Raw genomic sequence first — 72,089 nt, forward strand, 5'->3', positions numbered from 1 at the left:
GCGAATATTATTTCTCATTTTTATCGCTGGGGGCTAGGATTTCAGACGCTGATCTAAAGACCTTCGCAAAAATCGCCTTCTGAGCTCTGCCATCTTTGTCTGCTGGTTTGTATAACACTTTCTAGGCATGCGCTGTGCGGTATATATGATGGTGTCCAAGCGTCCACAGCTCAGTGACTCAGCGTTTGTCGCCCGGGTGATTAGCGATGCAAAGGTATATAGGAAGTATATATATTTTTTTGTTTCATGTTTATAGAAAACTTTTTTAAACTCATCTGATACGTTTCTTGGCAGTCATGCTTTTTGAATTGGACATTGAACAATAGAACAAACAGTACGCCCACCCGTACGCCAGCAATCGGCTGTTGTACATACGCAAAAAAACAAACGAGTTTCTGGCATGGCGAACGCGATACGCTTGTACGGTTTCTGCAAAGGAGGGAAAGAATGTTTAACGAACTCCGTAGACTTGTGATGCTGGCGCTCTTTGATTGGCCACGTCGCTCCCTTCGGATCATTGTGCTTTCGAACGAAGAAGTCACCGCTAACGTCATATATCGCAGGCGAAGCAAACAATCCTCCTACGCCCAGTTTTTGATTCTCGAATCTCACAACACTTTTTTTTTATGTATATCTTTAACATTCAAGAATCATAATCGCAAGGAAGATGCATTAATTTTTGCTATTTCAGTGTGACCCCTGTATTTTTTTCTATTTTTTTAGGTGCATTTTTATGTGCACCTAAAATATGTCCGGCCGCAGTAGCCGACGCTTAAAACCCGATGGAGACAATCAAGCGGCGCCATAAGTGCCTCGTCATGCTTGTCTTTGCGGGTCGTGGATTTATTTATAATCAACGGCCAAATCAATCACGCAAAAAAGGAAGCTTTATTTTATATTTTGGTAGATCCCGGGTTGCAGAGTTTTGGTGGTAGGCACTGCGCTACGGTCTTCAGAACCTCTGTATTATCTTTTTACACAAAAAAATTTTCGGGAAAGCTGCGTTTATAATCCCATAATTATCACATTGCAACAAGATAGGTAGACCTTTAATCTACAGTAATACAAACTAATCTTATCCTTGAAACAAGATAAGATATCCTACTTTTATTCAAGTTACTTCTTTTTTAACTTTTGGCACTTGGACAACAACACTTCTCGCTTCGAGCCTATTACGTGCGGCAAATATTCGATCGAAATATAATCTGCTTCATCATTAAATGAATAGTGTCAAGTAGAACCTTAGCACCTGATCAAATTCCTGAGTCTATTTCAATTACAGTTTTGAAGAGCATACGTGTGTTAAGAACTCAATGAAGAAGTTGAAAATCATGTCATGATCCCTTTAAACCACCGCCGTCAAGTTGACAGCCTGACACCATTGTTATCTGCATTAATAAACCAGTGAATTAGTATTACTCGAGACGTCTTAGTGAGCGTTTGGTCAATTGTGGAATGTCGACCACAGCGACGCTTTGGGTCGCGCATGTTGGTAATTAGCCACGAGAAGATAGAGTGGCGCCTTCTGTCGGCTCCTCGTCGCGACGTAGTAACAAGGATCACGTGACCGCGTCTGGGCCTCGTTCGTAGCAGGTAGATTTAGGTTTAGAATTTATGGTTAATTCGCTGTATTGAGCGAGAGAATACGGTTGCTTTTGAGCACTGATCTTTATTATGGATGGCGCATAGCCGCTCTCCGAGGAGGGCGCAAGTGAAGCCTCGGAAGTCTGATGCTTGTCTCCGAAGTCGGGCATCTTCTGGGCTTCCTAGTGAATTCAGTCAATGTTTTGGTCCGTACTTTCCGGCGTCTTTGAGTGGGTTTAATAATCATGCTCCCAACTAAACCCCGAAGATGAGGCATTTGAAATAGGACATACGCAATTATGACCACCTAGAATCTGAAAATGTTTAGATTCAATGGCTTCCCGTGATACTTCTCGGGTTTGCATGTGATCTTAGTACGCAACAAGCAGGCTGTCTTGAGGTGACAAGCGAAAATCCAGCTTCCTCGACGCTTTGCAAACCAGCACTCGGAAGGGTTGCAAAGCCTGCCAAGCGCTCACTTGCGGTACAAGCCGCTTACTTACGGTGACCTCACACCTGTTTGCTGAATGCGCCATCCAGCCCCCTATAATAGAAAACAGTCTTTCTAGCTAATATTTTCGTTGTACTTTTTGTCAAAAGTAAACTCAAGCAGCGCGGCTATATGCTGTCGCAGTTTACGGAACAGGATCCAGCTTCGTGTTATCATACTGAACTAAAAGAGCGAGAGTTAAGACGTGCACAATTAAGGGGAAAGGAAAATAAGCGACGCTTGGCTCGTGGTCGTGGCTTCGAATAATAAGTGACCGAACAGGTAGATCTCGTGACAGCATAGTTCCCGGGCGAGTTTCCTTTTTTTCAGCCTGTCGGAAATACACAGAGCAAACACAAATATGGCGTCATAAGGTAGGTTGTGCAGGCATAGCCGGCATCTCCGACCAGCAGCCCAGGCACACGCCATGCTCGTACAGGACCCATGCAGGACTCTTGTTAAAGATTCGACTGCCGTGCAAGGAGCACGATGTCCTAGAATTAGAGCTGAGGTCCCTTGATGGCCTGGGTGGGGGAAATGAACGTCAAGCAGGCTGGTGCGGTATAGAAACAGACACACAGTTTTAAATACACATATACTCTGCGAGTAAGGGCCCTTGACAACCTAGCAAGTGAATATTTAGTGGCTCAATAGTTTGTCCTGGCTATTTCATGTTGATATAACAGAGTATAGAAAGGTGTTCGTACTTGTTTTTTTGATATCCAGTAGATGTTCCTTTGCATATTTGGTAACAATGCAGGAGATTCTTAAGAGAAATACATTAAAGGGGCACTGACACATCAAAATCATATTTTATTTTACTATCCGAAACGATTGAAAACGATGCCTGGACATTACCCTTAAAATTTGAAACTTGGGAATTCAGTATTTCTGAATTAAAAAAACAATTTCCAAATGACAAATTTGAAGTTCCCGCGCGATCCGCGCCAGTGCAGCGAGTCAAATTTTGCGGTCTCCTGCGACTTGACCTTCTTTCGGACCTCCGCTCCACGCTGTGAAGCTAAGCGCCGTTGCTACCGCGGCCCGAAGCGAGGAGGAGGCGAGCAGGCGGGATAGAAGGGTGCCGGCGCGGGAAAAAAACCGGTTTCGTCCCCGACTGGCCGATAATCCTCTGCTCGAGCGCCGCCAACTTTTCCGAGGGAGCATACAAATCCAGGAAGCGACATCACACCGAAACCTTATTTTCGGTATTTCAAAAAGAAAGGCCATAGTGCGTTCGCAATTGCGTTAAAAAACATGTTTTACGATTGCCGTTATTAAATGTTATAGAAAGGTCGCCTACAAAGCTTCTAAATTTCCTGATTTTTGACGTCACCGATCAAAAGAAGCAAGGAGGTGAGCGCGGGAAATATAAACGCCAAAAATAAAAAGGCGCGCGCGCGCGCGGGAAAATTTTTTTTCGCGATGCGGTTTCTTTTTGCGTGTTTATGACTACAACTTGCATCGTTTTAGACAATAAAAAAGAATACGACCTTAGGGGTGTCAGTGCCCCTTTAAAGTAGTAAAAAAATATAGAATATGTTTAAAGTGGGTAATGGTTCTGTGATCTCAGGTTTTCTTTTAAATTATATTTTACGTACATAATAACACTTTGAAATATGATGGCTTGATCACTCATTAGCGTGAGCAATTGTCAGATCCTTGGTGTAAGCACACAATAGTTCGGCGTTTGTCGGTGGGGTCTCAGAATTTTTGGTTTTGAAGCCCTACCAGTCTGGTTAAAGATAAGGTATAAATTATTAAATTGTGAATTCTTATGTTGTAGTAATGAGTTTGTTTTTAAAACTTAAATTTCTGTAGGCCTACCACAAGGAATTTACTCTTACTGTGGCTTATTTCTCTACCTTCACAAGTGGAACGCTACTCGATGGGTATTCCTTCTTGCACTTGAATAAAATGCGACTTACCAGGCGTGAGAAACAATCGTAACATGATGTTTTTTGTGTTTAGAAGGGTTTGCTTTATTGTGTCTCATTATTTCTTACTTAATTGTTTTATGGTAAGGGCACAAAAAAAAAGAACTTACTTGCACGTTGGTGGAAGAGTATCCCTTTCTGCTGCGGTAGACTTCACCATTGGGACGGACCACCAGGCCCCTTAATTCAATGCACCCGGTCACGCTAGGGAAGTCCTTCAGCGCGTGCAGCTCTGCCATCGCACGATCAAAGTCCGTCGCGCTGTTGGGGAACTTCACGAGACGTCGGGACAGGGTGCCGGCGATGAGTCGCGACACCCGCTCGACAACCAGACACACTGTTGGCTGCGAGACGTTGTCGAGGTTGCCGGTGACGACCTGGAATGTTCCATTGCCATAGAATCGCAGCTCGATTAGAAGTTGGAGCATTGGAGGGACCGGCAGATCACAGTTGCTCGCTCACTCCTCCAGCGACAAGGACTCGAGGCTTGCCACTATGGCTTTGGTGAAGCGGTAGCCCGCGAGAAATTCGCGATCGTTGAACACCTCCATAGGGTTCAGCCGGTTCCTCAAACGACGCCGCGGCACTTTGACTTTTTGATCTCCACGATCGTAGAGGAATTCGTCGGTTCTCAAGACGAAGTCGACGAACTCGCGGAACGATCTGTCGGCTGCCACTACCCCCGGGGACCGCCTCGAATTTCGAGGAGCGGCTCGAGGAAGCGCAGGAGATAGCTTGAGATTCTCGACGAAAGAGTCGATTGTGATTGCCTGGAGCTGTGAAACGCTTGTGAGAGATTTCACAAGCATCTCATATGAAAGAGTAAAGTATTTTCTCGATCCGAGGAGCGTTGGAGTGAAGGTCGGTTTATGAAGCGAATAACCGGCCAAGAGTGGATTTTCGAGTTGCGTTTGATTCGAGTTTGATTCGAGGCCCGTTTATGAATTCGGCTGGTTGTTCTACGTCAAAAACTATTATTTTGTGTGGCATATGAAATGTCGGCACGACATTGTTAACACGGAGATGGCGCGGCGATTAGCGTTGGATGTTGCGCTAAGCCGAATAAAGACGGCGCGGATTCTTTTCGATAAAAGAGCAGACAAACTGGCACTACAACTACTTTTAAAGGGCACCTCGGGTTGCCCGAGAGCTTCCGCTGAGGAAGGTTAAGTGGCGCGACGTTTCGCAGTCGCCGGCTTGTATCTCAAATCAAATGACTGCTCATTCAGGCTACGTGATTCGCTCCTCAGGGTACACTGCTTTTCGAGTGCCTGCTTTCTTTCACGAAGTAGATGTTTGAACATATTGAAAACACTTATGAAAGCTCTTGAGCTTTAACCATTTGTCGGAATTTCGTTTTGCATACGGGTAACAAATGAGCACCGAACACTGGACTTCGTTAAGCAATGCTCTCTTCATGAAATGCTGCAGAGAACCGCTCCTCGAAACGACGCCTCTCACAGGCTGCAGATACTTCGTTAAAAACAAAATACACAGAAATACAGAAACATCTGATGGAAGTGAACTTCGGTGAGAACTCAAGCCACTATCAGTCACTTTAGGGACGGAATAAAATTTACCGAATCAGTACACTCTAGTGCAATGTTGTGGCCAGGGGTTGGAGCGAAAAAAGTTCTGTGAATAAAAAAAAAAAAAAAAAAAACTTATTCACGGCAATTGCACTAAAGTTTGATCAGTTTTGTACGCATTTAAGGTTGTTCTTTTATAAATGTTCCTTCCTTTTCAGGAATTTTGTTCTTCAGAATGGAGCATAGTAATGTTTTTTTATATGTTACGATGAATCACATCGTACGCTACAAGCCATTCCAACCAATCGAGAACTGCGAAAGTATCACGTGACTTTATGAGTCCCGCAGATCGCTGCTACCCTTTCAAAGGGTCACGTGACACGTACGCAGCATTTGGTGGGTTCCAATGGCTCGTTGTCATCTGCAGTCCGTCTTTTTGTAAGAGGGAATGTAATTGATGCCAATTGGGAGTACTAATTCAACATAAATATGTACATACACGTGTAAAATATGTGACAAGAATTGAAACAAAATTCAGTATATCGAGAATGGTACTATAGTCTTAGTCAAAAACGAATAAAAAGCACACGTGTATTGGCAAGGTTTCGAAGAAATAAAAAAAAAAAAAGAAGAAAAGCAGCAGCAAATTTTATACCGTTCTTTTCTCGGTAAAGGCGTGCCACACCCATGATCTTCGGCTTGTGTCAAGTGGATTTCAAAATAGGAAGTATGGCTACGTGTCTCAAACAGAGAGGCGGTTCAAAAGGGAGCCTGAAACAGAGGAGAGTTAGAGACGCATCAGTTCTAATGGCCCTCCCGTACCCAGTTTTGTTCGCTTGCATCGCCATTGCTTGTGCCTGGCAGGCATAAACGACCATAAGAAACCTGGAAAACACCCAGTTGCTTAACGATCTCAAATACAGACAACTCCAAAACGCATAAAAACTATGTTATTAAAAAAACAAACTAGCAGAGGTGGAAGATAAGACAAATATTTCAACATCGTACTGGTTCTAATTTTATTTTGTTCTGATACAGCTTTTGGGGCATCGGATTTTAACTTTAAAGATGCTGAATTCGTGTTCTATGTAGTGTCCGATGAATTTTGTAGTGTTTGATTTAAACAAAATTACAAAACAAATATTTTCGGGAACTTTGTATGAGACGTATATTCGGCTGAAGCCTTTTTAAGTGATAGAGTCTCTCGTGAACTGTCTTAGGAGCGACAAAAAAGATGTAGTGGGCATAGTAAATTTTTAACGTTGGACCGAACCTCTCTCAGCAGAGTGATTAAACGTTTTTTTTTTCTTGGATATATTTGTCCCGCAAGGCGTACAGAAGAGAGTGGTGCCCAGTGTGAGAAGACAGAATTGTTCTTGCCTCGTCTCTTAGTTCAAAATAACATTTTTGTTCGATTTGTTTTTGTGTGGCTATCATCCGTGTCGCTTTTAAGAAGCTTACGATAATAAGGCCAAAACAGTAGGCTTAAGCTTTCACTTAAATTTATATTTAAATGAACAGTTTTGGTTTTTGTATACGCTTATATCTCTGCCGTGAATGCGGAATGAAAATTCTGCTCGCCGAAGATGATGTTTCATAGAAAGTTTTTCTTACTTGTTCCACTAAGTATACCACTGAGCTGCACGGGACTACTTCACACAGCCTGAATCTGAGTGTGAGATTTCATTCGGTCTCTTCTTTTCTTTTGCAGGAAAGATTAAATAATATTAAATATATGGTAGCCAATGTGGCGGTTTCAGTTTGAGAGGCAGCAAGACGCAGCGTCCGAGAAAACTGCTTGGCGCCATTAGGTCCCGTCTTGCTTGTATTCAAATGGTCAGACAGGTCCGGGAGTCTACTTCCCCGCTGTGCATTCGGTGAGCGCAACGTCAATAAGTAAAAAAAACAAACCTAGGCGAATGTAGAGGCAAACAGACATAAAGCATGGAAATATGTAATTTCATCATTATAGTTACCTAACGTAGAAGATACCAAGCGAAAGTTGCACCCATCTAAAGCTAAGCGTAGATGTCCGATTCTGATAATGGAGTATAAAAATGTGGTGGACTACAATAGCTCAGGTGCACCGAAATTAAATTCCCTCACAAATTGAAGTTTTCAAAATGTGTTGTTCACTGTCAAGGTTTAAGAACTTTAAGATACATAAAACGGACGTAATAGAGATACATATCTCTGACTAAGAGATACGTTCTAGGATTAACCGACTAGCATAATAAAATCAATGTTTCTCAACTTTAAAACCCTTTTATGGTGTTACTTCGCGCAAGATCGATGCAGACGATAGTGCAGCACATGTGGAGTTAACCTTATACGACGTGGAAGAAAACTAAAATTAATATTTTATCAGTTGCACAAAAATGTGCTGGTTTTTTTCCTCGAAATGATGTGTACGTTGCGTCTTTTTCAAACTTTTTTTTTAAATATATACATTTAGGATATTTTTAGTTTTTTTGCTGCGGACAAGACTTGGATATACTTCGAATATGTTAATAAGAATAATCTATAGCCACAGACAAAATGAGAAGGGGACCAACGTCCGGCTTTCAGCAGGCGCTCCATGCCTTGCGTGTTCCTTTGGGGGAGCGCGCGCGCTCGGGGTGCACGGGCGCCAAAACGTTGTGTATAATAGGAAGCTTGCGCTGGAGGCGGACAACCAAAGCTCCTCCCTGACATTTTCACCCTGTCAATCACTATAGTTATGCTCACGTCTATGAAGTTCGTTAGGTATAATCATTTTAGGATTATGGAACACGCCTATCAATTTGAATTACTCGGGAGTCTGTTCAGTTCCACACTTATCTACGTTTGTTCTTGTATAAACGTTTCTTCGCTATCAAGATTTATGCAAAATAGCGCATATTGTAAAGCCTTTATGCTACCTTAGGACAACCCGCAGCGGCCGCCGCAAGCCCTACCAACCAATCGAGCGCGGCGAAAGTATCACGTGACCATACGCACCCCGCTCGTCACTCTACCCTCCCCGAAGCTGGCGTGACGCTCACGTGGCATTTGGTTGGATTCGATGCCTCGTCGTTGTCGTTCGTGGTTCGATTGGCGTTGGGAATAAGCAAAAACTTATACGAACACGTGTTGAACGTGTGGCTTGAATTCCAACAGCATTAAATTGACTGCAAACGGTATTATAGTAACCATAGAACAACGACAACGCACGTGTGTGCGCAAGGTTTCGAAAAAATGAACAGCGAAATCGGGCACCAAAAAACAAGCGGCAACATTCGGTTTGCTTCTTTTTAGAAGAAGTCGTGCCACACCCGCGATCTTGGAATGGTTGGATGTGGATTTTGAAATAATAAGTACGCTTACGTATCTCATGTATAAAGGTGGTTCAAAAGGGATCTCGTAACGGCGGCAAGTGTGAGTTGCATCAGTTGCGTTGCAATGGGTCTCATGTACGCAGCTTTGTTCGCTTGTATCGCCACTGCTAGTACCTGGCAGGCGCAAATGACCATAAGGAATCCGGAAAACAACCCGTTACTTAACGAACCTAGCCTTGGACCTCTCCAAAGCGCCTGGAAGGTACGTGATCAACGAAATATATAGGTGTGGGAGATAACACTTATTTTTCGAATGACTTAAATGTTTGAGATAAAATTCACACGGCCCACATTATACTGATGGACAACCACTGCAGGTTGTGGCGTTCTTACTTTAAATAATGCTGTATTTGTGCTTTGTGTATATTCCAGTGATTGTTGTTACAGTTTTACACACAATGCACATAAAGAACATTTACTTAAACCCTTCATGACAACCAATTTTGTGCTGAAGCCTTCCGACTTGCTTTGTCCTTGGAGAGGCGGCTTGGAGTAACAAAAAATGAGTGGCAACAGCAAAGTTCCTAAAAAAAACTCTCTGAGTGGAGTGTTTAATAAAATATACGCTCTAGCCGTTTTTTCTGCCCTGAAGGTTTCAGAGAATGACTTGGGATGAGTGTGTAATGAGCTACATCGGCTGTCTCAGTTTGGAGGAAAGGCTGCTCTGGTTTCTGCCTGCCAACTGACTACTCTTTGCAGGGAATTGTTTTGTGCCGGGAAACTCCGTCCCCTTCTTTGTTTACCTTCCTCAGGGTGGACATGATATTGCCACGCGCGTCGGCGAGCGAACCCGAGCGTGGGTGGGTGATTCGCGCGCTTGACTTTCATGCGGAGGCCCAGGGTTCGATTCCTGGTAGTCACACGTCTTTAATTATTTCTTTTAGTTTAACGTTCTGGTAAATTCTAGAACCATGTTGGGCTTGTTCGAGGTCCAAATGTTGTACGCGCCGAACCTTCTACGCCGATTGTTCCAGAAGTTAAAGCGTGTCTATAAGGGGCTCCGCGTGGCGAGCTGGAGTTATGTTAGTCTTGCCCCAGCGCTCGGTCCTGCTGTTTTGCCGACATCGACGTCTGCGACGCTTGCCGTTCTCTATTTTGTTTTGGGCAAAAGTTCGCCCCATTCAAACGTTTAGTTTCTTCAGTTATTCGCCGCCTTATCATTTTTCATTCGTGACAATATATTGTTTTTTGCTGCCTGCGTATGGGCTGAAATATTGCAAGTCTCTTTTAAGGATGCTATGACAACATAAAAAACGGTCATTATGGCCGATTTTTTAGCGCGCAACATTGTGCACTGCTGATTTTTAACTGGAATAAATAACTTTTATTTTGTTTTTCTAATTTGAAAAACCTATAAATTTTGCACAATTCAGAAGCTCATTCTCACGAAAATGCTTAAGATAAAAATATATACAGCTTAGATGTGCTCATAACAGTGAAATATAAAGTAAAGTGTTTCAGACACGCAGGAAAAGTGTTAGGAACAATGTTCGTTTTAATGTATTTAATAACTACTGTTTAATAATAATAATAAGAAAAAACTAATACGTTTCTTGCAATAAATATTAAGGAATTATATAAAATAATATATATCGTTTGATTTTGAGAGATCGGAGTAAGTGTATATATTTTCCACTTCTTCGAATAGGTTGCTATTGGCGCAATCACATTTTTGATGTAATAGAGCCAAAACAAAATCAGACATTCTATTGTATCCGTTTGGTTTCGGCTTTGGAAGCTTCTCCTTCTTTTATGAGCAGGCATGTCGCCATAAATGGCGTTATTACTCGAGCAGGGAAACGAAGAACGCAACGATAAGGGAACATTGTAATATCAATGACTGGGTTTTTGGAAATATTTCTGCGAGCTCTACACCCTCTGGAGCATGTATAAGTTACTGTAAAAAACTTTAAAAAAAAGTGTTTCGGGAGTTATTGATTTGCTAAGAGGGGTTGAAGTTTCATAAATCTATTATTCTATTTTGTGGTTCCAAATGCGTGGTTGTGCAGTGTATTATTACAGCAGACGGCGTTGAAACAAACGTGACAAACAGAAATGTACGTTGCATTGCTTACTTTGGGCATACATCGCTTGCGCATACGATTGGTGTTTTTTCTCAACAAATTAAAGCCCATGGCGCGCATCAGTTTAAGGGGAGGGGGGTGCAACGATTTTGAGATCAAAAGAATTTGCATCTCGTCATTTTTACGTTGTTTATTGTGTCCCGCAGGATAGAGAAAGCATATAGTTAAAAAAAAAAAATGTCGCGATTCCGCTTCATACTCTCAAAGCAAAAGTCGAGCTTTTTCTCCCATCGGCAGCCCTGAGTGGCAGCCGAAGGAACTACGGTGAGAAGCTTACGTGACCTCGCTCGGCTCTAAGCTGCAGCATAACGCCCGCTAATGTCAGCAGAGAAAGGGAGAGGAAGCCCTCCGAGAAAGCACATTGGAAGCTAAACGACACCCCGAATTTCGTCATTAGGAGGGGGTCCACGTGTGACCCTGAAGACTGGGAGTGAGTTGATGGGTGCCAAAAATGACATGACTTAACTTTTTTGTTTGCACAAGAACTAGGATACGCACGCGAAAACTGTTTTCTGTTCTTTAGTTTAGAACTTTCAGAGGGCAACTTCCTCAAATGTTTGACCTAAGTCCGGAAATCGTTCCACCCCCTTTAAAGTAAAGACAAGTACCAACGCCCCTGTTCTTGCCAGAAAACATTTAATTATAACATTTGAACTGATTTAGCTAGCTTTCCAATGACCTATAATAGTTCAGCGATATACATAATGCTGCAGCGCTCTGTGTGTGTACACCTTCTCTGTCCGTGCCTTTTTTACCCTGTTTTTACCGTTTTAAAACGCAACACCAACTAGCCCAACTCACTACTGTACTGCAGGGCAGGTTTAAAAACACGTGAACATCTTGTTGTATCACTGCGTAATAATGTTTCTGCATGCATTTATAGATAATGACACCTAAACACAATTCTAAGGCTGTATTTTCTACTATGATAACAAGAAATGTAATTTTATATCTTCAGGCCATTAATAAATCAAACGATGACCCATTCGTCCTAATGTTTCGTTCAAGAAATCACGAACCAAATATCACTTGTGTCGTAGTAACAGCCAGTCTTCACAATGAGACATTGAAAATTGTCAATTTTACGAGAACATATTATAACAAGACTGAAGGAAAAAAGTAAGTATTGGCAATGAGCGTATGTTTGGTAAAAGTACAAATTTAAAAAAAAAAAAAAAATTACTGAAACATCTGACCTTCTGTCGAACTGGATTCTCGCGCAAAAATGTTTGTTTTTGGAAGACGATGAATCATGACACTGGAAATAAACAGTCCAATTCATGACGACTGTGCGGTTAAGAAAACCAGGTTGAACTCTTAACTGTAACTTAACATTGACTATATTAAAGGGAAAATAATTATTATAATAATTATCTAAATCTCGCGTCGCGTAGTCATAATATCTTCTGTATTACAAATAAAACCTGAGATACGCCACTAGTCAGTGTCACTCATGCGTCTTATAATCTGTGCCCAGCGCGGATAACAGTTTGAGTATCCCTATCCCATCCACATCCGCATACCTTGTACCGTTGTCCAAACTGCATCCGCAAAATGTGAAACCATGTCTATGTTCTTGCTAACCACCAGAGGTTACGACTACATTTAGACTAGCAAAATCAGCGGAAATCACGCCGGCCGCGTTCTTCCCAGCCGCACGCAGAGTCGGAAACTTTCACCTGTGGCCCCTTAACTCTCCCCTGTAGTCTAAACGGCTGAAAAAAGGTCATAAAAAAGAGAAAAAGTTCGGCAAGAGAGGAGGAGAAGCAGTGGTAGCAAGACAAATCCCTTTCTGTGATGTTACTGAGCGTATGCGGCCGCCTCGAGTCTGACGGTGTTTCGTGTCAGCCGGTGGGCAGATGCGCCACTACGTCAGAGTCCAAGGCCTGATGGGATCTACTAACGTGTTGTTCGAGAAAGATCGCGGCCTGCAGGTGCCCAAATATATATATTAAACGAAAAAAAAGATATTTATTGGCTTGGGACGGCTTTGAAGGTTGCACGCGGCAGCCGCTGGCATTGCCGGCGCCCTGGCGTCGTAACCGGACGAATATGAACAACCAGACTTTTGGCTAGAACTCTAAGCACACAAAAAAGAAGCAGGCAATTTAAGGGCTGCCTATGTGCGTACGCCGCTGACTCAAAAACTTTGCAAACCGTGGCGCCACGAGGTCGCGCTCGCTGTCGAAGCACTTCTTTTGTTTTTGGTATCATGACCACACCACTCCCTGCGGAGAGTGGGAGGTGTCTTGTACTTTCTTGTGACTTGTTCGTTTCAGGTTTTCTTTGTCCCGAGAAAGTTTTTCGCTCTTTTCTTGCCAAAGAACTAACTTTCTCGGGACGATTGATACCCTGCATTTTTACTTTTTCGTTTTCTATAGAAAGCATTTTTGACGAGATGAAATACACTAACCGAAGCAATCTTCAGTAAGAATCAGATCTTTTGTTAGGATCCCTATCGTTTCTTTGAAACGCGTTTTGTGGAAATACGTTTCGTGAGCAACTTTTCACGGACATACGTTTCATGGACACACGGTTCGTCGACGCTGTACGTTTTGTGGGCACATGCCCCTGCGACGTTTTGTCGACAACGTATTTCTTAACTAAGCCGCTAAAAGCTATCGCGCGATTGACCAAGGCGTGCTTAACCCAAACCCTGTCCCCCTCCCCCATGTAATCCAGGCGAGACGCAAAAAGATTGTTACGAAAATAGCAGGGTTGTGTGCGACGAAACGTCTCAGGTTTTTCGATGAAACGAACACTAGAAGCCTTTCGATCAAACGTCGCATGTCGACAAAACGACCTGTAGATGAAATGCCAGTCAACGGACCGATTGCCACCGGGCAAAAATTTAGATCCGCATCCGCAGCCCCTGACATTCAGATCCGATCCACAATCCGCCAAAATCCGTCCAATTTTTATCCGCATCCGTCAGTTAACTGCGGATATCTGTGGATATCCGCGGATAATTTGCGGATATGCAGGGCTCTATCTGAGAGTATGTTCATATTAAAATAGAATTGCGTGCTTCTGAAAATAACTCTATTCGTTAATTCTGGCACACGGACACTATCGCGGAAGATTTCATTTCGAGGACGGATTGGTCTGGCATGTGACTGTATTTAGGTGTGTTCGGAAAGCTCCTACATTTAAGATATAAAGAAACAAAACGTTTACACGCGGATATTAGAAAAGCAAAGTTTGTCCGGCATGATAGTCCACATACTCCACGGGAAGCCAAAATAAAATCCGCTATTTCTTCGAATAATGTATTACTGTTGTCAAAAGGCAGTTGAATTAAGCGGACTTATCAGAACGAACCACGACTACGGTGCAGGAACGGCTTCACGCATTGATCATTCATACCTTGTACATTTGATGCATTGAAATGTCCATAAAAATATTTTAATTTCGTCCATAAGAAATATGAAGGAAGAATTCCTATCTCCATTGCTTTTTTTGTAGGTGAAGAATAACGCTACAGAAAAAAGAAATTTATGTGTACCGTTAAAAAAAAAACTTAGGATAACAGGAAGGGGGAGGGGGTGGGGGAGTGCGGGGCATCCTCGCAGAAATAAAACTATTTTTTTAAACTAAACTGTACTTTCATTTTTTATGCAGTTTGTTCCGTTTGTGTTCCGTTCGAATTTCGGCTCGTTTGATTGAAAACATGTTTCAGCCTGATTAGAAGCTGGACTTCTCAACATCGTTACGTTAAACCCTGTGATGCGTGCCTGAGTTTCTCTCCATTGGCGGACTTCTGGGCAAGCTACGGCTGTACAGGCGGCCTCCCCGTGTATCGTCTCTATCAATCGAAATGGGGACGCATACTGTGCCGTTGCAGGAAACAATTTAGCAGACACAGTAAAAACGCGAAGAGCAGTAGTTTCGTAGACGTGTTTGAGGCACCATATTATACATACATTCAAATTAGAATCTAAATAACATTCCGTTTTTACATCAATTAGTTTTGTGCGAGAATCAAAGTATGATATTTTTTCTGTTTCAGCGACACATTAGAGTACCAAGTGAGAGCCTTGAATCAAACCGATTACAAGCTAGAAAATGTTATACGTGCAGGCTTGAAAGGTATGTACCCCTGGAATCTAGGATTCGACATTATTTTACCATAACTGATTTTTTTCTTTCTAATATTTCTAGGCAAATATAAAACAACGCCCCCAAAACATTTCTAACGATTGAATCGGAATGCACTCAGGGGGTTCTCTATTTGTGGGGGGGGGGGGGGGAACGATGCATTCTGGATCACTTATCTTGGCAAAAATTTCTAAAACACATTTCCTGGTTAGCTCATAATTTGACGAAAATCTCAGCAATGATCGATTCATAGTTATAAAGTAGCGGAGTAAAACGAACTATTTACTCCGAACATATTTACAAATTTCTCATTCAGACAATTGTTTCATCTGCTTATTTTACGATCATTTTCACCAGGTAAGGAACAAAGCACTGAAACACTCGAGAAACGAAACACTGTGTGTGAAACACTTTGCTTCCCGGTAAAGATTATGGTTGCGTCACCACGATTCCATATCTAAAAGCGTGTGATTAAGTACATTTTACTTGTCTCTGGTTTCGCCCTTCGTAGAGTCACGTGTGTGAATTTTTAGGTGACGTCTCAATGGGTAATCGTTGTGGGTGTCGTTGATAGTTTCGGTGTTCAACCACCTTCACAACGTGGATTGGAGCCACATTTTTTGGGAGGCGAGAAATCATATCAAATGTTAACCAAAAATAAAGCAAAAACAGCATCTTTCTAGTACTCGCATGCAATGGTTCAAATTAAAAACAAATTTAGGCTTCTAACAGATTTAAAGCAGAAGGATCTTGTATACTGATGGTAATTATGAGCATATTAAGATAAATATAATTTGAAGACATATATATATAGAGAGAGAGAAAATGTAAGGTGGGAGCGAAGCACTCGGGTCTATGTATTTGCGCAGACCATAATATAAAAATAATTGAGAAGTTTACCATATTAAAATGATTGTGTTTAGGGAGCGTTTTCATATACATTGAACAGTTAAATCTGATACACCATGGTGTGTCAGTGGTTAGACAGCATCGACCAGTTTGCATGACTTCGTTCATGGCAGTGCCATAATGGTCAACCAGACGACATTATCATCTACGTGGTTCCTCTTCCATTTCAATCGGGAAGAGCTTGGGATAACTTGTAAACGTAATAAAAAAAGAAACGTTTGGCAAAAGACATTGCATCGGCAGTTAACAGCTAAGGTCTTCCGGGTATTGTAAAGGAAGGAAGAAAACAACATTCTGCGAGCTATCGTTTTTATTCTTAATGTGTGTCAATTTCTCCATCGTCTAGAGAGAAAAAAAAACACTTCGTTTGTTCAGAGCAACAAAATATTGATTGTTATTATTAAAAAATCGTCAAAAACATTTCGGAAAAAAAGGGTGTCTCCATGCACCCTTTTGTCCCGTATAATGCACCCCAAAACAAAAAGTTCAGCGCACTATAGCCGAACAAGGGACCCCAAATTTTACGAGGGGCTAGATAACGGTGCGATATAGCTTATTCAATAGCTAAAGTACGCATCACAAACCACAGAAAAAAAACATTGAGTTTTCTCAGAAAGGCCAAGAAAACTTCGATTTTTTTTCTTTTGGTCAGTAAAACGTACATTAACTATTTTAATGAGTTGTACTACGCGACTATCAAGCCTCTCGTCGAAGGTAGTACTGTCAGGTCCACGCCAGTGTGCTGTGCGTCGAACTGAAGTTTTGGGTTGTATTATATGGGACAAAGAGTGTAAGAATACACCCTTTTTTTTCTAAGGAGTGTACCGTGATTAATCGCAAAAATGCGACCCGATTTTTTAGGCCAGCATAAACAAAATTTACATTCCAGAGAGCTGATACTCCGTCAGAATATGACTCTAGCCGGGGGGAGGGGGGGGGGGGGGGGGTAGGATGCGAAAGTTTTGAAACATGACCCTACCTGGTATCAACAATAAAAGGAAAATACAAAATTTTTCAATAAGCCGACGGCCAACTACGTCTAATTTCGTCAAGACAGGAAAGAGTATTGTGGGTGCCTGTGGTATTTATTTATCTTAAACTAAATTGACAAAAACTACGATATTTTTTTCTTGCTGACAAGATTCTCTACTAAAGTAAATACTGCAGACGCCCACAATATCTTTCTTGCTTTGATAAAATTAGGTTTAGGTGGACGTCGGCTTCTGAAGGAATTTTGACCCTCCCTTTAATTTCTTGATTCTGGTAGCGTCATATTTTAAAACATTCGCACCTTAACTCCGCTGTTGGCGACATATTCTGACCTAGTTTCAGCTTTCTTCAAGGCGTAGTGTTTCTATGAGGGCCAAAAAACCAGGTTTCATTTCTCGATGGATAGAGGTAAATAACTCTTAACGTCTGTTTGGGAGCCACACTTACCTGAACAAAAATATTCGTCTGTTTCGAAAGCTTCAAATATAGCTGCGGTTTATTCCTAATCAGAATCAGGCTAGATTATTTTACATGTCAAAACTTTTTTTTTTGCATATAAAAGTGATACAGATATACTTTGTTTGTGCCCTGTAACTAGGCACTCCAAGTAATAAACCAACCCCTCTGGGAAGCAACATGTATATCGAGTATGGTGATTACTCATGCAACACCTCAAGCAAACCGTTAACGGATATGTGTAAGTTACGCTATCATGTGCTACTATTATTTTGAGTAATTGTGCATTCTGTAAATGTATGACGGTCTGATTTAATGTTGTCTTCGCACGCAGTGAAGGCCGCAAAAGATGCTGTAGGAAGTGAAGCTGGATCTGCTGAACCAGTCGAAGGTGTAAATTACCTTGACTTCTACGTGGTGCACAACCAGCCACATTGCAATATCTTGAGGTCTCCCCTTCTCAAAGGAGGTGAGCCGGTTAATGCAGTACTTAATGCAATAATATTTTACATATGTACGAAAAGAATAATAAAATGGATATAGCCCATATCTAGTAATCAGAAACGAAATAAGGAATTGTGTATAAGCTAGAGTGCAACCGGTATTGAAGAACACACATCCATGTAATAGAAAAACTAATTTACTTTCTATTAAAGCTAATGTATCTGCACCAATTATGATACATATTCCTCCAAAGCCATGCTCTTAAAGCTCAAGTGAAAGAACCACAATTAGCAGTAATGATAGCATCAATAGGCTCAGTAAGCGTCAACAAGACTTGACGAGGTGGTCGTGATTGATGTGGGCCATAATATCCACCATGATCGCCTTCGTTGACTCATTTCTATCATGAGTCTGCTTGCTGACCTCCTTTTCAACATCTCCGCAGGTATAATAGTTCAGCAGGTTTGTGTCCGGGGAGTCTGGGGGCCTCATGGTAGCTGTGATGTGGTCATACGATCCTTCAGCCAGCCTCTTTTGTGACACAAAAGCGTTTGTCTGCAGGAGCAGAGTCTTGCTGGAAGAAGTACAGCCGTCAATGAGCAACATCATCAATTCAAGGCTTTATGAGCGTGTCTAAATAAGCGGGTAGCATCTGCTGAATGAGATTGGCGTGAAATGTGCGAGAACAGCAAGAACCGCTTGCAATCTTATACTAAAGCAGGCAAAACAATTTTATTTGTTGCATGACAACCGACAGAGATACCCCAAAACAGCGCCTCTAGTGATGCTTCTGTTTAACAAGGACATTAAATCTCCACTCTTATACGATACGTTACACGATATAATGCTGCGATGTACTGCTTTCTCGATAGTCGTATCTGATCTCAATGCCGATGTGCTTTACACATGCACAAGACATAGGTGGCAAATGAACCACTGTCCGGAAACCTGACGCCGTATTATGCCACCATAACCGTGTGTTCAATCGAACCTCTACTTCACAATCCGACAGATATAGGGTGGTAGTGGTACCTCAAGTTCCCTCGAAAGTGGCACGCGGAGTACGATGGTGACTAACCACGACTAAGGCTCGTGGTTACCACCTTCATTCTTATGAGGGACGGTGAAATCTATAACAAAATAAGCAAATGCTATTGCATTATAAAAATATTTCAACTTCTTAAAAACAAAATAGTTTTACAGACCTCTTTGAGGTATAGGTTCTGAATCACGCTTCATCCGCATTCAGGTTTTTTTAGCTAGAGTTTTGTGGCACTTCTATGTTCAGTTTATTGTTTAATATGACTACAAGACAAAGCAAGCCAGCTGTTTATCGATTTGTATTTTTTTGGCGTTGTGGCATTACATCGGTGTACTTGGACAAACGATTACCCAAGGAGCCAAATGACTGATTAGTGGCCGGGAACATTTCGGACGGCCTATGAGCTGAGGCCTCCAGTGATAGGAAAGGGTGAATTGAGTATTTTTATTGAGGAAATAAAGATATCTGTTTCACCTTACTCGAAATGGTTGCCTGAAGACTGACAGATGTTAATACTGAAGTTCTGAACATGGAGGATGTTCTTTTGGGTTTACATGCAGAATAAGTAGTGTTTAGAGCGGGTAAATCTGGAAAATGAAAGGGTTAAAAATTTAGCTGCCAAGAATATCCATATAACTGCTTTAGTGAGAAGAATCATTATAAAACTCGAACAATCTTCACAATATCAAAAGCACAATGAACTTAAATATTCAAACGTGTTTTCTATGAAACTTTCTTTTTGTCTATTTCTCATTTGTAAATGTTTTAATTAACATACACAACCGCAAACCTATGACGTTACCAGGTGAAGAAAAGTTCGGAAAAGTGTGCCGTGTGGCCCCATTGTTTACCGTTTTCTGGAGGCTTTAAAACAAATTAATGTGCGTCGTTGTTTTTTGTCAGGGCGCGGGGGGACAATCTGGATATATTTCCTCGGTTTCCTGTCTTTTATACAGTGCTTTTACTGCTTATACGTTTTTTATGTTTTGATATGTCATCATCAAGTAGTGTTTGTCATCTGTCAGATATTCATTTTGTTTGGGTCCTAAAGCACACTCAATTTGTACGCCCTTTCAAGTTTTGGTGTGCTACCAAAGCGAATCTCTGCGCCTGTTGACCCGGTCCCCGTGGCCAATGATCTCAAGCACCGTGCCTCACTACGTAGCCTTCATATAACGGAGGGGTACCTAAGAATATAAATGTATTCTTGCATTGGCATTCGAAGAACACAGCGGTTCATTTGCCAGCTTGCACCATACTTCCTGCTTCCCGCAAGCGAGGTGGTAGTTGCGTGCTTTTGGGGGAGCGGAGTCGCTGCCGCAGGGATTCGTTTTAGTACGAAACCGAAACTTAAAACGCATTCATATCCAGTATCTTTTCCAACACCGTAAAACGCTGCTCATGTCTTATAGTTCTGTGAAATGCGTTGATTTTTGTTTTGTTTTCCGGGAAGCTCGAATATTGTAATTGAAATCAGAGTTTGAAATTTAGTAATTATTAAGATGCTTCTTTAAATATTTCAAAACCTATTTATACTGAAGTTTATTTTTTTAAATATTCCTTCTGGCAGAGACTTATATGACATTAACAATGTTTTAATGTGAGATGCCTACCTTTCGCAGGAGGCATTACACAAACGTTCCTTGGCACGTGTTGTATACCTTCCCTTAATAAAGCCGTTATATTATTTATTGCCCATTAAGAGTCCCATTAGGAACATTACATTATGGTCGGGGAAATGTTCGCAATGATATTTAATTTCATCGCTTCTATTCCAGGATGCGACTTTTGGCTGAGGAAATCAGAGTTGCCAGGGGCGCTGGAACGCGCAGAAAGTTTTACAAAAAGCATTCCACCAAAAGTAGAAGACAGGCAGGCTGAGGAAAATCCAGAAACTGCAGCAGGAAGAGAAGACATTACGAACGAAAAAACGCCTAAGTTTGCAGAAGCCCTATTTAGAAGCCTTCCCACCGCTTGCCGCTATGCCTTCATATCCGCCTGTGGATATCCAAACGATATGATGTACGACAAGAACATATGCAAAAATACCCAAACAGAAGAGACTTCTTCGATTTCTGAATCGTGATGCCTATTCGTGTCCCAATTGTTGGAGGGCGCTGTCGTATGCGTCCAAAAACTACGGGGGAAAATATGCCGTTGCCTCTACTGTCTGGTGTGTGTTCGTAGAATAAAAAAAAATATTAGTCAAAGGATCTATTGATTTCGCCCAGTCTTTATTATAATAAAAATAATGCAAAAACTGAGAATATTGTACCTTGCCACTGTTTTTACTACAAATAAAATCACTCGTGCATGTACGGCGTTGTTAGGGACATTCTAATTTATGCCTTTATGCCAGTATTCAAGTGAACAGTGTTGGCGCTCAGCCTCCCAAAAGCTGGTCAGCTTAGCACGAACTAAAGTGATAGCTGAAGCGACTACACCTTTAATTTGATTCTGTATTTTAACAAGAAATTGTTCAGTGTGTTTCTAAGTTCAATATCAGAAGTAAAAGCATTGTGAACAATCTTAAAGATTAATCTAATATAAAAAAAAACTTTTTTTTATTGTTTTATGCTTTTTACCGTGCCCGTTTTCGCTTGAATTAAAAGGAAGTTTTGCGCAGTCATCATACGCATCGAAAAGTAGTTCTTACAGGATTTGGTTGTAGAAGCAAGAAGCGGTGCTTTTGGCGTTTGAAACGTCTTCTTCATAACCTAACGTATCTCTAGTCTAAGGTGCACCTATATATATATGTAATAATTATCTTCATAAAGGGGGAAATCAGTAATTTTTTGCGAGGAGGCGTTTTTTTTTATTACAAATATCGAGGTGAAAACGACTATAGGTGTGAAATGAAGATGTATCAAAGCCATCACATGCTCAATGTTCATGCAGTAACAAATTACTTTTGAAGTGCAATTGTACTGTATCGACAGATTTTAAAAATTAAACCGGACATATCCTTAGGCTGTCTTTACAAGTCGTCATATTCGCATAGAGACGTAGATCTAATTGTGCTCATACGTTTGTTAGTAACGATAGGTAAAATATTTATTAGAAATATACGTCAAGAATTGGTGGCTGAACCTCTGGAATAATCCTTCTGCACTTGAGCATATTATTTCCAAAGTAGTGGAGGAAAAACTTGCAGCATGATTATTCTCAGCACCTAATTCATTTCAAGCTTAAAAGAAAAAGTTTAAGGAAAAACACTACACGATCTTTTTTTGATTAAATCGTGTAGTCGTGCCCGAAGACTATGTCGAGTCTTCGGGCTTCGTTGACGACTAACGCGTGTGGGTCCGAGTCAAAAGCTTTCTTGACGTCAATCGCTACGGTTGGTTGCGCGGTTCGGGTTAATGTTCCGTATTACGACAGCCGATATGGGGGCGAGGCTCTCTTGCGTTCCGAGGCACGGTCGAAACCCTGTCTGGGCGGGGTGGAAGGCGACCGTAGATTCCAGATGCCATGCAATTTTTGCCAGTACCATTCGTTTTAACAATTTAAATGCGCATGTTGTTAGAGTGATTGGCCTGTAGCTGGAGAGTGCACCCTTGTCTTTGTTCGGTTTTGAAACCGGGGTGACGAGGGAGTGCTTCAATTTCTCGGGAAGTTTGCCAGCTTCCCCGGAGTCTGAACGGCCCTGTTTGCCTGTTGTTGTTGTTGCAGCTTGTGCAGTTCTCAGAAACTCTTGATGTTTTCCCAGATGTGATTATTGGTTTCCTGCAATGTGGGACATTCGCGGTCTGTTCCGAGGTGGCACTTCTTACATCCTTGGCAGAGGGCAGACATGTACAAATTACTCAAAAAAGGTAGTTAAGGTAAGTTACTGAGTATTGGCGCCAAAAGTGATTGGAGTAGAGTAGAAATTACGCATTCGTAATTGTAATTGAGTAAACTACTAACTACTGTAAAAAGTAGCGAGTTACTTTGAAGTTACTTTCGAAGTTACTTTTTTTTATTTTTGGGGTAGCAAAATAAACAGCAGTTTTGATCCGTGAAAACCCCGCGAGGCTAAAATAAATGCAGTCATTTTATGGCTTGCGTTTTCACCAAAATGTTTAATCACTCGCAGAAGCAATTGACTTTCGAAGTCCTTATCGGAGAGTTTTCTACTTTTCCTCCTAAAGAAGTTCCCAGCCAAGCTAAAAAGACGTTCCACCGATGCGCTGGATGGAACGGCAGCGCTGAATTTCAGAAAAAGCTGTCCAGGGTTGGGAAAGCGAGTGTCAGCATCTTCGGTGTCTATGACGAAACATGTGAGGTTAGCCTCGGCTAGAGAGTCTTTTATATATGCAAAAAAAAAAAAAAAAAAAAAAGATTTGCTTTTTTTTTTTTTTCGCAAAGTTTAGATTTTTATGATTGGCCCCTCTTTATTCCCACGACGTTCGGAGAGTGCGCTGAGCCAGTGCACCTGACCGTCAAGGGTTGAAGTCTCGCGCCACGACGATGAGATCATCCGTACGACTGCGCGTTTACTGGCGGTGCCAGTGGTACGCTACGGAAGAAAAAATATTTTTTGGTTGACCAAAAGATGAAACAAAGTATACTTTGCCGCTGACGCCGGGCCCAACAAAAGGATTTCCCAAAGGTTACTCGCAATCTTTGCCGGCCTTTACGATATCGGAAGGACGCGAAGGAATACGCGAACAAGCATCGTCGCTCGTAGAGTTGTAGCTTGAAGCGGGAAGTTGCTCCCATGAACGGATTATCCGTGTCTGCGTTTGTGGGCGTGAAAGTCCGGCTTTGGCAAAGGTGTATGCGCTAACGACGAGGCGTCCATGGGAACAGGTGCCCAGCTGCGAGGTCATTCTAGTGGCGCCTACCCGTGGAACGCCCAAACCGCTTCAGTCACAGCTTACTAAAGGCAGACGTGAAAACAACAACCACCCTCTGAGTGTCCCCGTCTTTCACGGTTGCAGGTGGAGGTGCGGCGCCTGCGTGCATTACCGGATTAGGTCAATACCCGACCAAGGCTTGTTAACCATCTGTTCCTGCGTTCGTGCACGCCGGTGTTCTGTTTTGGCTGCTCGTCACCACATTGGCCCAAGGACGCTTGTGGGAACAGAATGTGAGGGGGCCCCCTGCTCGAAAATGACACTTCATCTGCCGGCGTTTAATTTTTGCGCTCAAACCTTTGTAGTGAGACAAATTAGCACTAGATTGCGAAAGTAGTTAGTAACTTGAGTAGAAGTTACCTAAAAAATGTAGTTAAGTTAAACTACTAATTACCCAAATAAAGTTGTAATTGAAAGTTACCAAGTTACTCGGAAAAGTAGTTAAACTACAGTAGTTTGAGTAGAGTAGTTGAACTACGTCCAAGTCTGGCAGAGGGTGTAGTGTCGGTACACCCAGGTCCCTGGGCCGGGTCCGTTGGTTTTAAATGGTCGCTTCCTCATATAGGGCAGAGTGCTGTATGTGGGCATATATCGAACTTGTGTCCTAGACGGTGGCTGTTCCCGCAGGTTACTTCTTTTAATTTAAACGGGAATACGCGCATGTTCCTCTTGTTCCGCGATCCGTAAATAACGGATCGCGTCTTCTCTCCGTCCAACGTAAGGACTGCCGTGTGTGACTTGCCAAGTCTTCGAGCGGCCACCACGGGAGGCTTTTCTGACTCAATTTTCGAATTAAGGGTGTCGTCTTGCGGGTCCTCTTCCTTGGGATATACGTCGTAAATGACACCCTTGCTGTGTGTATCCCCATATGTCCTGAAGACTTATTTGGGAATCTTCCCTTTTTTTTCTTTCACTGCCGATCTCTGCGATCTTCTCCAGGGTCTCGTATAACTCTTTCGAATCCGAGCTGACCAAAATCGTGTTAGGCGATTACATTCATTGCGAGAGCCTTGGGGTTGTGAGTGCCCGTGAGGTGCATTTTAAGTTCTGGAAATAGGGGCTTGATCGAGATTTGCGATTGCGTCAAAAAGATTCGATACTCGTACTGACATCGCCGGGTTGACTTGGCTTTCTCGGAAGTTTGCTGTGTCGGGTCCCCTCGGGCCTGTTTCCTTTTCTTTTAGAGCGCAGCTCTTAGGGGCCCGTTTCCGGCTTGAGCGGCGTCGCCGTCGCCGTCGGCGTAACCGCGCTGTGCATCATGGGAAATTTCCCATAATGCACCGCGCGAGCCCCCCACCGGGGTCACGTGACCTCGTGAGGGGACACGTGACCCCCCCCCGAGGTCACGTGACTCCCCTGAGGTCACGTGACCCCCTCCTCGAGGTCACGTGACCTCGGGGAGGGGTCACGTGACCCCCGCCGATGTCGCGTGACCCCCGATGATGTCATCGTCACTGATGACGTCACCAGCATCCACATCGTCATCGTCATCATCACTGATGACGTCACCGGCATCCACATCGCCATCGTCATCATCACTGATGACGTCACCGGCATCCGCATCGTCATCGTCATCATCACTGATGACGTTACCGACATCCACATCGTCATCGTGATCATCACTGATGACGTCATCAGTGACGTCACTGATGTCGTCACCGGCATCCGCATCGTCATCATCACTGATGACGTCACCGGCATCCGCATCGTCATCGTCATCATCACTGATGACGTCACCGGCATCCACATCGTCATCGTCATCATCACTGATGACGTCAACGGCATCCGCATCGTCATCGTCATCATCACTGATGACGTTACCGACATCCGCATCGTCATCGACATCATCACTGATGACGTCATCAGTGACGTCACTGATGTCGTCACGGGCATCCGCATCGTCATCGTCATCATCACTGATGACGTCACCGGCATCCGCATCGTCACCGTCATCATCACTGATGACGTCACCGGCATCCACATCGTAATCGTCATCATCACTGATGACGTCACCGGCATCCGCATCGTCATCGTCATCATCACTGATGACGTCACCGGCATCCACATCGTCATCGTCATCATCACTGATGACGTCACCGGCATCCGCATCGTCATCGTCATCATCACTGATGACGTCACCGGCATCCATATCGTCATCGTCATCATCAATGATGACGTCACCGGCATCCGCATCGTCATCGTCATCATCACTGATGACGTCACTGGCATCCGCATCGTTATCGTCATCATCACTGATGTCGTCACCGGCATCCACATCGTCATCGTCATCATCACTGATGACGTCACCAGCATCCGCATCGTCATCGTAATCATCACTGATGACGTTACCGACATCCGCATCGTCATCGACATCATCACTGATGACGTCATCAGTGACGTCACTGATGTCGTCACCGGCATCCGCATCGTCATCGTCATCATCACTGATTACGTCATCAGTGACGTCACTGATGACGTAGCCGACATTCGCATCGTCATCATCACTGGTGAAGTCATCACTGACGTCACTAATGACGTCATCGGTATCCGCATCGTCATCGTCACTGATGACGTCATCAGTGACGTCAGTGATGACATCATCGGTATTTGGGGGTCCCGTGACCCCCCTGGTTAGTTGAACCCCCCCCCCCCCCCAGTGCCCTTCCCTCCCCCTCCTCCAGAGCTGCGCTCTAATTCGGCGTTACAGGGAGTTGTAAGCGGCTTTCATTTTTTAACCGTCACCTGGTTCTAGCCAACCATGTTCTCAGGTTCTTCTGGTGTAGCAGCTGGCGTCTCGCCTGCGGCGTTTGTTAGTGGGAGGAATGTCATAGCAGGTGTCGACCTGGCGCGCTTTTTCTCCACTGCATGCGGCGTTGTGTCTGGTATGGCGTGGTGTCGACTGGGGCCGTCGCCTCTTGCGCTGTTTTGTTCCTAGAGGGTTTATCGCAATTTTTTTTTTTTTGGAAGGCGATTTTTTTTTTGTCTTGGTTGGCAGGATTTAATGAATTTCTCGAAGAATTTTCTTGAAAATGTCTATAAAGTTCTCTCTCGGGATACTCGAGAAAGGGACCTTAAATCTTGTTCAACTGAAAGAGTTGTGTTTGGTATTGTAGAGGGCTTACCGAAGCAATACGACGGCGCGGAACTCCAGAGGAGGGTCTTTCAGTATCAGAGTGGCAAGACTTGCCGGTTCCATCTCGATAGTGTCGGTTTTGGCGTTGCTCGCGTTCTTCGTGTCCATGGCTTCGGGCTGACCGCTTGCATCCGCGGCTGAAACATTGCTTAAAGAAGTGGGCCTTTCTTCTGGTCCTTTCGGTGAGTAACCGCCTCCAGGAAGGCCGTATAATGAGTCCGAAATTGGCAGCTCGGTGCTGGTCGTATTTTGTGGCAGCTCAGAAAAACGCTCCGATCTCGTCGGTAGCTTCTTCTTTCTCTTGTCACACAAGCAATGTTGAAGAACCTTACTTTCTTTTTTATTTGGACTTACACAGCAACGGCTATTCCTCTGGCTGACCTCGCGCACTCCTTGCAAAATAAAACCAGAGTTAATATTTATGTTATTTTAGATCCAGTTATTATATAGAAGGCAGTGAAGAAGTTGCGGAACAAAAACAACGTTGAACTTCCTTTTACATAACGTCCTATTTTTGTTTTCATGGTAAGGTCTGTACTAACGTTTTCATTCAAAAATATTAGCTTGAAAGCTGCTGTTTTTCTACGTTGCTGCAGATGATCTGAAGGGCTGCCATTGCCAGCTTGTCTGAAAGATTAACAAAAAGGACACGGCCCTTTCTGCTTAATTACCCGGACAGAAGCACAAGTAATAAACTGATGTTTTAAACCATTTTTAGGACCTGGATACTCGTTCCTATTTATTTATATGCTTTTCTGCACTCGTCATCAGAGCTGTGCAATATGACCGCAAAGAAAAAGGAGCAGTACCTTTAATCAAGGACTTTCCAAAGCTATGTTGAAATGTCTGCAGCAGATGAAACCAAACAACTGCGTATGCTGAATAGTGCTATTTGCTATTTGTTATAATCCTGAAAATACGGTAATTCTGTTTAGTAATTTTTGCCCAACTAGCGAATCAAATCATTGGTACGAACCACCGAGCCAATCCTGAGAAAACAGTCCGGTGCACCGCTCTTCCCACTGCCTACATCAGTGGTTCTTGTGTGTGCCGCGGACCCTTTTTGGACCGGCAAAAGTGATGGGGTACCCTAGGCAGCGTAAAAGGGGGGGGGGGGGGGGGGGGCTGCGAACTAGTCTACTGGGAGTAAAATGGGAGGAAGACTAAAAGGAGGTATTCTTCTGTAGATTATTTTTGCTCACGGAGCTGTGAATGAGTCGTGGCTGGAGTGTGCTCATTCAAAAAGCGCGCCAAAACACCACAAAAAAAAAAAAAAAAAAATCGCCCGCCAGAGTTTCACGGACTCCCAAAAGGCCTTCGCGGAAGGGTTCCTCGAACCCTCATTTCAGGACAGCTGGCGTAGATTGGGGGCATGGGCATCTGCAAAACCTTTTCCAGGAAAGGGCGCGCTAAACCTCTTTCTTTTTTTTAAGAGTTAAAAGGCTGAACTCTGCAACCCCTCCCCATATGCCCCCTCCCTCCCCCCTCCTTGCGCCTCTTTACTGATACCCATGATTGTGGACACTCATCACTTACAAAATGTTTACTAGGACCAACGTGTCGAGAGTAAGAGCTACAATTCAAGCACCTGTCAAAACTGTACAGTGCAAACATATCACAATAGCAGAGAAGAACAATATATATATTGATTGACAGTCTGGCCGTAAACAAGCGTAAAGTTTCACACTCACCGCTCAGCTTGCCAGCTGAGCAAGGCTAGAAAAAACGAAATTAACAAAGTGAACGAGTTGCGACACTAAAGACCGCTTACGTGTAGGAATTTGAAAGCATTCGTATACGTAGCGTACTCCTACAAACAGCTCTCCACGCTATCCTCTGCAGTCTATGCGAACGCCTTCCAGCCGGGCTCTAGGTAGCATTGGGTGTGCGCTGCTGTGGCGGAGCACGGGAGCAGCGCCAGGATTGTGGGGTGGCGTTCCCTGTAACTATCCGGCGCGCGAGCCGCGGTGCAGCCATTTTAAGGCCTCATTCACACAGCCGGCGTTTCGCCCCGTCCCGGCGAAAGCGCCGTGGGCGCCGTACCAAAAACGGGTCGGTACGGGGACGGAGGTGTGTTCGAACCAGCGGCGACGGACTTGCCGGCGGTGGCTATAGCAATAGATGGACGCTGGCGGCTGTATCCCCTTATATTAGGCGGTAGCTTGCGCCACCTAGCTTAGAAATCTTTCTGCACCTTTCAAATTCCGCGTCGAACGTTTGTATTCCGTAAAGCTGTATAGCCGGTATAACCTATTATTTCGTGCGCAATTTCACACTTCCCTCTACCAATCTTGTAATCCCTTATTTGTGGCAGCTTTGAGGCGGCGTCGACCACCAAATGTAGGGGACTATCGGCGTCGATGAGCGCAGCCACAGCTGTTTTGTTCCTTGGAGCTTACATTTGTGTCGCCGATAGCGATCCTGCATGTTTCAAAACATTTATTTTATTTGTCTCCACATTTCGAAACAAAAGCGACAAGACCCACCGCGAGCACATTTCACATCAACCACTCCTTACGCCGCATTTCGTCCCCGATGATCGACGACCGCATTTTCCTTCTTCGGCTGTTGTTCCTTGAAATCGAATTTACGTCTGTCCCAAAGGAACCGATGTGGTCTGACCATTTCGAGCAGCAGCTCAGCGGTAAATCCAAATCTCTGTATGCCCGTTGTTCAAAAGCCGTAAACATCACACAATGCGCCCGTCGTCTCGCTGGCCTCCCTCCTTCCCGAAACGAGCTTTGTTAACTTCGTCGACTTGTTAGGGCGGTTAGGGCACACTACGGCCAATTCCCCCTGCCGCGGCCGTGCCCATGGTCACCCAACTTTTGAGAATCCGCCAGATTCAGCGAAAGTTTCCGATTTTGTGATTGGCCGTCCCTCGATGGGGCGGGGCGCCGGCGTTCCCGGTCTCCCGCCGGTGCCGGGGACGTTGAACATCCTCGTTCGGCCCATTTCGGGTCCGGCGGCCCGATTTCGGATGGAAACCGGTCCGAACGCCCTCTGCCCCGGCGAAAAGGACGGCCGGCGCTTTCGCCGGGCCGGGCGAAGAAACAGCTGTGTGAATGAGGCCTCAGAGCCGTTACGGCGCGGAGGGAATTTCTTTGCCATTGTTCGCGTTTACGGACAACGCCGGCTCCGCTCCATGGCCCAGTTCATGCTTCCGCACTAAAATGCTGAAACAAAACCCTACTGGAGTCTTTAAAAAAAATGTTGGGGGCGTGTTGCCTATGGGAAGGGCCTTCAGAGATTATATGCAATACTTGGAGCTTACTTTCATGAGCTTGCAGCTGATACCCCCCGCCACTGAGATCACGGGATGTATTCCAGCAGTTCCTTGTTGCATTGCACCTCATAACCTTCCTGGTCGCAAGACCGATGATGGATGCCAGGCCTTCCGACAGTGCCCTCAATGTCTCGATCTTTGTCTTGCGCTTTTAGTCTGTTGGAACTGAAAGTAGAGCACGCATACACACTTGCATAAATGTCATAATGGTGAAACATGACACTATCAAATTTCATAAAGCACTTCTAATTCCAGCCCACAATAAATCATTAAAAAATAACTTCATCTTCCTATTATCAATTTATATATATTTGCTGATACATAGGTACGTCCACAAACACAGAGAACTAGCATGAAGAGAGACAATAAAGTGTTTTTAGGGCCTAATTTTGGTCATTGTTGAGCGATCGAGATTAAGATCTCACCAGGACAGCACAATGATTGGACGCGATGCCACAGACGGGCGCTCTTGACCAATGAGAATTTCTTTTCGCTGTCGACGAGGCGATGTTTTGGTGGGAGCTTCTCACCTTCGTGCGGATGGTGAGTTTAATCTCGCTTCAAGGTGTATGCTTGTTCCAAGCTCTCGTTTTACCACCAGTACCAGTGGGCGTCAGGTTACACACGGCCAAGACGAATTGGCATACCCAAACGAAGCAGAGGACGACAATAACAACCTGTGTAAAATAGCCAACGCTTCGTACTTTAATTAGTTTTCCATTTCACTCGCCGCGGCACACATTTCATAGCAGACGATTGTAATTTTCCGCCTCTTTTCGCAGATGACTTGTCAGTATGTTTTTTTTCGTCGGAAAATGACACCTTGCAGCAAACAAACTCATTATTCCCGACTCATGTCAGCAGACGACGTTTCTGCCTGCGGTAATTTAGCTTCCTCAGTGCGCGCCGGCTGAGATCTTCATGACAAAAATCGAGGTCCCCGATGAGATGAAGTGGCAGACTGAGAAATATTTCATGACAAGGGAAAGCAAATACTAGGTGCATTGTATTGTTAGAGTATAGTGCGCCATGCAGTTAATACGGAATGCATACCATCCTAGCATCTGTCAGGTAAGGATAATAATTTTTTGCAATCTCTACGTTCATGGATGTAAGCGCATGTAGCTGTTTTCAGGCAGCCGCATTCATTTTAAGGTCAATCTGGTCAAAATATACGGGGAAGGAACGTTTTACAAGCGTGAACCTTTTTTAGGAGGGGCAATAAACAGATTTTTGCTACCTCTGGCAGCAAAACAAAGTGTGGAGCAAAATTTGCGAGCCACAAAATGTGGAATTCACTCTCACACACTCTAAATTCCAAAAAGAGAGTACTTCAGTCACTGCGTGCTGTTCCGCAATATTTAATAAAGAATAAGGTTGGTACGCCCCTTAACGTTTCGACTGCCCAATAAAAAAAAAAGAAAGAAAAAGCACGAGAACAGAGCTTATTATGGCACTGAAGACCTTCGTTTTGTCTCAGCGTTGCCCCGACATTCGCCACAAAGTTTCATTTGAACGAGGAAACTTAGGATAACAATCCTGATCTGAACAGGCAAGACGGGAGGCAGGTGTGATTCTGATTTGTCCACGTTTGCAAGAAGCAGTCGAGAAAGATCGAGCGAAGCGCATGCATTTTTATACATAACACACGTTCTGGGCCATCGGCCAGTTTTACTAGTGTGGAATGTTAGCAGTGAAATGTGTTTGTGAACTGATCCAACGACAGAATGACGACCCATGCTATCGCAGAAACTTGGACAATTAAAGCGGCTGCTGCCGGAAAAAGAAAAGTTCGATGAGTAGCTTTGTAATTTTAATTCAGACGTTACGATCTAAAAAAACATTTTTTTAGTGCACCCCGTGGGCTATATTTTAGAGGCCTCTGAGCAGTCGGCGTTGCGTAGTTAATATTTCCGGTGGCGAAAACAAGCAGAAATCACTGTGCTTGGATGGCAGCCCGAAATAACGTTCGGTTTTTAGTGCCGAAAATGTTTCAAAAGATAATAAATAAAAAAATGGTATTTATCATGAAAGAGAAACGCGTCCGAGGAACGGTCAGTATGAATCCGAGCTAGGAAGAGTGCAACTTTTGCATATTTAGTTATTACAAATTTTGGCCGTTTTGTTCTTCAGATTTTTTCTTTTCTGGTCGCGCTATTGAGCCATTGTCCATTCCCACTGTTATAGAGGGCTTATCCTGTAGCCCTATGTGCTACTTATATCAGTCAATCAATTAGTCAATCAATTATTGTATTAATGAATTATCCAATCAACCGTTCAACTAACCAACCCAACAGTCAATGGTTTTTATTACCGTGAATGCAAGTTACAAGTTAAATAACGTGTTCGTTACTACAGTTTATTACCCTACTGCTGATGTGCTGACTCTAAACTCATTAGATCCGATGCAAACACACGTATTTTTACAAGGTTGGTGCGCTAAATACGAGCTTAGTATACGTTCGCTTCGTAAATAGCTTACTCTATCGATCGCTTGCACTAAAAAAGTGGTAACATTGGGAGGCAACATATGAGAGACACAGGGCAAAATAATGCCTCTATTTTTTCTTCAGGTCATTAAGGCTACTAAGATTGATGCATAATATATGATGTATCTTAATGAGGAAGATTATATCTACAAGGATAAGAGATGCGCACACTTAAAGACAAGTGACGTCAACGAAACATCGAAGACGATCTCGATGCCATGCGCCTTGCTTCGGCCGAGCGCGAGCGCTCGAGGTGCACTGGACGACGAAGCGTTCTCGTATGTAGGGAGTTCGCTCTGGAGGCGGTTCAACTGAGGCTTCTCCCTGCCGTGTTTACCTTATCAGTAGCTATAGTTAACTGCTAAACTATTCACTATGTAATAATTTTATGATTATGGGAGACGCATATCAATATGAATTCCACAAAAGTCTGTTCAGTTTCGCACTTATTTAAGTTTTTTCCTTTTTAAATGTTTCTTCAAATGCAAATATTTCTACAGAATAGCGCATAGTCAGAATGGCGCATAGCAGGCCTTTATGCTACGTTTTACCTCACGGCAAACCGCAGCGGACACCGCAAGTCATTCCAACCAGTCGAGCGCGGCGAAAGTACCGCGTGGCTATTCGCACCCACTGCTCTTCACTGATACCCTCCCCGAAAGTCACTGGACAATCAAGCGGCATTTGGTTAGATTAAATGGCTCGTTGTCGTCGTTCGTGGTACAGTCGACGATCCGAATAAGCACAAACATATACAGGTTTGCAAGTCCGGCCTCAGGGCGCCGCAATCTTTTTCAGTGGGGTGCGCTCTTGGGCGCGGCCATGATCCGATTACGACGCCTTAACAAGGCTTCGTAATCGGATTATGACTCGTCCAAGCGCACCCAGCCAAGCAAGATGGCAACGCTCTAAAGCCGGACTTGCAAACGTGTATATGTACAGGCGTTGAAGGCGTGGCTATCATTCCAACAACATTCGATTTATTGCAAGCGGCATTATAATCACCATAAAAATAACGGAAAAACACACACGTGTGCTTGCAAGGTTTCGCAGAAATGAACAGCGAAATTGGGCAACAAAAAATAAGCAGCAAAATATAGAATGTTTCTTCTTTGAAAACACGTGCCGCACCCAAGGTTTTGGAATTCTTGGAAGTGGATTATGAAATGATAAGCACGCCTACGCATATTTAAAGTATAAAAGCGCATCGAAAGGGATCACGGCACGGCGGAAAATGGGAGTCGCATCAGTTCCAATGGGTCTCAAGTACGCAGCTTTCTTTGCTTGCATCGCTATCACTAGTGCCTGGCAGGCACAAATGACCATAAAAAATCCGGAAAACAACGCTGCGCTTAACGACCCTAAATATGGACCTCTCCAAAACGCCTGGAAGGTAAGTTATCTGCAAACATAAAAAGAAAAAAAAAAAAAATAGGGGCGGGCGAAAAAATGTATTTATCAATATCATAATGTGCCTAATCATATCGTAATCTGCGAAAGTTTTAGAGAGATCTTATTTTAACTTGGAAGATGTTGAATTCGCGTTGTATATAGCTTCCGGTGATCGCTGTTGTTTGAATATGACAGAAGTTAAAGAAGATATTCGGGAAGTCTGCATAAGGAGATATTTCCCCCTGAAGCTCCTTCAAGTGAAAGGGTCCTTCGCCAGAACTCTAGGAGCAAGAAAAAACTGTGGTGGCAATAATACATTACGGAACATTTGCACGAAAGTCTCTGAGTGGACTGATTAGGCTGTTAATTCTAAGATTTTTTCTGCTCGACAACCGTTACCGAAGAGTGCGCTTTCCAGTGTGATGAGACATGTAACTGTCTTCTGCCTGGACGCATCATGAAAAAGTCTGTTTTTCTTGTCTTCATTTTCTGTGGCCACCATCCGCATCGCCTTTGCGAAGGCTACGCCAATGCGGATCGCAAGTTCGTCCGCGTTTTGCGCAGGGGTTGCGATAGCGTCCAAATGCTGAACTTTGATTGGCTCAATTGGAAGTAGAGTAAGTAGAGCTAAAGGCAGCCAGCATTGGGGTCTACCCACTATCCTTTCAATCAGAGCCATCCAGAACTCGGCGTTCTGACGTCACCGGAATACCTGCACAAGAAGCAGACGAAATTGCGCTCCGCATTGGGTCAAGACGTATTGTCGTAGCTCTTTCAGAGGACAATGTTACTTAGTATCTAGCTCTACCATTATGGCATCGGTTTTAAAAGTTGTTTTACATGTTTGAAGAATCGGATGTCTGCCAAATATTTATTCTTGCTTAGATCATAGCTGTATATGAATTTATCTAAGGCAGGTATGCGCAGGATAGCTATACCGACTGAACGATTTCAGATATCTCAAGGCAGACAATGTTTAAGAGTCAAATAATTTACAATATATTTACGTGAAACAACAATTTCTTTACAAATCAAGTTGCATTTCTACTTCAAATGCCAGGCATCAACAAAGTGACCGAGGGTATATATGAGAAGGGTGTACGTATATCGCTAGGGGTTCAGTAGCACATTTTTATTCCTTTCTTCAACACTGCAGAAAATGTTAGTAAGAAGGACATAAATAGCGCCGCGCTCTTAGAATCGAACCACCCTTTGAGCGCCCCTATAATACTTATCATTTCAAGGCACGTTTTATGCGTTCAATGGCCGGGCACGTACGGCAACGTACTTGCTATCGGCGATGAATGAAGCGCGAACAGGTGGTTGCGAGGGTGTACACAAATAATTCACTAGTACATTTCACTGAGGTCAGTCGCATTAGGCAGCGCGCCGACTACACAAAATCTTCCCTTAGCGGTGTGGGCGTTTCACGTTGGAGATAATTTATGTACATCGCGCTCTTCAAGTTGTCGCGTACTCATGCTATGCAGAAAGAGAGGGCTGCCGCCGGCGCGCCATAATGCCGAAACCCCAAGACAGCAGGGCCCGCTGTTTTCGCTGTCTCGACCATTGATGGCGCATGCTAGAGCCTTATATACTGAGAGAGTTTGACCGACGGGCGGAGCCTGTTGCCCGCTAAAACGAGCGGACTTTACGATAACAAAAAATTGAAGTTTTTGCTTTTGGCCACTCTACTTACGTGCGCTAGTCGAAATTTTCGGTTAGTAGTTGTTTCATAAACACAATTTCTTGTACTTTGACATTTTGTTATGCCCCCAACTGGTCACTATATTCAAGCACTGGCCTACATTTCATGATCTCCAAAAACGTAACTTACAAATAACCTTTATTTATTTAGTTTTAAAACCAAATTAGGCTTTATCATTCAAACATTAATCTGGCGATTGTGCGCAAGGGTCCGCAGTGCCTCTCATAGATGACGCTCGTCACTGCACTGAATTTTAGCGGTGGTCATTTTTGAGGCCCAATATTCAAAGTACTCTGAATTCATATTTAAAAAAAGAGGAATAAGTTTAAGCTCATATACATTTAAGAGGTCGTAGCAGGTAAGTAAGTTTGAGCTTCTGACTACGAGTGCGGCGCCAAACACACTTACATTAGCGATAACACTTTTATTACAATGGCGGGTAACAGCATACCTTGCGTGCCTAATCCAGAGTGGGTTAGAAATTCGATTACACGAACAGGCGGAAACAAGTTTCCACCTCCTGGTTGCCTTACGTCCAGCTGTGGTCGCTGGATTGTCGGCATCTCCAAGAAAATGCCAAATGTTCCCAGTATAAAGGGCTTTGGCGCGTGACACCCCTCCCAATTCAGAGCAAAAGCCATGAGAGCGCACGCATGCGACCGTTCCAACTGTACGAACTTTGTTGTTTTTAATGCCATTAGATTTTGTTGGAGCGAAATGTATTCTCCTAGTAAATTATTTAGTGTTTGCATCGGAGTAAGCCAGGATAAGCGCGGATACCATTGCACCGCCCTTTCGAGTTGTCGGATTCATCAGCCTTCACGTATCACAGCATGCATCAGCGGCCACGCGTTCCGCCGTTCGTAGTTTATTCATAGTCGACAGTACAGCAGAATCGGAAGTGATTCTGCACTTATATTGTGATCCCCCCCCCCCCCCCAGTAGTCTCTGTCAAAGCACATAATGCAGTCGCTGGTCGCTACCTATTCCCGCGGAAAATAGGAACTGAAGCACCCAATCCGGCCTTTTCACGTGTCTGCTTTTCCCACATGCTCTATTATTTCTCAATTTGTGATATACCCCGAAGTATCGGACCTCAAATTCGCGTTTTATGATTGGATAGAACCACAACTTCCTGGTGTAGTGGCAAGCACGGCAAAAAGTATGAACGACTGTTTCAGCTGATATTGTCCGCAATAGTACATCCCTCAATAAAAAAGAAAAAAAAAAGCCTAATTGCAAAAGTGAAAAAAAAAAAAAAAATCTTTTAGCGGTTGTTTTCGCTTGTCCGTACTTTTCACCCTAAAAGGTTTGGTTAAGCACCACCTAGAGGGGTTTTCGTTAAAAACCTTGCGAAACAGTCCTTCACTGCCTAGTTGCCTTTCCAATGCGCCAGGGGGCGATTGCGCTTGAAGCGAAACCGTTCTTCACGAGCTGCAAGAGTTTTTGTGGCATCGAAGAAGCTCCCAAGAGCGTTTTTTTTTAAATCGCAGTCTTGTGAGCAAGGTACGGGGTACGGCCTTTATGGAGCGGCGCTTTAAACATTTGCGTTAGATTTGCGCAATTTTACCAAAGCCTTGCCACATAATAAAACAGGTCAATGGCGAAAACACCGTGTTGGAGAGCCTTTAAATCGCACAAGAGGATCGGCAAAGGCAGGAAAAAGGTCGTATACGAAGAAGGTAGCAGGGGACCTGCGATTGCTTATCCACAGCTCTTTCCATTTTTCATCCTTCCTCGCCAAAGAGAAAAAAGAACCGCTGCTGTATTTCCACACCCTCCGAACACACCCGACTTCGCCTCGTGCGGATTCTCATTGTTTCCTTGGCTGGCATGCCGGCTTCAGCGTTGTCAGTTTGTGAGCGCAGATGGAAAGAGCACGATGCAGCTTGAACTGAGAAATCGCGAAGAATAGGTTCTAGAGAAGTGAATCGACAAGCTCTAAACCAAACACGTTCACGTTACTGAAAAAAAAGTAACTAAATGCAGTTACTAATTACTCGCTCTAAAATATCTAAGCACGTTACTCGTTACCGAGATTCAAAAATAACGCATTAGTTAACGAATTACTTTCGCGTTAATATCGATGTGTTCTTTTTCGTAAGCAATAGCAGCCTTTCAGTACTTCGTGTCGTCAATAATGCCTATAGCTTTTTAACGCATTTAACGGCATATTTTTTGAAAATTTATTGTTGGGTTTTTTCTTACTGTGAAAGTCACAGGCGCAAGCTGGGGCGAAAAGCAAATACGGTAACTTGTGTTTTACACGTTCCTTTCCAAAAATAACTAAATACCATCACTTGTTACTCCGTCAGCAGGCAACGAAAATCTGAAACTCGGTTATTTTCTCAAGAAGTAACAAAGTCGTTACTTCGTTACGATGAGTAACTATATATGAGTAACGCGTTACTTACAAAGCGTTGGTACAAGTTTGCTCTGAGCCAAATGGCCCAAGTAGGTTGCTGAGAGAGGAGCTTCTTTTGAAGGAGGATGCATGCTCAAGTCTTATATCTTCCGCAATCTCTGGACATTTAAAATCTGCCACGGAGCTTCTAGATTCTACGACGTATTTCTTTATTATTTAAACTAGCTCCTGTTTTTTCTTGATATGTAAACAGCGTTTCAGGAATCACTAACTTGTATACATCCTTTTAAGTCTGGTGAATATCATCTCAAATTTGTTGTGAACTGCGTAGTTTCAGCGGTCGACGTTCTCATAGTATAGTTTACACTATTTTGCCTAGATTTCCACCGCTGTGGCATTGCTCACTTCATGTATGCGTGATTTTCAGAAATTAAGTTTTAAAAGTTAAATTATTGTCCAGAATCTAAATCATGCATTTGCTTAAAGAAGGGACGACCCACCGGTGATGTAATTTTGGGAAGGAGATCACCTTTGGGTTATTTTGTTTCAAATCGTGCAAGAAAACATGTGGGAATCTCAGGAAATTTGGAAAAAAATATATTTTGGTAAGACATGTGTGACTAGAACAAGGTTTTAAATTAGAACTACGAAAAATGTTTTGTTCTTGAGTTTTGGGCTTCGTAAGAACAGAAATACGTCTTGCGATTCTTGCAGTTTTCACGAGTGACACATTTTGGAGTCTCGCAAAGCTGAGATGCTTTTTTTTCGCAACCATGCTAACTTTTGTTTCTTCTCTTAGTATTTGTATAGAAGGGCTGAAATTCATTTTATTTTATTTTATTAAATACAAATGATTGAATCTTTCATCTTTGACAATATTGAGCCAAGTTTGAATCCAGCTAGATTTCGATGTACAATTATGCAAGGGATAAGAAACATCTTAAATAAAAGCTTGTATCTACGCCTATTTAAAAATTATAATATTGCCAATTTTAAATGTGGTTTATATAAAATAAACAACACTATAAACTTGAAACGCAAATCCGAAACCCCGAAGTTTAACCTCATTTAAAAAAGAGGTATTTTTATTAATTTAGTTTTTTTACACCAAAAGATTTTTATGCGTTTTTAAATATACAATAATTAATTTATTTTACATGATGGGTTCGTGATATTGAGAAGTGCGTTTGAAAAGAAGACATATTTGTTCCCCATTTAAGATGAAAAGGTATGGGCAGTTACCAAACATTTTACATCATTGTTATATATATGTCTAGGACGTGACCATTGTTTTTATAATATTTGAGCTGCTGTACCATTTAGTAAAAAGACGCGTGGCTGGTATGTTATGATAATTAAGAAGTTCATACACAAGTCCAGACTTACAAAATCCGTGATTCACCAAACTGTTTTTAAACAAACGTTTTGAAAAGTGTTTTTTTTTAGCAAGTATAAAAACTAACTTTCGCTAACTTTTTACGTCAGACGATGACGTACATGGGTCCGAGATAAATTGTTTTAAAAACACAGCAGGCCAAGTGCGAAATTTTTCTCCCTTCATGCGGCCGTGTTTTCACGTATACTGGCAAGAAACTAGGCTGGTTCAAACCATCTTGACCTCTTTATATTAATGAGAAAGCATTGACTGTCCCATGGAGAGAGCAGACGTCATCAGCCGCGCCAAACGGCAGATATATTCCCAAAGCCACGATCTGAGGCATTCCAGCTTTGAAACCACGCAAAAATCCGCGCAAAACAGTTGTGATATGAAGCCGCCGCGCGTCAATTTCAGTTAGCGCCACCCCATACCGCTGTGTGCCCGCGGCAGAGCACAAACAGCCGAGGACCCCACTGATCCTCTCGGCGCCTCGGACGTTTCTGCTCCGGCGTTGGCACGCAGCGCCGAGAGGATCGTCTCGGAAGACCTACCTTCTGCCTTTTCGAAGCCCGAAACTCAAGAACACAAATTTCCCGTGGTTCTATATTGTTGTTTTCTTCTAGTCACACAATTTCCACGAACATATTTTTTTTTTTTCAGAAATCTTTCAGGACCCATCGTCTTTTTCTTGCACGATTCGAAAGGAAATTACCGATATATTGTTTAGTTTAATTTATATATAAATATCATTGCTTTTAGGCAGTGCAGAGAAATACCTAACGGTTTAGTGCAGGGATAACAAATATGTGGAAAGTTTTGTAGCATCAGTGGGTGCTGAGATTTCTGCCTGCATCCCTGGACATTTATATATTTCGCTTCAAAATTCTTAAAAAAAAGCGAGCGGTAAGGTTTTTTTGGATATAATCAGAGAAACACAGCGAAGGGCGTTACAGACGTCACAGCAGATGTGCTCTCCGACAATGCGTTCTCATGTGCTTTATTCCAAAGCAGTGATTGGCTCATTGGTTCCATAGCCTTCACCGTTTTTCAAGTTTTGGTCAAATAAAGGGTAATTGAAACCTAATAAACATTTTGTGTGTTCTTTAATATTGAGCGCTAAATCTTTTGTATTTCAGGCTCTTGAAAGAAATGATACATATGTACTGCTGTTTCGTTCAAAAAATTACGAACCAGATATCACTTGTGTGAAAGTAAAATCAACTGTATATAACAAAGAGCAAAAAATTGCCAATTACACGAGGACATATCTCAACATGACTTCAGGTGATCGGTAAGTAGTCGAAATATAGATGTTATTAAAATAACATTTTAACGGCTTCATGAAATTATATTACCTTAAGAAAATTCACATTACTTTGGAAAATGAAAATGGTTGTTTCTATGGATTGAAATAGTAGGTGGCAAGATGAAAAACCTATTTCGTGACGGTTGTGTCATGGGGCAGAATCTACTGAATTCTAAACTGTGGCCGTTCAAGGTACTAAACTTCTAAATAGTTTACCTAAAAAAGGAACTCAGCACAATTAAAAAAAAAAGAAAATGTGGGGCAATCGTTAATATTTTATGCGAACTAATGAACGGCATAGCGCAATTGATTTGGTGCTTCGCATTCTTATATTGTAATTCTCATTTAAAATAATTTTCAACGGACACCGAAACGTTACCTGCTTTACAAGGTTTTTTTTTTTTTTTTCTCGATATTGCGTGTAGTTTTATATTACGACTCAAACTTTGGTTTCGGGTGTCTACGGCAAAACCGAAACTCTCTGCCACAGGGATGGCAACACTGATCATCAGCCGTACGGCCGCGACGTTACGTCAGCATGGTGCCAGGTACACGGTACAACGTGCGGAATCAACCACAGTTCCGACTCCACGTGACATTACGGATGTGCTGCATCAATGTTCCTTGACTAAAAGCTGACCCGCTCACACCTACTAACGAGCTGCTGGTCGTATCTTTATAATCAGTTTTAGTGGAGTGCGCGGCCTTACTATGACGTCATATTTCAGCTGTGACCAGTCATTTATTTTGGTATCGTTTTGGACCCGGGTTTTCCTTTAACAAGTTCCGTCTACTTCGCTCTTCAGTCTCTGCTACATCGGATGACCCCTGTTAGACTGTCTTGGTAACCACAGTCTGAGCAATGTTTTCCAACCACCCGTAAATACCGCAAGGTTCTTAATTAACCGCAACTTGACGTTTACTTGACGTTTGGCTTTGCAAGCGATGAATAGCATTGCGTAGCTCCCAGACAGGGATGTTCCGGTCGAAACCGGAAGTACTTAAGCTTTTGCGCTCGTTACGTCGAGGGAGCCTTCATGTAGACAAACATTATTTTTATTTTGATATATGATCTCCCGTTATTAATTAAACCTTTCATGAGCGTATGTACGATACTGCACCCTGCATTTCGCCAGTGTCAAAGGCTGACATCCGTACCTGCTGCATGACATCACAAAACGCAAAGATTTGCCGGATGGTCGGAAAAACAAGCGTTTGTCGATGGATGTCTTGTATTTTGTTTCGAATTATATAGTCTGCTAGGCTGTGCCTTACTGAAATACTGTTTCTTTAATGCAATTTCCAAGCATGTGCAAAAAAAGTCACGTCTTTTAGCAGGATATTACTCGAAAACAGTAATAAGCTTTGAGCAAACGTATGCCGTTTCGTGCAACTGCGACGGCCACCGAACGAACTAGGAGCGCTTGCAAAGCAAAGGATGCCGATTTCGCCTCTGAAGTGGCACCGAGGTACACAAAGTGGCATCTGAATACACGTATCGGCGGATCCACTGGATCGGTGATGAGGCTACGGGTCGCTCCTCAGAGGCGATGTCCGCGGGTCGAAGGCAAACGGTGAATCGTTCAAATGCATGTCGTCACTTGACTTGGACGAGTTTGGTGAATCGTAGCCACGCTCTATTTTCACATGCGAGTCAAACAAAATTTGGCTGCACGCGTGCTAAATATAACTTCTGGTATCGTTGCCAGATGGCCTAGCTGTTGGTTTCGGTTTCGCTGCATAATCAAATTGATTGATCCGATTTGGGCGAGGAGTGGATGGACGCAGTTTAATATCGTTGGCACAGAATCACACCTCAGCTTACGAGCCTTCTGTCCGCTTAGAGCTCAGCTCGTAGCTCTCTTCTGTGAGATGATTGCTGCATGAGCGGGATCTCGATCTTGACGGGAACCCAGACCCTACACACGGCGACGATCCAGTTTGCTCGTCACTTCACGTCTCGCCGAAAAGTGTGGAACGCCATGTCTTAGGTCGCATGTGCTGCCCGGTGGTTGTGGCACCCAACCGCGCAACACAAATCTCACTCAACCACGAAACAAGTCGAGCACAACGACAAAAACGAAGCACGCTGAGGCGTTCACTCGCAGGCAAACGACGAGACACAAATGCTCACTTTGTGTTGTGTGATGTCAGAGCCTCAATGTTGCACGCGAAAGCAGCATTTACGCTAGAATACAATTGGAGCAGTATACATTCAATTAGTCATGCAGAAGGGCATATAAAATTCATATATTGCACGTACGATGCGTCTCGAAGCAATAACAATGATATTCAGTTGCTTTCTCGAATACAAAATTTGACCGGACAATCCCTTTAAACTTGACCCTCGTTGAAGTTTCTACCACCGTCCAACCGCAATAAAAGAACAGATTCAAACAATAAATTGTGCATACCGCATAATGGGGAGGGGATACATACGGCGGTAGTTTTAGCTCTACATCAAGCGAAACAGTAGATTGAATCTACTAGAATGTCACCGAAGATGTGATTTTGCGAGGAGAACGTTCACCACCACCGCCCAGCACTTTAAAAACAACCAGGGGACATAAAACAAATGCTGACCTTCTAAGCCGAAGTTCGACGTCAGGTTTCAGGTTATTGATACGAAACGTATAGTCCACTTGAAACAAAATAGAACAAAACAAAGATCATGAGCCATTTCAATCTATGAAGGTGGATAACCAGCGAAGCTGTTTAGCACACGACACAAACGTGACAAAAATATTGTACAAAGGTACGAACATATTTATTGTCTTGATATATGGTCATCGTGACGAAACGTGCGCACACACTAGTCAAGGTTTATCGCCACCCCGAGGAGCCGGAGGAAACTAGACACGAGGGACGGGACGACCACCCGGCGGAAGGAAAGGAAACTAGGCACGCAAGCGCTTGAAACGGCGACAAAGAGAGGGCGGTGCGAGCCCTTTGTGAGGTTTTGTTGACGCACGTTAAAAATCCACGGAACCCGAGCCCATAAACAGCTTCGCTGTAAAAACGGGGCTATGTAAAAACACCGACGTTTCAAGCGCTAAAAGCGCTTGAAACGTCGGTGTGCTCTCTATGCGTCTATTTGGCACGTCGAGCACAGTTGCGGCCAGCACGTCGCGGCTTCTGCTCGGCGATCTTCCTTTTTTGACCTCACTCTGAAACTCCCCCCCCCCCCCCCCCCCCCGCCCAACGGGATATAGACGGGATGGCGACACGCGCACCACATTCTGTCGCACATGCCCATGTTTGGATGCTAAGATCGGGATATTGCTTCGGAAAGGTGGCTACTTATGTGAGTGTAACAACAATTATAAAGGGCCCTGCGGGCATCTCCTATTTAGCAAGGCCGGCGGTATCAGATAGACGGTCGCGTGACGCAAATACAACGTTGTTACTGGGACAAAGAGAGCTGGTGGGTCTTTCGTTCGCGTTGAAGTGACGATGCGCACATCCAGTGATCTCTGTATAGGGAGTATTCACTGGATGACATATTTGTGGGTGCTCTTTAAAGCGCATGCTCAGAGCGAGGTCACATTAAGAGGCTGCTAAGACCGGCAATCTTGATGGTGTGGAATGCAGGCTGAAAAAGAGCTGTGGAAGCTCGCCGTCACTACGCGTTCAGCAGTCGCGCACACAGCTATGGCCGCCAGTGAATACTCTTTATACTTCGTTCCCTCTTAAGTTGAGGCTGCAGCCGAAGCCAGAAGCACGAGGGCTCGAGGTCGCTGCTTTGAAGCGTTCTTCCGCAGAACGAGCGCTCACGCTAGAAATGTATGTCTCAAGGCCAGGAGCGCGGGCTAGCTCGCCCTTGTAGCTTTGGCTGCACTCTGAGTTTAAGGGCGAACGGAGTATTGTAGGGTTGTTCGTTTTCGGCTAAAATCCGATTTTACCCCATTTTTACACCCCGAACATGTTTTAGGAAAATCGGGTTAAACCCGATTTCTCCCCGAATTCCAAAGCCACATAACCAACTTCTTTATTTTTACGCCGCACGGAGTTTGCCGTGCACACACGCTATCTACCCTACTTCGGGACAACAGTGACCTGTAGTTCATTTCGCAAGCTGCGTGCAGCACTGTGGACGCTACACGGCTCTTAACCAACCGCCCAACAAGCGCGCCTAACTCACCGTGGCATTCTACGGAGACCGGCTGAGGAAAAGTGACACTAGGCGTTGGGGCCTCGGAGGGACATTTCCGTCCCCCCGCTGTGCAGGTGGAACCGCCTCGGCACGCCACGTAGCTTCGGCCCTGCTGCACGCAGCTTGTGAAATGCACTATCAATCCCCCTTCGATCGCTGAGGTGTCGACGCCCAACAGGGTCTCTCGGGTAGCATGGCCATCGCGCTGACGTCCAACCTTTCTCACGAACAACGTTCGAGCCAGTCAGTCGCGTAAACAGATCGGGAAAACTTAACAAGTTTATTTCATAGCGAAATATGTGATCGAAGACAACCGTCCCTTGAACGGTCGGGATTTTTGTTGTCACCTGAGAGAGAGGAGGATTTCTTGGGCGGTACTTCCCTTGAAGCGACCGACGGCAGTCGAAGCTGGAATACCCTGATGCCCCCCCCCCCCCCCCTCCCCCCAGTTACCAGCTTGAAACACATCCCTAATTTTAACGCGTTAGCAATAAACAGCTCGTAATACCCTCAATAACAAAAAAAAAAAAACTAATGTATTATCGAGTACGTTCGTGTATTTAACCCGAAAAAACCCGAATTTCCGAATGTTTCCTCAAAAAACCCGATTTCTCCCCGATTATCAGCCTGAAAAAGAGCACCCGATTTTTACCCCCCAAATTTAGAAAAATATAAAACCCGAAAACGAACAACCCTAAGTATAGTATACTCCGTCAACACTTAAGCTGAGACTGCAGACAAAGTTAGGAGCGCGAGCTAGACTCCGTTTACCCTTAAGCTGAGACTAAAAGCTCCGCGTTCAGCGCGAGCTTTCTGCCCTTGCTAACACAAGTGTGAACGCGCAGGCACACGCAACCAAACCCCTGCGGAAGCCGACGAGCTCGCGCTGAAGGGGGAGCTTCTATACTTCGTTTCACCTTAGGATGGGCTATTGTTAGCCGCGCATGCTAAAAGCGCGAGCTATTCGCTTTGGATAAAGCCTCGGCGGCTGCACGAGTGCTCGTCCAGCGAGCGCTCCAGTCAAGGCAATCGAGGCTAACCGCTCGCGCTTGCAGTGCCTTCGCTTCGCAGTTAGTCTATGCTAAGGTGAGACGAAGTATAGTCTCAACTCAAGGGTGAACGGAGTATAAAAGCTCAGCCTTCAGCGCGAGCTCGCTGGCTTCCGCAGTGCTTCGGTTGCGCGTGCCTGCCCGTTCACACTTGTGCTAGTAAGGGAAGAAAGCTCGTGCTGAAGGAGAAGCTTCGAGTCTCAGGTTAAGGGTGAAGGGCGTATAGCCCGTACTCCTGACTTTAAGGAGCGCCCTTCTGGCGCGGGCACTCGTTCTGCGGAAGAACGCTTTAGAGTCACAATCTTTTGCTTTCGTGTTTTCTTCATTGGCTGCAATCTCAGCTTGAAGGGGCACGGAAACAAAATGACGTGAGCATGAGGTCTCTACCTCTCGCTTCAAAGTCGGCCAGCGAGAAGCGCAATGCGTATCGCGTTCGTGACGTCAATGGTTTATGCACGGTCAAGGGCTCTGTAGTTGCGCGCCTTGCTCCTTGGTGGCGTCAACGCGTTACAATCTCGCCCAGTTGTAATATCGGAGGGCGATATCTCAACGTCACCGATTTGAAGCGTTCTTCCGCAGAACGAGCGCTTGCGCTAAAAATGCCTGTCTCAAAGCCAGGAGGGCGGGCTAGCTCGCGCTTGCAGTTTTGGCTGCTGTCTCATCTTATGAGTGAACGGAGTGTAGTAAACGCGATAGCGTTCTCCGCCAACTCACATTCAGGACTAACTAACTCCACGTGCGAACTGACGCTGCTTCTTAGGAACTCATGTCGTCGCGGCATTCCAACGGAGCTTCACAAACCGCAACCAAACGCAATTTCCAAATCTGTTCATTCGTTTTAATATAAGTTTTTCTGACTCATGCGCCTGCAGCCCTGGAACACTCGTCTAGGCTAGTGTTTCTGGGCTGTCGGCAGAACCTAGACCACATCCAAACAAAGAAATAAGTGAAAAACATTTCCTTTCGGTACCACTTTAAGGGTCAACGAATTATAGTAGGCTGAATTCCACATCGGCAGTCGTCGGTGACCCCACGAGAGGTAATTGCTAGACATCAAGCGATACACGAAAGCGTAGAAAAGAACTCGCACGAATGTAAAGATATCAAAGCTTGTACGCGGTGCTTAACGTTCAATATTTTATGACGTTCTGCTGCTAAATTGGTATTGATGTTTTATGATCTTAGAAGCTTTCAATGGTGTCTGTTCCGCTGCTAAACTGCTTAGAAATAGAGCTGTATTTTGGTATGCTTAGGAGTTTTTTTCGCTGTATTTGAAACATTAAGTGACAGATTCTTTGCGCAATAATAGTGTGTAAAACAATAAGGTGATTGGTGATTAATGTGATTATAATGCTTGAAACGATAAGGTGAACACGCCAAGCCCGCTTTCGGCCAATGGCGCCTCCTCATTTGTCTCCTATAGTTCCCAATGAATGGCCAAACTCTACATAGACGGCTCTGAGATCGAGCATCTACAGACCTATTGCTAAATTACCCAAGCGCCCAGGATAATGCCTTGAATGGTGTTCCACGCGCCGCACGCGCACGCCTTCCACGTATAAAAGATTCGAAGTAAATAGCCACAATAAAGCATTGATAAACGCGCGTTCAAGATGCCATTTGTTTTAACCTTTTGCTTTAGAACAGTTACTGCTGCAGACGCCGGCACGTGCGGCGCGTGGAACATCGTTCCCTGCATTCTCCTTGATGCTATCAGTAGGTCTGTTCTCCAACTACATTGTGCCCTCAAACTGTAAAGTGAAAAAAAAAAAAAAAACGTTATTCGGAAGTTTTTAGGGAATTATATATCTATTATCACCAAAGTTTTTCTTAAAACAAACCGATCTTGCATGTTTTCAAGGATAGTCAGACGATGTTACTACGGTAAAAAAAAAAAAGAACACATATAAAACATTAGGTTTCCATCGATCAAGTATTAAGTGTTTGAATAAATTAATTCAGATTTATATAAAGTGCGGTCTCATATACATATTGATTGCAACATGAGCATATGCGGCGTGCCCATAAAGTCGTCACAGTATAAAAAAAAAGTTCAATTCCTTTTGTGCTTTTTTCTCCATTTTGCTTGTCAATTTTCTCTACGTCACATTACTATTGTTCAACATATTTTTCATGAGCTTAATTTTGTGACTTGTATTATTTGTGGTTTAAGCTTAGAGTATTATTTAGGCACATAGAATAATCTCAGGACTTTTACGTACTTGGTTGCCGTAGCAGTTACGAGTATCGGAATATGGTTACCCAACGACAAATATATAATAATTTGAACAGGTTAAAGTGTTTTTCAAAGGCATTCAATGCGGTCCAAGAGCTATATTATTATTAATTTCTAAGGAGAGCGTGTATTACGCATTTAGAAATTGTCGATTGCAAAGTAAGCAACGAACGCTGAAAGTTTCTGCGACAATGATAATATATAATTATGAGAGCTTTCGCATTTTAGGAAAGGTATAATGTACAGTGAGACTCGGTAATAATTTCGAACTCTGCCCAATTTACCTTCTTTTTCAGGACGAATTTAGAATACCAAGTCAGAGCATTAAAGCATGGCCGATACGAGATAGAAAATGTAATACGTGCAGGCTTGAAGGGTATGTAACACATGATTGAATTCTGCAAAATATCAGTTAAAGAAGTAATGTATTTGTATTAATACCAGATCTAGGCAAAAAAAAAAAGAAAGATGTTTGGAATCCTCTGTAACGCCGAATTAGAGCGCAGCTCTTTAGGAGGAGGAGGAGAAGGTACAGAGAGGAGGCTATGACCCTCCTCCTTTCCTGCTTGCCTGCCATTTAGGAGAAATATTTCCGCTAAATGTAGTGGGGAATTTTCTCCGCTAAATTTAGCGGGGAATTTTGTTCAGCTAAATTTAGCGGGACAAAGTTTCCGCTAAATTTAGCGGGGAAAATTTTCCGCTAAATTTAGCGTGGGAATTTAGCCATTATGCACCGCGCGGGTACGCCGACGGCGCTCAAGCCGGAAGCGGGCGCATTAGAAGAGCTGCGCTCTAAAACAAAACAAAAAACCGGAGCCCCTAAAATGTTTACAATGAAGAAATACCAATGCGCTCAGAAAGAATATAATTTTCCTCGGTGGTAGGAACGAATGTATCAGGGAGCATGCATCTTTGCAGAGGTTTCTAAAACATGTCTTCTGGATTGTTTATAATTTGGCCAAAATATCAAGAATGATCCACATTTATTAAATAGCGCAGGGCAAAGCGCAATAATATTGACTGCAGATATTGTTGTTGTACATGAGGTAGGCGTTTAAATCGTTGCGTTTCGCATGAAACTTATTGTTGCCTTGTATATCATTAAAAGAATTTGTTTTTATCAGGTAATAGAACTCCAACAATGACCTTCATTAATGAAATTCAAATTTGAATCCAGTAACTTATCACAAAGCGTCTAATATAAGCCGTTCTTTAGGAACCAACATTTTATATGCACTTAACAAACACATAGTGCGAAAGATAATTGTTTATGGCCGTATAAAATCTTGCGTAAAATGGTTTGATGGTCACTAATTTCTAGCACAGACAAAAATCCCGCGGTGAAGGCTGAATTTTGGCGAAAAATGTAGATTAAAATAATGGTAGTTATGATCTTTAGCTCAGAGGAGATTACTTCACAAAAATTGTAGTGAAAATATTTAGAAGATATTTTGTAGTCTCTTATATCGAGAAATAACAACAATAGTTCCTCTCAATAAAGTAAGAGTTGGAACAGTGAAGAGAATATTTTTAATTTTGGTGTTTATTGATTGTTACAGTAATGAAGTAAAAAAAAAATTATGCCAAGCGCTTTCAGGTGGTACATAACATGTACTCAATGGCGGCGTAACTACGTGTTCATAGAGTTCTTAATGGGTCTGAAGGACATCAGCGCATGTACCGTAAATGCGAGGGACTCGTACAGTACCTGATAGAGACGGCTGCCCAGATTGAAAACAAGCGAATGACACCGATTCCATTCAAGATTTATTTGTTAGTTTAATGGTTACTTGAAGGGCTTCAATCACCAGTTCTCTCAGCGGCAGTGTGAACGTTTTGCTAAAGAAGGTTCACACTGAAGTTTATTTTTAGTAAAAAAATATTCCCACCTTTTAAAAGGGGAGGAAGCATAACAGTGCTATGACGCACATCACACGGTATTTCACTAACTCATGAGTGCAGTGATTACAGTTTAGAAAGGCCTTTAGGATGGTCACTTGGATGACATGAAGTTTACGAAATGAACACATCTAAAAGATATATTTTTTAGCGGAATAAATATAAGGACAAACATATTTCTGGAAACCTACTTTGGGGGAGTATCTAATTGGAGAGAATTCCCCGGTTCATATAGCTATCGCGAAACTTAATTCAAGAAATCTTAGGTATAAAATTAATTCTTGGTGAAATGAACGTTGATGATATACGTTAAAAAGGTAAATCCGCTTCACCAACTTTGAGAGCGGTTGCACAGCACACTCCGCCATTCATAGCTTTGTTAATGGCAACGCCATACTATAAATATAAATTTTAGTACGAGGAAGGACACAACGGGCTGTCTCGGGGCCATCGGTACGAGCCACCGGCTCTTGCCGGTGGCGGTCAGTTTCGAATTAAAAGCCGAACCGCAAACGGATGTCTCCTTGCCCTTGGTCCCAGAACAACGTAACAATATAAACGTTGACATAATCTTAATCAGGTGTCTTTGCCGTCTATGCGGTTAATTTCTTCTATTTCAATCGGGAAGAGCGTCAGTACGGCTTATGGTCGTTAACAAAGATGTGTAGAAAACGTAAGGCGTCGCGTGAATAAGATCTTAGCTGTCTTAAAAAAAAAAAAGACAAGGCAATTTTGTGAGCTTTAGCTTTGATTCATTCTATATGGAGTATTCTACATACTGCCTACGAGAGGAAGTACGCGTACGGTCTCAAAGTAACAAAGTATTTACTGTTTTAAATGTGTAGTTACTTAACTTGGACATGACTTACCGTCTGTTAGTCTTGAAAATACCATTTCCCGAACAGAAACCTAATTAATTTAACCACGTTTCAAATATAAACGTCGTTTTTCTTTCTCAAGGTTAGGCTATCTTACAACGCAGGATAATATTTGTATATAAATATTATAAAGAAACATTCCTTCCATATATCTTCACAGGAGGCGCTCCAAGTGCGACCCCTAAACCTTTGGGGAGTAACATGTACATACAGTATGGCGACTTCTCCTGCAACTCATCAAGCAAACCCATGGTGGAAATGTGTAAGTCCAGCTTTTATGCTCGACGAATGTTGAGAATGTTTCTGCCTGTAGAGGGTGCATATCGATATGCTTTGACGTTATATTTGCACACAGTGCGTGACGGAACTTCTGGGGATAAAAATGAACTGAAATCCACCAACCCAGTGGAAGGACAAGATTATCTTGACTTCTATGAGGTGTACAGCCAACCAATTTGCAACATTCTCAGGTCTCCCTTTCTCCAAGGAGGTAAGCTGGTTAAAAACATATGGTGAAAAGTGTGAGGGTGAGATTTTGCATAAATTTAAACATCCAGGGGAACAAGAGCGAATTGCTGTGAAGCAAAACACGAAACAGTAAAATAATGATAACCCATTGCCTGTAATCCGAAATGAAACAAGCTGTACGGTGTATTTGCAAGTTGCGATTGCGCCGTGCTCGTATGCTATTTTTGACATATCAATCACTTTATTTCTTTGGGGTAGGCTCAATTTCGTTACGAGTGTATATTTTCTTAGACGCCCGTCACTCACTATAATTGTAGCTTGCCTTTTATGTCTCGAATCATGGCATCAATTCGTTGTTAAATATACATACATTGGGCAAACGTTTAGAGCAGCTTACATAAATAGTGTTAGTTTAAAAAAAAATAATGTTTATTGCACACAATTTTCTTTTTGGATGGGACAGTAATTTCTTGATGTCGCTGAAATCAGGTTGCCTGATTTATCAAATAGAATAAAAACTATTTGGTTGTAGCTGAAAGCCACCCTCTGACCATGTTGAAACCGATTTAAATTTGCGTTGAAACGAAGCTCATTAAACGTAGAAACACAGATGAAACATTTCTTTCTTGAAATTTGCTTTATGTAAAAAGATATTAGCAATTCGAATTTCAGAAATATAAAGAAAAGCAAGCACAAAATTTGGCTTTGTGACGCAAGTGGCTAGCGTTCAGGGATCTGAGCGAGGAGCCTCCAATCGGCTGCGAGTAGGGTAATGGCCGCTTCTGCGAGGCTGTGTGCGCTTGTAGTTACCCGACCCAGTCGCGTTTGTCGTTACCGATAAATTTAACGGGGCTATCAGAGGTGGAGCTCCGAAGTTTGAAGAGGAGAGTCAGGAATGAAGGCGTCGTGCGATATGAGGACACTCAACGAAAGAGCAGAACGAGTCTCACTCCGCCTCGTATGCCAGGCAAAACTCTTTGTCCGTCTCCCTCAATTCCACCAACGGAGCTGCCGGCATCGCCTCGGCGAGCGGGACGCACAGTCTGGTGCCCGGTTGCCCGGTTGCTCGAGAGTGCACAACAGAGCGTACAATGCGCTCCGTCTGTGCGTGTCACTTGTCGGCTGCCAGTGTAAAATACGCCGCTGCGCCTGCTACGCCCTCTGGGCCTCTCCGCTCTAAAAAAAACCGTGCGTCTACTTTCCCGCACAACACTAGGAGAGCCAATCACCGCCACTTACGGACGCAGCTTAGCGAATGAGACTGCGCTCTTTGGTCTAAACATATGTTTCGGCGTCGTCATTCGCTAAGCGGCCTCCAAGGCTAGCGGTGATTGGCTGCCCGAGTGTTGTGTGGAAAAGTAGAAACACAGTGTTAGGGGCGGGCACGTCCAAGAAGCGTTGTTTTTCTTGGTTTCCGATATTATAAGACTTTTTATCTTTGCTTTCTAGCTTCTATCGCTTAATAGAAATGATTCCTCGGAAGAATAACGAAGGTTTAGTAAATCACATGCTTTATTTCACTTTCAAAAATATTTCAGCGGCTCTCGCCCATCGGAGAATTCTTGGCCTATGACGCCACGAGCCGCGCGCGTTCAACACTGCTTGGCGCCACCGTACAGTTTGAGTTTTTTTAGCCTGGGCGAAGTAAAATAGGATAAATTAATATCTCGCGGTTTGTGCCAGCTCTCTTAGATCCACCAAGCCACAAAGGACGTAAATAACCGAAAGAGAGCAAACGCTCGAAAATGTTTAATTAACTTTCAAGAATTTAGACTTCCGTACAAAGTAGAACGAAAGCTCGATTTTCATTCCTTTTGAATCTTGGAACGACTTCCCTTTACAACATCCAATGGTTCGAAAGGAACGCGTTCCCATTACGTTTCTTCTGGAACAGGTAATTACATTAACGTTACACTTGCGTTTTTTACTGAAACATTCTGCTTTATAATTCCTAAATGGAGCGGGCCATTGCATTATTTTTATATTAAACATTAAACAATTAGCAAAAATTTACATTATACAATTCGCAAAAAAAATACAACAATCAAGTGAAAATATCCAAATCGAACTACTTATCGAATCGTCAGAATCACATTTGTTCCTCTTCTTTGTTTTGGAATATCTTTCGGACACTTCTCCATCCATCGAAGTTGACGGGTTGAAATAGTCGCTATTCAAAAACCTGTATGCTTACTGCATTATTTTCTCACTGCATTCAGAAGTTACCCCGGATTGCCTGAAGGTGCTACTGCAAAAAAACTACAAAAGTGAAAAAAAAAAAAAAAGCTTCGGTTGCATAGTTTATTTGTTCCTCCGACACCTTGCTCCATTGTTGGATGGTCTTGGCAAGAAATAAATTGGCCTACATGCTCGATCTGGCACGGTATTTTGTTACTGTAAAACAATGATAGGTTCATCTGCAAATATTGTACGGTTTTTTAAATAAGCTTTTTTTTAATGCCATATGTGCCATTGAATATTGATACTAAAAATGCAAGTCTTCATTTTCTCCGTCGTAAAAATATTAGCACGAAGGACAAAGGACAAGAGAGGACAGGACAGGACAAGTGCTACTTTATTTTGTTAAAATATTTTCCGTCGGACTGAAAGCAATTCCCTATTACATTTTTTTTAAAGTCAGTTCAACCCTCCTTTTGTGCGTATCATTCCAGAACAAACTTTGCTGCAGTATCTGCGATTTTTTTTTCTAGTTTTTCGATTAGGTAAATTTGTGCGGGATGAAACTGCAAAAGGAACGCCGTTCCTTCTTCCGTTCCCTCGAAAACGTAACAAGTTTCCGTTCCAGCTCCGCCAACGGAAACTGCAACCGCAGTGTTCCTACGTTCCTCCTAAACGGAACGCGTTCCTGTTCTGTAGAACACCGCTCTCGAGCACGGGCTATATTTCCCCGATATATTGAGTGTTGAAACTGAATTTGTGTATAGGTCACTTGACGTCAGGTAACGTGAAATAAGTTTTACGCTATACTTACCAAAGAAACTGAATTGATGTATAGGTGATATCAATTGACTTCACGTGACTTAAACACCAAACAGTTACCCCACCGAATTTGGCGGGAAACGCACGCACCGAGGGAGGGACAAAATTATGGGATTGGGGTAGCGTTTAACAGCATTTCATACTTGAGTAATAAAGATTCAAATAGTCTAAATAGTCAAAATGTCAAACCCCAAGCAGGTTAGAGGATAAAAACAATCTTATAATACAAATTTTGTAAAAAAATAAAAAAAAAAATAAAAAAAGTTAACGACCTTCCAGGGCGACGAGACTTTCCGGGTCTCCTCATCTCATTGATCACCGAAAAAATTCGGCGTTCGAATCCCGTCTCCAGCAAATACTGTTCTCTGTCGCTCTCTTGCCCTTATAATATTTAAGCAGTATGATTTATTCATCTGCTTTTTTATACTAAGAGGTAACCGTCATTTATAAGCTACTTTATTTCGAGTTTATTCCATAGAACTTTAACTACTTCTTAAATAAGGAAGTAGAATGTGTTCAACTACATTGTCCCGAAGCAAACAAGAGCAGTGAGAAGTGTTCCAAACCTCGAACGACAACAGGCAAGACAGTTTTTATTGTTTTTGTGTAACGGTAGAAAAGGGGTACGAAGAAGTGGTGCTTCTTGGGCTGCACCTGTGCACCACTGCCATTAAAGTTGAGCTCACAATTGAGGAGGTACCGACAGCAGGAATGCTCTGCTTTGTAATGAAATGTTGAACATCTACGTGCCGATTTGTTCGGCGTGCGTTGAAAATATATCTGGCAGAAAGAGCCGTGCTGACTATAGGCTGACTCAGACCTGCCCATCACAGCCCGAAGAAACTCGGGGTAGTACTGGAAGCTCTATTTCCTTCAGAAGTGCCCGGAGGAGCACGGAGACTAGCAACCGGGTTTTTGTGAGAAATACCTACCCAACTTTTCGCAACTCAAAAATAAACTAGGCATTGCGGGGAGCTCCAACTCTGTCAAAACGTAGCCCCAGCCGTTCGAGCAAGATGAAAGAATGTCAACACTTACAATTACCGAAATAAACAGTAAGAGGTAAAAAACTGTTTTCGCCAGTGAGCGGACGCCGTCCGTGAGAAGCAGCACACGAAATTCCTCTGTTTGCGACCGCAAGGTGGCGAAACAGAACATAGGGCAGATGATGCATGCGAATCGAAAATGTTTATATGTGTACATAAAAAATAAGAATTTGAAGAATTGCAATGAAAAATCCCCGCACTTTTTTTTTCAGGATGTGACCTCTGGCTAAACCAATCAATGTTGGCAGATGTGCTACAACGCGCCGACAATTTAGCACAGTCCGGTGATGCAACAGCACCAAAAGAAAGCAATGCTGAAGGACGTAATGGCGATGAAAGTGAAGCCAATAAGGAGGATAACAACAATGAGGAAAAAAGAAATAAGGCAAAAAAGTATGCAGCAGCCCTATTCAAAAGCCTCCCCCCCGCCTGCCGCTATGCCTTTATAGCATCATGTGGATATCCACAGTTTATGATGTACGATAAGGACACTTGTGAGAAACAAATCAAGGAGGCTACAACAATGACAAATACACCAAGTCAATAATTGTGTGCTCATGCATGCCTCTGGTGTGGTGGGCACGTGCGTGCGCGTGCTGACTCCAGAGTGATTATGTCATTGTTTCATGTGGCTCTTTGTATGCGTAGAATGAAATAAAATAAAAGAAGCTGAAAGCAACAACTTCGTTTAGTCTTTATTTAAAAAAAAAAAAAATAGCAGGAGGAATATTTACAGTAGGAATGTGCGAATATTCGAATTTTGTATGCGAATCGAATAATGCGCCACAATTATTCAATTTCAATTTCAAATTTCTAATATTTGAGTTCATGAATCATTCGTTATATCAAATATTAGTACTCATGACAATAATTCTGGTTTATTAAGGAACGCTCTTCACGCGGTAAAATATAGTCATCCCCCACAGCAGTATTGCATCTAAATCAAGCCTGGATTCATCACCTTTTGATGGCAAACAATATCTGTAGAAATTACTTCGCTTTCATGTTTTGTAATCAAAGCTGTTACGATCTCAGCTTCTCGGTGCACTGGACGAAACTCCGAAAACCGCGTACGTCTATATTTTGAATTCAGGGATCCTACGTCCCCTGCATCCAGCTCTGTTTCCTATACACAACTTCTCGGTTATTGTACCCATAATATAAGAAACGAGCCTAAAAATACAGATAACAACAATAATTGAACCGGCTTCTTCCGCTAGCAATTTCTAACCGCGGCTTCGAGCGAAATGCCAGGGCTAGGTAAGAAGAGACGTCGCTCAATTCAAACGGGTCAGCCACGTTCGTCCATTCATCCAATAGGCTAGCTTTCGTTGACATCGTTTTTATTCGTGCTGGCCTGTCTTCATTCCGCGTGCCCTGCGGGAGAACACACTGGTAGATTTTTTTTTCCTGAAATATGCGGTTTTTACTTTAGTCTAAAAAATATTTAGAATAATATTACTGGTATTAATATTCAATTTTACATTCCAATTTTTGGCCATTCTTCAACATTATACGATTCGAATTCAGTTGAAGTTAAAATTTAACTATTAGAACACCACTAATTTACAGGACTAAAGTTCAGTTTGAATAATTTTTACAGATCACGGTCATTCCTGTATGTTCGGCGTTAGTGCGTCGATTTCTATGCGTTAAAAGAATAGATGCACGTTTTATCTGCTCCATATTTGACTAGTGAGTGTGCCTGGTTATAAATGAACATAGTAAGTGAAGTAACTGCAGATTTCATTTGTTTTTGTTGTTTTAAAGGCGTGCCAAGAAGCTTTACCAGAACTAATTTAAAAAAAAGGTCGTTCTAAAATATTTAAAATTTTAATTTAATATGTTGAAGAAACACTTTCAGTTAATGCAATGCTTGGTAGCTAAAATCTACCTGCGATCGCTTTACGCAGTGAGTGCATGAGTGAATTTCTTGTTTTTCGTGTTTTGTATTTCCCCCTTTTGTGTAGACCGAAAGGTCCACAGGATGGAAATTACGTCCCAAAGTCCACGATAATTTCCGTGAACCGTCGGTTAGATATAATAAATTAAAAAGCTAGCAACGAACTGTACATCGAAAGTATATTTCAGAATAACAAAACAATGTTTAAAATGGCATCCTGCTATGAAATGAATTATCGTCAACTAATGAAAATTTCGAGACACTAAGTTACGAAGCATCCTTCGATATTGCATTTGAGACAATTGCGATAGCAATGTACTACACGTGAATTTAGTAATACACGTCAAATTTCCCCCCGACCTACAAATGTTTACCGCAGGGTAAGAAAATCTAGCTCGCCATCCTCCCCACTTCTCCCTCTCCCACTGCTCTCTTGACCCGAGGGGGGGTGTTCGTTTTCAGCCATAAAGTGGTTTCATTTGTTGTTTTCCTGAGTTGCCACGAAGAGAGATACCTCGCTCACGTATCGGTGTTTGCACATATGTGCGCGCACTTGCCTAGTGACTAGAACGCAGAGTGAAACGATTTGAAGGTACGGGCATTAGAGCTTTAGCACAGAGCAACTTTGATTACTTTATAAATTTCGCGGACGACTATCGCACCGCCGATACTGCCCACGACCGCCCAGCGTTCTGCCGTGCTTGGCATCGGCGCGATCTGTGCTCGTTGCACCGCCTGCAGAAAGAGACGCAGGTGGCGCAGGCCCCTGCGTCTCTTTGCAGGTTGGGTTGGAAAACGCGGCGGAACGGTGTGCGTCAAACGGCAGAGGAGCTCGCTCGTGGTGATAAAAAAGACTATATTATGCGCCGAGAAACTGAGGGAGATGAGAACGCGATAGCTAGCTGCCTATGTCTTCACTGTACTCGTCGAACGCGGTAGAACGCGAGAGCTAAACACCGGACGCCGGCGTACCGCGTCCTGATGGTCTTATGCCCCTCGACAAAAAAACATTCTACCTACCGCCACCACACCCTTTAACTATCAAGTAAAAATACGTAAGCTATCTCCTGCTTCTGGATGCCAATATTTGTCGTTACACAACATGCTGCGTGTTTGGCTGTACATAATTTTGCCATCAATAAACTTCTTTTACATCACCTCTTGCTGTGGCCGTTTTTTCCTGGGCTGGTGTACAAACCTTCTCCCAACAAGACACATAAACACTCATGCAGTTCTTGTTTTTAAAGCTGATTAAATTCTTCTTTAGAACTGAAGCTGTCTTTTTGTCGGAAACAAATAATAGTTGTAAATAACAGCCCTTGTACTCATTTTTGGTAAATAGAGTTTGTTCGTAAAAAAACAACGTTCTATCCAAAAAAAAAAAAAAGAAATGCGACTGCTCTATACTTTAAAAAGCTGTCATCAAGCCTTAAAGGGTGCCTTCAAAATAACTGAAAAGTAAACGGATACATGTCTAAAATAAAAAAAAAGAGAGAGAAAGCTCGCAAGCGAGGTTAGGCAAACGCTGAAAATAGTGTCCGAAACTAACATTAATTGAAACCGAAACTAATTTACAGTCTCTGCCGATTGCTAGGTGTCCGTCCTGTCCTTTCACTATCTCGGCCACTGGGAACATTCTGCGGTGCCTATGGGAGTCTCCACTCTTCATGTTTACTACTTTACTCTATGCTTGTATGACATCGCGACAACGCAAAACTAAAGCGGATAGGCAGCTTCGCTCTATGGGTGTAATGGTTATTTGCGGTTGGACGCGCCCAGAGAAAACTAAACTTCGCAACTACCACATTTCTGAGATTTCGAGGTCTTGCTGTGAATACAAAATGATATCAGAAGGGAAGTTAACGAAGTGCAACAACTGCATTACTTCTTTATTTGGGTTATAAATATCTAAACATTTAGATTACAAGGTTAAGTTGTCACTGAGAACTTTGCTTGATTGCTTTCAATATTCGCGCTTACCATGGCGTTTGTTGTTTTACAGCTGGCAACATTAGTTTCCTTCCCTCGTATTCTGTCGCGCTCTTTCGGCATCTTTCACTCGAGACTCCAGATGTCAGCACACTCTATTTGAAAGCTCCTCCTCACTAACATTTATCCACCTGACGACAAGAAAACGAATGACCGAGGCCATCCAGATATTGCCTTCGTCATTGACGTGGAAAAAGAAAGGAAGATTGAAGATGAGAAGGGCTGAGTCTTGGACGGCCAACAAAAAGTCTTTGGCGTATCCCGTCTTTTAGCGAGGGCCTAAGGTTTTCGTAAAGATACTCGGCAAGTATTCAAGGACACCTCAAAGCGAAGCGCTGCCAAAGCCTGAAAAAAGCACAAGCACATTAATAAAAAATAAAAGCGCGACGTCACGGAGCATTTTTTGCTTTGATTGAGTAAGCTGGCGGATCAGTGGGCATAGAAAGACGGAGAACGTCATGGCTTCGCTTTTGGTGCTGCTTCATGGGCCCCTTGGCCCTTAGCGTTGACCGCACTGTAACAAAATTTCGGATGATCGCTGACTTGCTTCAAAATTTGTTTAAAGCAATATTATTAGACACGGCTTAACTATTCACCCAAATTAAAAATAAACTCTTTTTCTTTTGCGATGTGATATAATTTTTCAATTTGGTCATCATCGCTTCTTCGAGCCACACAGCTCTACTGGCTACACCGAACGCGTGACGACAGAAGTTGTACTTTTGGCAGAGCACTCCTTGCCAATTAATTACATGAAGTTTGATGGTGGACAACGAATGCTTTCGAAGATACACTAGCAGAGCAAAAAAACTCAAAGAAAACACAAATGAGCTACATGTTAGGTTGATTAGACAGCCTTCTCGACCTGAAAATAACATAGCACGCGACGTGACTCTCCTGGCCCCCATAATGGTGAGTTTTCAAAAACATGTAAACACACAAGACGCCACAAAACGCACCCAAGAACGCTTCGCTACGGAGATGACCGACGCTTCGCTACGGTGATCGGCGGGGCGCTCAAGGTCAAAATGGACGCGCCTCAGACATAAAACACAAAGAAAAGCACAGCCACGCAGATGCTTTGTCACGGAAGCCGTCATGAAACCGGCGGGGTTCACCGCGCTTGAGCAGTGGGTGAACATGATGTCACCACCGGAGCGCAGTGTGCGAAAGAATGACGTAGCACGCTGCTTGTAAGAATGCACTACGCGAAGCCACTTAAGACTGCTTACGTGTAGGAATGCTTAAGTATTCCTACACGTAAGCAGTCCTAAGTGGCTTCGGTGAGTTTTATGTAAAACAACAATACCTAACAGTGCTTTGTATTAGAACAATCAGGAACCTGCATTCATACAATATAAATGCTTTATTTTCAAAAACGTAAACTTTTGCCATAAATTTTCTGTCCAACCTATACAGTCCAAAGCATATAACGTAATATATCTTGCATGTCGACAACAGTTAAAAATCGGTTGGCTGTTATGTCTAATTTATTTGTATGCGCCACTCGATTAATAAACAATCTACATCTTCCACCCCGCAATCAATAGAGACGCTAGGCCTTTTCGTGTGTGCACAAGGAGATTGTAGTATGCCTGTGCCTGATAACTTTCAACATTTCAGTTCTGGTTTCCACTACCGGGTAATCGAAATAACATTGGTGACAAAGATTAATTTTTTATTGCGACTTAAATCTACGCGTGTAGGATATACATTCATTTAACAGCAATTTGTTTACGCCTACACAGCACAAAAAAGTTTAACCACACATCTAGCCTGCTTGCTCGTTAATTTTTTTCTGAATATTAGTAAATCTAAACGCTTCGACGCAGCTCCAGAGATACTTCTTATCAAAGTCTGTGAGTCCATCCTCGACGACCGTGCCATCGCACATTTTGGTTCCTTGTTCAATAATGCCGGCGCCTATCTCGTCGATGTCACCGGACATTGCGGCAATGAATGTGCTGAACTTCTCTACGTCTTCGAAGACGTTCTTGTTCATCTTCTCCAGAATGATAGCCGTCATGGTGTCCTTGGCCGTCTTCATGCCTTCTCCCGTTGGAACCGTGTTTTCAAGCTTTTTTTTCGCAAGGTTAACCATGCTTCTTAGTTCCTCTGCAGTGGCCTGCATAAGCATAGGAAAGTTTCGAATGTCGCGTGAACAAAGAAAAAACACTCACTTGAAATGTTATTTTTCTTTTAAATAAACAAATAAATTTTAAATAATTTTAATTTTAAATAAAAAATAAACAATAAACAAAACATTCGTTTCCTTCATCCGCATTGAGAATTTAAAAGAGCACATTTGTTCTCAGGCATTACATATTCAATCTTTTAACGTTCGGTAGCCACAAATATACCTTCATAAAGGTATTAAGTTTCGTCCTGAAGTCTCATACAATCGAAGGTGAAGCAGCAAATGCGCTATATGCTTTCAACTCAAAACATGCATAAGCGCGCACAGAGCTAGCTACACTTGACTGTGGGGCGTTTTAGCCTGCTACTTTCGTTATTATTATTTTGGAGAGCTTGATTTTTTTTCTGTAGTAGCAAATGTACATCATTCACTGTTTTTGTTTTTAATAATGACGATAAACCTAAGCGCACTAAACTATCATCTTTGATACAAATAACATAAAATCGGCGAGTTTTTATGAGAATTTTTTAACTTATTGAAATTCTGGCTGCCCGCCACGTCAGGTCATTGTGAAATAAGGGCTACTTGAGCCTGTCAGATCGCCTCAAGGTATCTGTATTAGGTATATTAGAAGGATGCACGTCAAACCAGAAACCGTAGTCTTGAGAATTAGGATGCAATCGATCAGTGACCACGCACATTAAACTTTATGCTGCTCCCCTGTGCGAGTATTTTTTCCATTTATATATTTCAGTGCATTAAATGCGACTGATTGTTTCCTTTCAACAAAAATTTGTAGTCATTCCAGGCGCCATGTAGTTTTCTTCCAATATTAACATCGCATGAGAGCCTTAAACTTCTTAGTGATTTACCGTTGAATCGCCAAGGCGTCATTTGTGGGACGACCTTTACAAGCTACTTCCAGTCAGGCCGTGGTAATCGAGTAACTAAATAACTGCAAACGTACGCTACACGCTAGTCACTAAATTAGCGTTAAAGTCGCTAAACAGTTGACGATGTGGCAAAATTCAGTTTGGTGGCAGGTACCACAAGAAGGAAACCCTTGGCTTGGTAAATAAATGTGCACTCGGCTTGCTTCAGTGTTCAAAATGCTTATCAGTCAACAAGTGTTTGACTGAATTCATGCTATTACCCGAGATTAAGAAATGTGTATGTATTAACATGCAAATGTTAATACATTTTGAAAAACAGTAATGCGAAATTCTAAAGAAGGAAAAAGATGCTCGAGAAACAAATTACGACCTTATTAAGAGAGCGCCCACTTTTTTAGATTTCGGTTTGTGTCGTCTGACGCAATCGACAACACGGTGGGCAGCACATTACTATCTGATTTCAAATGATCCCCTTTCGTAAGCAAGCTAAAACTGCAGGAGCACTAAAGCATTTTGCGCAAAAGTCACTCATTGTAATAATAAGATGTCAATACTATCGTGCATATTACCATATATAGATCCAAAATAGACTCTAAGAAATGCTTGCGCGTCTACCTTCCTGCAAAACACTGAAAGGGCCATTCTATGCGATCTACGAAATCAGCTCAGCGAATGATGAGGCGGGAACATCCCTTTAGACCTAAAAATAAAGTCTGCACTGTGGCATTGCTCAACGCAAAGCGTCATGCTTGCATTGCGTAATTCCACAGCGCACACTTCATTCTGAGGTCTGAACAGATGTTCCGCTTCATTATTCGTTGAGCTGATTTCGTAGATAGCATAGAATGGCTCTTTGAGTGTTTTGTGGGTAAGCAGACGCGCAGGCATTTCTCAGAGCGTACACATATTTCAATACTTTTACATCTTGACTTTTTAATTGTGAACAGTTTTCCCGTAATACCGTTGAGTCTTATCATATGTTTAATATATAATTTTACAACATTCAATATTATTCTAGAAAATGGTTGTCCGAGTCTGTACATAAAAATTACAAATTTTTTAAGATGTCTTAAAAGAAAGTAGAGCAACTTCCTAAAAAAAACAAAAAAACTTTAATTGTCTTTAAATTTAGAGGGTATAATCTCCTTTATAATATACCTATGTTGCCTAAATCAAACGGATGTTGCATTATTTCGTCTCTGTCAATAAGCTCAATGCTTCGAAATGTATACAGGGTGTTGGTGCCACTTCAGGACGCCATAACAACAGGAGAGACATACTTCCGCTTCTCCTATGCTTAGGGTGGGTGCTGGACGACTCTCGCTTTAATAGCGAGCAATTAGGCGAGAGCTACTCTCTAGAAACGCCCCAGTCTCGTACTTTTAACTTGCCGATGCGCACGGGCGCGAACCAAATGTCACAAGTGAAGTTCTTACGATTATCTCGAGACGAGGGACGCTACCAACGCCGCCGAGCTTCGGTGATCGTAGCTAAGCAGACGGCGCTCGCCTACTTTGATGTGCTGCCAACAGATGGCGCAACGGGACCAACGCGCGGATGCGGAGCCAGCGGCGCCTCGAGCGATCATCTCCGTACAACGACAGGTGCCGAACGGGCTTTTACGGCGGGTGTAGCCCGAAACAACCCATTCCCGTTTGAACCCGTCCCGTTTCGACCCATTCCCGAAACAACCTTCCCGTTTGAACCCGTCCCGTTTCGACCCAATCCCCAAAACGACCTTCCCGTTTGAACCTGTCCCGTTTCAATCCGTTGCCGAAATGCCATTCATATTTGAACCAGTAGCCAAGACATATTTTACGTTTAAATTCGTCCCGTTTGAAGCCGTTGGTATAGAGCACCGCACATCTCAACCTCTTCGCGAAAAGTGTCCATCGTTCTAATCCTAGTTTGCGCAGTTTTTCTGCAAAGGTGCAGGCGAGCAATTCAGTTATGCTGTGACATATTTTTGCTTCTAAACGTATTCTTAAAATATGCAATACTTTCAGACAAGCTTCAACGAAATATATTTCTACATGAACCTCTTAAAATGTTTTTTTTCAAGATGGTTCCCAAAATGTGTAACTACGAAATGGACTATGTACACTGCCTGACAACGCTACCACGAATACGATGTTGGCGATTTTTCGAATTTTATTTCGAAATTGTATTAGAAGGTATCACATTTTACCGCTTAGGTTAGTGGCCCAGATGAGAACATTCATACACACTAATAATATTGATGGCAGTCTTCTGATTTTTTTTCGACAAACAGCTATAACCAACAATCGTTTGTTCGCGCTAATGGTTTTGCGCTCTGTACAATAATAGGGAGCTTTCGTAGACCGTTTTCGACGTCACGCGACGCTCCTCCACAACCCGCTATACGATACCCAGAACTCTACAGTCAAGGCCATCGGCGCGCAGGCGCAGTAGCGGCTTCTTCGTTTCTTCGTTTCGGAGGGCTTAGCGAAAGGGGAAACGCGGTCTACGAAAACTCCCTAATAAAGTCTTAGAGTAACGCAGGAAAGCCCTTTGAGTAAGCAAGAATTAGCGTTGCCTAAGTCTTTATATCGCGACGCTATTTTTAGGTTACCCAAAGCGCTTGCGTACGTCATTCTAAAACTTCCTTATAGTTATTCTAAAGCTTCCTTGTAGTAATTCTAAAACTTCCTTATATTTATCATTTTAAAAGTGATAAATCAGACAGGCTGACGGGCATATGATTGCGACTTCATTTTTTTACAAGTTCAAACTCAGAACCGTCGCGTACACAGGCGAAAATCATAAACCACAAAATGCTATCACCTTGGTTGAGGAAGTTGAGCAGGAAAATCGCGGCATCAGAAAGGAGACACTCCAATTGTGATAGTTCGCGGCGGTCACCTGGCCCGCACGGCACTACCATTTGCAAGATGCTGCAGCTACATCCTTGTCAAGGCCTCATCCTGTCTGCAGGTCGATGAAGTTGTAAATGTTCGGGTGAGCCCTCCCTGGCACAGTGTTTATCTTACGGTGCCGTGTCTCCGAGGTTGCTTCGGGAGAGGGAGAAGTAATGTGAGCAAGGAGAACAGACACTGGACACTTGAACCTAATCAACTGTTAACGAACAATACAAACGAACCGAACGATGGCCGAAGCGGGAAGGTTGTTTCGAGAAAGGGCGAAATGGGAAAGGATGAAACGAGAAGGTCGTTTTGAGCCGGGTCGAAACGGTAAGGTACAAACGGGAAGGTTGCATTAGGAATGGGTCGAAACGGGAACCACCCTTTACGGCACGTAGCATTGCAAGCTGACACGGTGCTCTGCGAGAGAAACCTCAAACACCAAAGCAAAGAAGTCCATATATTAAAAGTTGGAGTTCGCAGAAACTCGCGTCGCATTGACGGAGGCGTATCAAAACCTTTCTGAAGGTTGTCTGCTAAAACCAAGCCCCAGCTCGGGGACCCCATTGGGGAAACTCGGCGCTTATGTCCGGCGCCTCGGTGCCCATTGTCGATGTCCTGGCGTTCACGAAGTAGTTTAACATGTTTAAGGACTGTAGGCACTACTCACTACGGGTCCCCCAAAACAAGCAAAAGCAATGTCCAACCGGAAGCAGCATACTCCCCCGGTAAGTTTGGTCATGTTAGCTTACAAAGCGATAGCTTCACGGGTGACAATTTGCAAAGATTTCAAGCTCGCCGACTGTAATCGCCGCTATCTAAAGAATCAACAACAAACAAAGAAAAAAAAAACTTTCCGATATTTTATTTCGGCGCGAGGAGAGAAGAGTCAAGTTTTCCTGTCGGCCGCGCTGAGCGAAGAAAGAAAAGATGGGGAGCCCCGCGTCGGTCCCGCGTGTAACGGCGCGACGTAGAGAGAGTCTTCCTGTCGGTCTGCTTTAAACTGTTGTTTTCGAACATTACTCTCGTTATACGAATTCCCACTGTGGCAGTATCCAGTTACTACGAGTAAGGTTCGATGGTTTTAGAGATTCCCACCGCGCTTGATTTCACTTTAGCATCTCTACATATCGCACCCAACTGGAAACGTAAAGCAGTCGTGCTCAAACTCGTCGCCTGGCAACCGCCTCTCCCGCAGATATTCGCTTTATTTCTTTGCTTCACCTGCCCACTCTGCGCTCATCTCTCGACTCCCCCCCCCCCCCCCCCCCCCCCCCTCAACATTATCTCCTCCCTTCACCGCTCAATGTCGCGGGGAAAAGCTACGCCCTTCCCTGGATCGTCACAGCCGAGCGCTCTTCCTAACGGCGACGGTCGTTTGAGGCTTGCGTTCGCCAAGCGAGTACTCATCGGTTCCAGTTCACGGCGACCACCCCCTTGAACTGGTACGCGCATGCGGTGCCTGGCCTTACGCACTTATTTCACGGGTCACCAGGAACTCGCGGTGGTCGTCAGCGCCCTCGATGACGCCTACCGCGACGACAATGAGAAATAAACAGGTTGCACCTCCGTCCTCAGGTTCGTGAAGGCACCATTTTGCCCGCATTACGTGACCGTGCTACAGTAGTCGCTTTCATTTTCGTTTACCTCCGCACACCCTGTATGCTAGATATACCTCGCATACTACATTTCAATTTAGTATTGGCTTTGGTAAATGAACGTAAAATGTTTGTAAATCAGCGCCCAACGTGTCTTTCAAGATTAAGGACGCCCACGCCACAGGGGCTGCAATCGATCAGCGTTATCGCACGCATGATGACGCGGAACGTGCGAAAAGAAAGGTGCTTGTGATTCGTATTGAACAGAAACTAACGTTATAAAAAATTACCGCGATAGTGCAATTACTTGATCGATATACGTACCGTATCAGTCATTTGCGCTTGTTCGCGGAGGATCGGATTCAACCGTTTTGAGTATTCTCTCAGAACTTGACCCAAGCGCTGTGCTTCCTCACCCAGAGAAGATCTCATGATCTTGGGGTCTTTGGGATAAGCAAGAGGGAGAATAAATATTACGAGATTTTCTGAGTGGTCTAATAGAAGCTCACAAAGCAATGTCATTCAGATTGTATATGTAATGGCAATAAAAAAGAAGGATATAATTTGAATAATATTGCTTAATTGTCAAGTAAGTACGCAACATAAACGCCTTCATACCAATATAGTAAGGTGGGCTACCAGGATAGTCATATTACAAATTGGTAGCGCAAAGGTCAAATACACACTGATGAAACCAGTGCTGGTTCCGTCAGTGTATACTTGACCTTGGAGCTATATATTTGTAAAATGCCCTAACACCCTTTTAAAAACAAAAACAAAAAAAAAACTAAAAAACTTGTCAAGCGTTATAGCGGATGCGACAATTCGCCTTTTCTTATTCAATCTTGTAAAATGTTTATATTTATAGTTGATTCATCCACCTTATCTACCTTACACACATCGCATAGCCACTCACCTTGCGTTGAGGTTGGGTTGTTTCTGAAAAATATACAATAAAATATGGACAATGAATATTTTAATTGTATGAGTAAATTCCTCATTGTAAAAGAAGGCATCTGCATAACTATGAATGCCATTATTTAATATTTTTAGTTTTAAAAATATTGCGCATAACTTTAGAAGTCACTGCAACATTCACTACAGCAACCTGTACTGAAAAACTTGGCAAGCGCGATTACATAATGCCGCATTCACAACTCTTCTCGAAACATGGGTTGCGGCCCTTGTCTCGGATCAGGTCACCAATCTCTGTTTTCCGCAGATATTTTTTCTGAATCTCGCCGACACACCAATGCAGAGAAGATAAGAGACATCTAGCACAAAATGAAGTGCATATTTATGCACATTTGTTTAAGGACACCATAACAGTGAAGAAGTATAGGAAAAAGTTTACTTACGTGGATGCCATGCCTGCAAAGTAGAATATAAAAAATAGGTTTGAGCAACAATACTGATTGAAGGCTTTGTGCTACTAACCACCTCATTAACAAATTGCTGTTTAAACAGCGAAGCAATTACAGCAAAGCAATTACTATGTAAGCCGCAGACTCGTATCCTTTACTCCGGTTCTTGTACTTGTGATTTGCTTCTTTAGTAGATATACATTCGTCTTATTTAAGTCTACCAACCCGCATTTCGGTTTATGAAGCCCCAACCTACTTAAAACGAAAAAAAAGTAAAAAAAAGCAATAAAGACGCAAAAAAGAAATGTACTTGCAATACTACAAAAAAAAAAAAAAAACGCGTCATGCAGAAAGAACATAGCGGAAAAAGATTTCCGCCTAACTTATTTTTATTTTTTTTGAGCAAAGTGTTTGGCAAGATCTTAAAGAGCTCTACTTATAAATATGTGTCCGGTTTCCGCAAGATAGGGGATCGGTGACCGAGTGGGCTAGCGCACACCAGCTCGGAGCACGTGGAGCGAAAGCTCGAGCTGCAAAACCCAGCGACCCTGGTCTCAATCCCCACCCCTGCCCGTTTCGATGTGGATGAGCATCGTAACGGCGTGTGGTCGTGTATCACTACTGCGTGGTGCACGTTAAAGACCCCAGGCTTTGCGGTTGTACTGCACTGGCTAAATTGTTCATCTACAGTGTAAACCAGTGTCGCCCCTACTGGCAGACCAACCTTACGCTGTATAAATCACTCAAACGTCCAATTTGACTTTTTTTGATTTTGCGGTTGTACTGCAATGGCTAAATTTCTCATCTACAGCGAGTGACTCGTCACAACTTTTAAATGGCTGACCTACTACACGCTGTCTAAATATACAGAGAACCTCAATTATTTTTCCGTTAGAAAATCCCTTTAGTTCTATATTTAAAACGTTTTTGATAATACACATTTCTATTTACATAAATTTAGGAACCAGACCGAGAGTTTGTGCCGAGCTCACAGCACACCAAGCAACACATTCTCGCGTGTAAAACATTTTCTAGGTTTGAATAATGTTAGTCCCATTAATTGCACGCCTCAAATGACAATCCCGGTAATGTGAGGATCGGAAACCTAAAATTTTTTAAGAGGCGAATTTTTAACTCTTCCCTTTCTTCATTTTCGGTCTCCTTTATGCACGGCATTACCGTACGCCTATTACGCGAGGTCAAAGTTTTGGGAAGGTTACGCTATGTTCAAGTGAAGAGAACTGGGACTTCAGCGGCGGCGCAGTCCAATTTAATAGGATCTTACAGCAAGAAAAAATACGTCTGACACCGTCTCCACGGGTCTACACGAGTTCCTGCACGTTTTGACGCAAAGTTTAATTGGGCAACATATTACAAGTCCTTACGAGACTGTAGCTATTTAAGCGATTTCTTTTTACGGTAAGGTCTTACCTTCGAGATCTTCGCTTTTTGAGACCACGGTGCCTTCGCCGCTTTCAGAATGCTTTCTGTTTAGACAAAATCTATTATTTTTCTCGCCGGACTGTGTTATCTTATCTATTCTACGCAAGACACTATGTATCGCTGTTCGGCGAACTGAACAATCGATTTGCGCTTTCCAACTTATCTCAAAATCTTAACACGTGTCCTCGACCCTTAGCCTAGTACAGACATAAAGATTTCACGGGATGCTGCGCAGCAATTATGTTTTGTTTCAAAAGGCGCCTGATTCCTTAACCACGAGAATTTCCAGAACGATCTTTAGATTAATACTACCCTGTTACAAATTTTGTTTCTAGAGCTAGACAGTTCCAATAGTCGGTGACAGGTTCAGAGTTTATGGGAAGCGGTTTCCACCTTTTTTCACTTTAGCCGAGCGAACGCTAGATAGGAAGTTGTCTCCCCTTTACCGTTCGCTTTACTAAACTGAAAAGAAGTGACAGACGCATTCCCTGAACTGTCTTCACTTGGCGCCATGGGTGCACGTGGAGTGCGCACCGGGTAACTATGCCTAGCGCCAGTTCTTCTGCTTCTTTCGCGGGGGTCGTGGTGACGTCAGAACGCCGATCTTTGATTGGTTCTAATGGAAGGGTAGTGGGTAGACTCCAAGGGAAGCTGCCTTGAGGTCTACGCACTATCCTTCATTCCCAACAAAACCAGAGCTCTGCGTTTTGACGTCACCAAAACACCTGCAAAAGAAGCAGACGAACCTGCGATACGCATTGCTTCCTCCTTTGAGCCAATAGAAAAACCTAGCGGTGTGGGTTGTATGTTCCTCTATGCAACATAAGTGTAAAATATTCATGGGGTTACGTTCCCCGACTGGTTTCGGCACCTCCTCTAGGTCAATGGAAGTGATTGAGCGAGAAATCTTTGATCGAAAAGTGTTTTAACGCCCACAATTGAGACAAATGCATGCTTTCGCATGTTGTTGTCGAAATATTATGCTTTCCTGGTTGACCGAAGTTAGCTTGTCTGAAACCGACAATGATTGTAAAGGAGCGAAACGGCAACCTTCGATTCGTCATTTAGCATTCGCGTAACATTGATCCCACCGCACGGTTGATTAGTTTCCGAAAAGAGAACCGCTCATTTGCATCCCTGTCATACGTTCGAACGACATCTTTTGCAATTGTTTTAGTGTATGCATTACTAGAACATATCGCGACAGATCCACGTCAATCGAGTGTGGGCCAACATGTTTATAAGACATTCGGAAGGGTGCAACGTTGGTGAACAAAACATCCATCGCTTCACCAGTCATTGCAATCATCCTCGGTTGTGAGACTAAAGAAAGTAGCAGATTATTCCAGAAGAAGGCTTGAAATACATTTATGAGTACCTTTCCCGCGCAATATAGACAGCATGAAAACTCGGAGGTGCTGCACCCTGTCGCTTTCCCGTTTAACATCCGACAACAATGTCCGGGGGGCGGAGCGTTCTCATTCAGTTCGCACGCCATTACACAGATGGCGCGGTAGTGGATGCTGACCTGTGGAGGGTCCATATCATCCATTGAAGACTGCACTCGCGGCATACGCAAGCGAACCGTTGCGTACTGTAAACGACTTAATTCTCGCGAAGACCAACTTTTCGCGAATTTCGCGAATCGACAATTCGCGAAAAATAGGTCCCGCGAACAATTCCGGTAAAATGCAAACACATTGGAATCGATATTGAGATCCCACCGTGTCGCGAAAATGAAAAGCAGTGAATTATTTTTAAAACTAACCTCGACCCAAATCGCGAAATATTGAGCCGGCGAAAAATATGTCGTTCACAGTATTTTACTTCGAGAAACCTGGTTCGGTGGCGGTGGCACCAAATGGAATTCGCAATTACTCCTTACGGACTGTAGACGCTTTGCAGAAGCTGTGAATCGGCACCAGCATTACCGACCTTCGAAGTTTGTTTCCCCCTATTACGTGTATTTCACCAGATCAGTGTGTATACTACATGAAAAAATAAATGTTATCTTCTTGTGAGAGATAATGTGAAGACCCGCGTGGTTGTTTCTGGCCAAATAAAAGAAGGCTTAATATTATTGTTATTATTATTATTATTATGAATATTGCCGTCATCATCATCATCATCATTCCCACAGCAGGACTGATTATTGCCATTTTGCATTGTGCGGTGTCCTCTGCAGCAGTAACTTTTGCGGTAGATCGTTAACGCCCGCTTCGGTAACCAAGCATCTCGGTAAGAAAAGAGAAGGCCGGGAACGTCGGATATAAGGCTGTAATTTGGCGCGTACTATAGAAAGAGCCGGAAAGGAGAAAGCCTTCTCTTCTCTCA

The 72,089-nt window shown here is 43.1% G+C and overlaps 3 protein-coding genes across 3 annotated transcripts; 2 read left to right on the plus strand and 1 right to left on the minus strand.

Annotated features, from left to right (window-relative positions):
- Positions 1-8,960: 8,960 nt before the first annotated feature.
- Positions 8,961-21,102, plus strand: LOC8054021. The gene is made up of 6 exons (XM_029994160.2): positions 8,961-9,098; positions 11,939-12,099; positions 14,990-15,069; positions 17,576-17,674; positions 17,768-17,902; positions 20,698-21,102. Exons 1-6 carry the CDS (start codon positions 8,961-8,963, stop codon positions 21,003-21,005), a joined length of 921 nt encoding a protein of 306 aa, XP_029850020.2. The 3' UTR covers positions 21,006-21,102.
- A 12,821-nt stretch (positions 21,103-33,923) lies between these two features.
- On the plus strand, positions 33,924-56,093 carry LOC115331849. Its single transcript, XM_040214302.1, has 6 exons — positions 33,924-34,061; positions 40,648-40,802; positions 48,552-48,631; positions 51,193-51,294; positions 51,388-51,522; positions 55,759-56,093. The coding sequence occupies exons 1-6, from the start codon at positions 33,924-33,926 to the stop codon at positions 56,091-56,093; spliced, it is 945 nt and encodes a 314-aa protein (XP_040070236.1).
- Positions 56,094-61,197: 5,104 nt separating this feature from the next.
- Positions 61,198-70,514, minus strand: LOC115331946. Its single transcript, XM_040214303.2, has 5 exons — positions 70,502-70,514; positions 69,744-69,799; positions 68,307-68,319; positions 67,273-67,391; positions 61,198-61,563 (listed from the first exon to the last, which is right to left on the minus strand). The coding sequence occupies exons 1-5, from the start codon at positions 70,512-70,514 to the stop codon at positions 61,210-61,212; spliced, it is 555 nt and encodes a 184-aa protein (XP_040070237.2). The 3' UTR covers positions 61,198-61,209.
- Between the last annotated feature and the right edge of the window lie 1,575 nt (positions 70,515-72,089).

The sequence above is a fragment of the Ixodes scapularis genome, unplaced genomic scaffold, assembly GCF_016920785.2.
Source record: "Ixodes scapularis isolate PalLabHiFi unplaced genomic scaffold, ASM1692078v2 PGA_scaffold5__190_contigs__length_132052651, whole genome shotgun sequence".
NCBI lineage: Eukaryota > Metazoa > Arthropoda > Arachnida > Ixodida > Ixodidae > Ixodes > Ixodes scapularis.

What these genes read in the sequence shown, in the direction of transcription:
- LOC8054021 (XM_029994160.2), top strand. Translation starts at nt 8,961, where the DNA reads ATGGGTCTCATGTACGCAGCTTTGTTCGCTTGTATCGCCACTGCTAGT. An exon ending in CAAACCGTTAACGGATATGT is followed by an intron (nt 17,675 to 17,767) that starts GTAAGTTACGCT and finishes CTTCGCACGCAG; the next exon opens with TGAAGGCCGCAAAAGATGCT. An exon ending in GTCTCCCCTTCTCAAAGGAG is followed by an intron (nt 17,903 to 20,697) that starts GTGAGCCGGTTA and finishes CTTCTATTCCAG; the next exon opens with GATGCGACTTTTGGCTGAGG.
- LOC115331849 (XM_040214302.1), top strand. Translation starts at nt 33,924, where the DNA reads ATGGGTCTCAAGTACGCAGCTTTCTTTGCTTGCATCGCTATCACTAGT. An exon ending in AATACGTGCAGGCTTGAAGG is followed by an intron (nt 48,632 to 51,192) that starts GTATGTAACACA and finishes ATATCTTCACAG; the next exon opens with GAGGCGCTCCAAGTGCGACC. An exon ending in CAAACCCATGGTGGAAATGT is followed by an intron (nt 51,295 to 51,387) that starts GTAAGTCCAGCT and finishes ATTTGCACACAG; the next exon opens with TGCGTGACGGAACTTCTGGG.
- LOC115331946 (XM_040214303.2), bottom strand. An exon ending in AAGCGCAAATGACTGATACG is followed by an intron (nt 61,564 to 67,272) that starts GTACGTATATCG and finishes ATGCTTATGCAG; the next exon opens with GCCACTGCAGAGGAACTAAG.